This window comes from Miniopterus natalensis, chromosome 5 (assembly GCF_054644295.1).
Source record: "Miniopterus natalensis isolate mMinNat1 chromosome 5, mMinNat1.hap1, whole genome shotgun sequence".
In the NCBI taxonomy this organism is placed as follows: Eukaryota; Metazoa; Chordata; class Mammalia; order Chiroptera; family Miniopteridae; genus Miniopterus; species Miniopterus natalensis.
Genome location: NC_142085.1, coordinates 30,601,168 through 30,673,256, shown reverse-complemented (window position 1 = coordinate 30,673,256; position 72,089 = coordinate 30,601,168).

Here is a 72,089-nt window from a genome sequence, read left to right as displayed (position 1 = left end):
GCATGTTGGCTGGGAAAGAAGATGAGAGATTGACTTGAGATAGCAGGGTAGAAATACCAACTTTTCCTTCCATTACAAAAATAAATAAATTAAAAATAAGAGCAATTTTGCAGTGCTATGCTGTTTTTGATCAGAGTTAGCATGAGGCGATTTCAATATTTCTTTTTCACTTTTCTTGCTCTTTATTAATCTGTTATCTACATAATGTTTACAAGATTGCTGTGGCTCTATTGTTTCCCTTCCTTTCTTCTTTGTGACAATGAGTAAGCATCTCAGAAATTAATTGCTTTACAATCCTTCGCTCGCTGTTTTATTGTCTGATATTGGCCCCTCTGCCCAAGATTGTTCTACTTACATTGCTGAGCAGAGAACAGCATGTGCCTTTTCAATGTTCGCTTCTTGACAGCTCTTGTCTTCAATGATAGCAAGACAGAGCTTTGAGTCTCTATTAAATAGACTTTCTTTGTTTCTGCTCTTGCATTACATAAATAAACCCCAAAGAAAATATATGTGCTAAAAAGAATATATGGTATAATTCCCAGGTATGTTGTTCCAAATGATTTACTTCAGGATTTTGAGTATAGTTTCTATGTGGTAGGGGACACATCCTGAGGTCCAGATACAGATTGCTGATGTGAAACTTAAAAGAGTTGCTTTAATGATAAAAAAGACACTGTCTTACTTTGAGCAGTAGTGATCTGTTACTATGGGACTGGATGAAAATTGGAAAACTAGGGCAGGAGGTAAAATGTTGAGCCATGAGAACAAAAGCTAGCTATGGCTAAAATTAAGCCACGGGCAATAGGGTAGAATGACTCTCAAAGGCCTCCTGACATTTTTTTCTTCTTCCTGTAAACCTTTCCTGAGGTGTAGAGTAGAAGGCAAATGAAGACAAGAGGTTCTTTGGCATATAAGGCTACTTGGTGGATGAATAAATTTTTAACAAATTTTTATCAAGAGATTAACAACAGCATTCTGTTTTTGTTTTTGTTCTCCCTGGAATTTAAAATATGGCTTTAAAAATTCCAAAAGAAGAACCCAACTTGGATGCTTCCATTCCTAATAATTATACAACCTACTATTATTCTGTCATACTTGTTTATTATATTTTTTGAAAGAGTGAAAAGTAATATTTGACTTTATGTTTTGCAAAAGTAAGTCTTTTATGTGACATTTGAACTGTGCTAGTCCATGAAACACAGACCTGTCACTCAACTCTCTGAGTTTCACTTATTTGTGAAGTAGTCTTACCGTCTACAGTCTTAGAGGCTGCAGCTGGCTAAGCCAAGTGTAAAAGGACCAGCTATTTCATATGCCATGGGGTGACTGGAGTGACAGCAATGAACATTCAGGCAACATAAATAACTTGTAAATAACTGTGTGCTCTCAGCAAAACACAACTGGAGAGGCTTTTTGATGAAATTAATATACTATATTGCCTGATGAACAACAAGAAGTGATGGTTCTAATCTGCTTCTTGGATTTGTTTTTTTCATGGCTTGAAATGTTTTTAATGTTTCTAAAATTATATTAGCTTAAAATGATCTTTAGCTCCAGAGGGTGAAAGAAAAATACCTCTCTGACATTTCTCCCCTTCTCTGTTTTCTCTCCTTTTATTGGCAAAACAGCACACTCTTTAAAGAGGGTAAGAAATCTGATGGGTGAATTAAGAAAGAAGATGGTGAAACCAGTGGGCCTGTTCCCTGTACGATTTACACTGGCTGCCTCGGGACCCGGGAGGGTCATTCCTTAGGAGGGAAGATCCATGTAAGCTAAGAGAGAAGCACTCTCTCTGAACTCAGATTTAGAAAAAAAGTGATTCCTGTGCTCCCGTTCTCATAAAGGAAGTTAGACAAGGACTGAATTAATCTGTGCTTTTGAGAACAATAAGGATACTTCATCTGAAGCAGGTTTTCCAGATTTATTAAATAGGAATCTATCCAGACCTAATGGGACGCTTATGAAGACCAGTGAGATAGTATACTTTAACACTTTCAGATTTTTAAGAGAGAAGCACATTGAACTAAGTGAAAATACTATTATTGTGAAGTCATAGAATCCCATAAAGTTAAAATATCATTTCTCGAAAGCACTTCTTGCAAACTAAGAAACTATATGCACAGCCATTTCTACACTATCTTTTTTTAAATTCAAGGAAAGTGCAGCCAACTAACTACTATTTAATAAAAGTAATAGAAGCTCTTCCTTTGCAGGAAACATTTTTCATCTACCAAGTGCCGGGGAGGAATATTAATATTGATTCAGACTCAGAGATGAATCCTGACCTCAAAAGGACTGACTGTGATTAGCCTGTATGTGCATGGGCCCCATGGATTATGAATTCTGACTTTTTTCATGATGATGACATTTTAAATCAAAGCAATTTGAGTTTTCTATAGTGGTATTGAAGCCCTGAATATTTTTTAATGCTTTTGGTACAGTCCAGAAAGGACAGAAAGCTAATTTTTTTTCACAGTAATTCTGCACAACACTGTTCCATCTGCTGTTGGGATGTTTCCCCATAATAAGTTTGGGAAAATTAAAGTGGTAGAAATATGATGAATGCATGTTTTGTGGGGGGTCTTAGCTAATAATATAAATAAGATAGTAAAGGAAAAAGGGAGAGTGAATAGATTTATAGATAATGATATGCATTTCTTCCTTTTATATCCTGATCATTAACAGAATGCTAATTCCAGAACTTGTGGAAGCCATGTAGAATTAAAATAAAGGAATTATAAAATTCTAAATATCCTTTATTCATCTAGGAGATTTAAAAATGTAGCACCTCTTTAAAAGAACTGATTCTTTGTGATTCCAAAAACACCAATTAGAACCACACAATTGTCAAGATTTGCAATGCTCATCTAGACATAATGTTCACAACCAACCTAGAATCGCAATTACGGATTCAGAAACATTATGAACTAAATGTTTTTGTCTTCGACACCTACCTAAATTTCTCCTTGGTGATTTACCTATTCTGTACAGTCCATATAGTTTACTGAAAAATTACTCAGGCTCTCAGAATCAGACATATGCATTTCCTTCAGCATCGTTAAATTTTTAGCTTTAAATCAATTATTCTTTTCCCCCTACCACCATCATTTTATTTTCTTACCTTTCTCCTCAGTTTTCCACATATTTTCTCATTTTCTTTATCAATCGTCTTGCTCCCTTTCCCCACATATATTAATTGGGAAGAAATTTAAATAAGCCACATTACCATGAGCAGGGTATGGTTCTTTCATGCACAGAGACAACCCAGCACATCATTTGGTAACTAGATTCCTACTGATATCGTATTGACTAAAATGTGCAGAAGCAGAGAGGGTGACCAATTAAAGAGATACAAACAAGCGTGAACATTAAAAGACAAATAAATAAATCCTGTCACTTTTTGCCCCATCAAGTTTAATGAAAGTAGTATAATTTCAAATGTGGGTCTTTTTTTTTTTTCTTTTTTATTGAATTTATTGGGGTGTCATTGGTTAATAAAATTATGTAGGTTTCAGGTGTGCAATTCCATAATGCATCATCTGTATATTATATTGTGTGTTTACCACCCAAGGTCAAGTCTCCTTCCGTACCATTTATCCCCCTATACCCTCCCTCTTCTACCTCCTCCCATCCCCCTTTCACTCTGGTAATCACCATAAGTTCTTAAATTTTTTTTGAGAAGGTCTTTAATGATTGCACAAACATGAACACACATGCACACTCTCACATACACTTGAAATGCTGCCCTAATTATTGTGACACTATATGAGTGGGCCTTTGTGCATATATTTTCTGTGGTAATTTTTATAATTTAAAATCATGTTGCTGACATAAATCCACCTGTAAAGACTAACTAAATGCTTGTTTTCAAGAGATGCTCTGGCCCCAAAAGAGATTGTCTGTTTCTCTCACTTCTTTGTGTAAAATTGCTGTATGATTTTTTTAGGATTTGTATAGTTAATTCTGCCTTTTAAAGTGTCAACAGCCCAGCAGGGCATGGCTCAGCGGTTGAGTGTTGACCTAGGATCCAGGCGATCCGGGTTCGATTCCCGGTCAGGGCACATGCCCGGGGTTGTGGGCTCGATCAATGACTCTCTCATCATTGATGTTTCTATCTGTCTCCCTCTCCTTTCCTCTCTCTGAAATCAATAAAGATATTAAAAAAATAAAAATAAAGTGTCAACAGTTCTCTTTCTGAGTTTAAACTTTTTCTGTGTTATAATAAGCTTTTAGTAATTCTATATATATATATATATATATATATATACACATACATACACACATATATACACAATGTATACATATATAGGTAAATGGTTATATATGTTACATACACATGGGGAATCTAAATGGTTTCTCTCCTGGATTCTCCAGGAGGCTATGACAGATCATGTGACCCAGAAAGTATTCTTGATTGTTTAGAATTAAGCATTAATTAATAAGAGGAAAAATCACAAGATACAGCTGAAAAGTAGGAATGCCAGAAGCTGGACAGAGGTAAGACGGGGAAATTGCCACTATGTGACTGGGCCTTCTTGTGTGTGATGTAGCGTGTCTGCTGCCTCACATCCCTTCTTCAGTAATGTCTCTTTGACCATTTAACAACCATTCATTGAACAAATGCCACAAGTCCATTCAAGACAAAGGGAATTTAGGAACGATATGTGAGGAGCATACAAAGCAGACAAAAAAGCACACAGCTAGGAGATTTGTTGTGTACAGTGCTATGGGGGCAGTGAAGAGCCTGTGGTTATCCACTGAGGCAGTCAGGACCAAGGCAGTGTTGAGTTTCTCTGTGTGAATCCACATTGAATTTTAGCAGCCTCAGAAATGTTCTCTGTAGCAGAATGGTCTGACAGCAGCAAAACATGGTATTCTGTAATCTGACCAGATGTATTTCTTTCACAGATATCATTACCTGTTCAACTTGGCCCTTTCTTTGATCTTAATCAAGTGGCAATGAAAAATTAAAATTTAGGCACTTGAAGCCATGACATTATTAAATTAATGTGAAAGAGACCTTAGAGATATCTAGTCCAATTGGGAAATATTGCATAAAGTTTAACATATAACAGCATAAAAGATTTCTTAAATATCAAATAAAAATGAACTTAAAATGATATTTTCAATTAGTTGAATAAATAAATGCTGCTTTATGGACCATTTTATGAGAGAAGATTATGGGAGAGAGATTTTAAAATAGATTTGTCTGATAGGTAGAACAGGTATAACCCATAAAAAAAGAGAAAACTCATTAAGCAAGTAAATTCAAGAAGTAAATATCTTTATATATTTCCCAGAAGGAATATGGGGAGACTCTAGTGTAAAGCTAAAATAGAATGCACAGTAAAATTGACTAGAACGGCTAGAGAAAGAGAAAGTATAGACAATTAGGTGCCTTAATAACAATAATTAGTTTTAAAGTTATACTCCATATGTACCAGTTTTCAATTTATTTTGTCTAATTTTCTTCTGCTTATGGTTATAACCCTTCTGTGGATAATCTTCACATTTCTTATTTGGGAGGCAGCTGTCATGAGGAACTGAAGCTGTTTTTTGAAGTTATTGGATCATAACGAGCATGTCATTTTAGCAGATGAGCTGTGAAAGATGGTTTGCATGAAAACCCATGTCAAAGAAAATGGACCTAAATCAGTAGACTTGCTGTGTTAAAAGCATTCTTTTTATAAATATAATGAACTCAACACATCCAATCCTTCAGTGAATTTTCTTGGCCCCACTTTTTACTCTAGCCAGGATCTGGTCACGTCTTACCCCTTCCACTATTGCCACTCAGGACCAGCTGTCCCCATATCTTGGATTATTACAGTCTCTTCTGAACCGCTGTTTCTGCATCCAGTCTTATGCCCTATAGACTATTTTCAAAACCTTGGAGACAAAATGGTCTTGAAAATGCAAGTCCAAATATAACATGTTGCCTCATAGTGACCTATTCCCTTGTCACATCTCTAGCCTCATCTCTTCCCACCTATATTTTGACTGTCTCCACTCCAGCCACAGGCTACTGCAATGGGCAAGGGAAGCTCCTTTGTCCAGACCTTTGAAACATGCTGTTTCCTTTACCTGTGATGCTCTATTCCCAGATATTTGCTAGTATGATTTTTTTTTACTTCCTTCATGACTTTACTAAAACATTAGCTACTACCTATTACTATAGTTTAATATTTTATTCAATATTTAGTATTTATATTATTAATTAATTTTCAGTAACAGCCAATATTAGCAAATCTAACTAGATCTTCTCATAAGCAATTTAATTCAGATTTTTAAATGACTAAAATAGTGAAAGTATTTATTAGTAACCTTAAGCACCTACTCTATGCCTAATGAATTCATGGATAAATTTATGAATTCCTATATAGAGAATCTACAAATAAGTAAAAATCAAGAAGTGGTCATACAGATACATAAAAAAATAAATTTCATCTTATATTATAAAAGCATGCCATAAATTAGTCATAGTTATATAATTTTAAAACAAGTAAGAGGTACTATTTTTAAAATTTATAATTACTTATGATTTGAAGTGAGTACAAAATGATTGTACATGTAGAAATTTTAGTTATTGAACAATTTTTTTATCTTTGAATAAGTTTATTTATGGATATATCAAATTTCCCAAGGTTTTAAGCTCATAAAATTAAATTTAAAAAACAAGCTTTATAGTTTGATGCAGCTAATATGAGAACTGTAAGCAATTCAACTTTAATTCAAACTATTTTGCCTTAGAAATTTCTATTGTGCCTTTTTAAGTAACTTGTTTACATCTATAATTTCCTTAATTTGAGGGAAGAAGATATTATGATATATATCTATATCTATGTAGATATCTATATTTATATCTATCTATCTATATCCATCTACCATCTATATATATAGACATGCAGTGGTCATTAACATCAAATACTCTTGTTCAGCTTTAACAAATTCTTTGCTTTCACACATTTCTTTTTATCCTAAAGATGTTTTCTTTAGATATATCTATATGCAACATGGAAAACATGTTTCAAATATTATAGCCAATGGCTCTTTCTAAAAACAGTCCTGCTAGCATGAAGACATAATCATCTTATAATAAGCTGCCATCAATAAAGAATCTTCAGAATGGCAGTGTTTACTATATGTTTCTGAGAAGTCCTCAGATTTCATTTCCATTTATTTAATAAAAGGAAAATTTTTAAAAAGTCTCTCTACTTGACGCACGAATAATCCAAAACCTTTCCCTAGTCTCCCAAAGTCAACCCCCTTGGTGATGCTTTCTGCAGGCTAGATTCAGATCATATGATAGGCAAGTGCATTCATATTTGCAGTCATATTTCTCGACACATTCAGTAGTTATAGCAAATGTTTCTTTTGTTTATTCAAGAAAAACAAAGCATTCATATTTCAACCATCTTTTAAACTTTGAATTTTAATCGTCACACTTCTTGCACTCCCTGTGTTATTGTTTTAGTGCACATTTGATCTAAGTAGCCTATTAAAACTGAATAAGGCAAATTATTCAAACATACTTTTATCACAGTTTTTTCTCTTTGCATTTTCAGTGTTTTTGTATTCATGAGTACAAACAACATTTAAATTTATTTTATTACAGAATTCAACTCAATTTAACTTTTTTGTAAGGATGGGTGAACCCAGCCATCTTTCTCATTTATCAAATGGCTTGTCCTATTTTTCAAAGAGTTTGGTTCACTATAATAAAATTTATTTTTTTTCTGAACAAGTTGTACTTAAGAAAATCCACATGGGAATGACTCCTTATCTTTTATTCAATATTAATAAAAATAAAAGACTTTTCTTCATTACAGTGAGCCATAAAATTTTGGGTATAATTGTAACTGTATCATAATAAAATAAGATGCTAATATTTATGCATGTTAGCCTGATTGTGGTAGGTCTGCCATAATGCAATTTTGGTGTTTTTAAGTGCATTTGACAGTGTTAAGTTTATTTTTGATTTCATTTCTTTAAAAAATAAATTAAAAAAACATTTTTGAACCTAAAAAACTATTTGTATATGTAATTGAGTCTACAGTGAAAAACATTTTGAAGTAAAAGAGAAATTGTTAACCCAAATGCCAAAACAAAACACTCCCAATAAAAAGAGGGAGTACACAACACTGAATCTATATTCAAACATGTTAGTTCAGTATCCTGGATTACTAAACTCATTTAAATATCCCTAGAACACTGAGGTCAATTAATGTAGAAGTCAAGCAGACAAGTCAAAAATGTATATTCTTTAATACTTCCTGTGTAAAATAGTTCCAAGTACTCAGAACTGAAAATATAAATGGTATTTCTGGAAATGTTTGGATTGTTTTTCAATCTATTTGTCAAATGATTAGATATCTAGATATATTAGAGAATAGTAACCAAATAATATTCAAATAACCAGACTGCACAAGCAAAACTATGAAAATTTAAATACCTAACATGAGATTAACATTTTTCATTAGCATCTGCTGCTATCTTATCCATGGCTAAATATAATGTGAACACAAAATTGTGAAAACAAAATTGTGAAAATATACCCACTGCATCCAATCAACACTGGATCACTCAGAATGAACACTTATAATCTTGTAACTTTATATGTTCTGATATGTATGGAAATGGCTCTCAACACTCACTGCATCAAGTAAATTACTTTAAAACTTGTTTCTAACTGCTCAATTATAGATGTTACCTCTGTCTTTAAATTTTTATTTAATATGGTTTTATTATTTTAACAGATAATAATAAAAGACAATTGAGATATTTGGTAATTGACAAAAAATGTTGATATGCAATTACTTATCTATCCATATACATTATTGGCCTATCAGTGCTCCAAATCAGATCAGCTCCAGTCACAAAGCAACAAGTACACATAAACTCCTTCGCATTTATTTTCACTTCACTCCAACCTCCAAATATTAGTTATTCCATTTTCTCTTTTATTCCTCCTAAAATAAAAGAACTTGTGCACAGTTTGAATGTGACCAAAAATAGTAAATACAGACACTCATGTATTATTATACTTCAGGTCTACTCTAAGAGCATTACATGAATGAACTCCTTTAGTCTTCACACTAACTTTAAGGCACCGGTGCTATTATGTTCTCCATTTTTCAGACGACAAAAACAAAGCAAAGAAATATTAAGTAACTTGCCTAGATCGCCCATCTTATAAGTGAAAAGGCCATGTGAACCCAGCTTGTCTGGCTTCATAGTGCGTGCTCTTAATCACTATTCTAGTGCTCCACAAATTCATCACTCTGGATCTTATTGAAATGTTGGTACTAATTGAAATAGGTCAGGGCTGGAGGCTGAGGCTGTGCATTTTTAATGAGCTCCTAGGTGATGCTATAGCTGCTCTGCAGAGCAGATATTGAGGAACAAAGCAGTACACTCTGCTGCCTCTTGCATGCTAGGCAAGGATAACAAACATGCAATCAAAAGGACTCCTTGTTATTCATGGTTTTCTGTGCAACCAAGATTTCCTCAATTTTACATATATAATTTATTGGGGTTCCACTGTTAATAAAATTATATAGGTTTCAGGGGCACAATTTTATAATACATTATTTGTATATTGTATTGTGTGTTAACCACCTCAAGTCAAGTTCCCTTCCATTACTATTTATCCCCTCTTTACCTTCTCCTACCTCCCCCACCCCACTTTCCCTCTGGTAATAGCCAGATTTTTGTCTGTCTGTGAGGGTTTTGTTTTGTTTTGTTTTTTTCGCTTAATCCTTTCACGTTTTTCAGCCAGCCCACCACCTCTCCTTTAAGACCTGTCAGTCTAGTCTCTGATCTAAAGTCTGTTTCCACTGTGTTTGCTATTTCATTTTATTCACTAGATTCTACACATAAGTGAAATCATATGATACTTGACTTTCTCTGACTGGCTTACTTCACTCAGTATAATATACTCCAGGTCCATCCTTGCTGTTGTAAAGGGTAAGAGAGCCTTCTTTTTTATGGACAAATAGTATTCCATTGTGTAAATGTATCACAGCTTTTTTATCCAATCATCTACTGATAGGCACTTGGGCTGCTTCCAAACCTTGGCTATTGTAAATTAGGCTGCAATGAACATAGAGTTGCATATATTCTTTCGAATTAGTGTTTCAGAATTCTTAGGATATATCCCCAGAAGTGGAATCACTGGGCCATAAGACAGTTCCATTTTTAATTTGTAAAGGTAACTACGTACTGCTTTACACAGTGGCTGCACCAGTCTGCATTCCCACCAACAGTGCTCTAGGGTTCCCTTTTCTCCACATCTTCACCAATATTTGTTGTTTATTGATTTATTGATGATAGTCATTCTGATAGGTGCGAGGTAATATCTCATTGTGCTTTAAATTTGCACTTCTGTGGTAATTTGTGAACTCATCCCCTGTGTCTTCCCAGACCTCAACCCCAGTCCAGGCTGCTAACTCCTCAGCAAGGCATGAGCTCCACAGAGTGGGGCACAGGGAGTCTAGAAGGTGGAGCTGTTGCATTCCCCCAGGCTGATGCTATAAGTAGGGATGAGCTCCACCTAAGAAAGATGGCATCTGCAGTGCAGTAGAAAGTCTCAGCACAAAGGAGTCCTGGTGGCTGTCCCCTCAGCTCTCTCGAGACCCACAAGTCCCAGACTCTCCTCGCAGGACTCCTGTCCTCTCCTTCCTTGCTCTCCCAGAGCTCAGAGTGAGTGGCTGCAAATGAGATTTTGTGCATTGGCCCTTTAACAGGACACCTATGTCTCTAGCCAGACTCCTAGATCTCCCTAGCGAAAAAAGTGCCTATTCCTGGCTCTTCCTGTCTCTGGTGCTCTGGGCTGGGGAGTTTGGATTGGAGCTGAGACCCCATGCTCCTCAGGGGGAATCTTTGCAGCTGATATATCCCTTTGGAATCTCAGCTGCCACCCATGAGAAGGGGGATTGCTATTTTCACATCTCCACCCTTTTTCCTACCAGTCACTATGTAGCTTCTTCCTTAAATCTTTGATTATAAGACTTCTCTTCAGCCAGTCTTCAGTTGGTTATTCAGGTTGATTGTTCTATATTTTAGTTGTAATTCCAGTTTGGTCCTGTGAACCTGTGAGTGTAGCTTCTACCTACTCCACCCCCTTCTTGGATCCTTGCTGTCCTCATTTAAATTGAGCAGAAGGTATTAGTTTATAAAGCTTTAGACATGGTATGTCTGTCCTCATTGCACTTGCTGTGTCAGACCCTTTTTCTATAATTAGGTCATATTAATTTTTGAGGTCAAAGTTCTGTCAATATGAACCAAGGTCATGCTCCATGTTCATGCAAATTTACTGTAAGGCCAAACTTTTGAAAGGAAAAGTGGACACTAATATCAAGACAATCTTCAAAACCAGCCTTGAGATTATATAAGATATCCTGTGTCTTGTCTCTTTGAGGCTTTGTTTTAACTTATGCAAGATTTTCTTCAAAATGAATTTTAAACTTTTCATATACATCTGGAATTTCATTATGGTTATTCTACAGTAATAGAAATATCTTTTTATGGAATATATAGATTTCAAAAAATAATTTTTGTGATACATATAAATGATTGAAACCAAAACATAATTCAACGACCTTTAACAAGTATACAACCATAAGAAAAAATTTGGCTGAAATATTTATATCCTTTTTTAAAAATATTGTTATAATTTAGAGGTAGTGATTTTTAGACTTGTCTTACTTCATGTTTGGTCTCTCTGACAGTCTTTTTACTGATTTCCTGGAATCTTTCAACATTTTTCAAAATTTCACTGAAGCATTTCTTATAGAAATTTACTATTTTGACAGATAAACAATTCTTGAATTTGTTGTATTTCACCTTAATGACCTTAGTTAGCTCTAACATGTGTTTTTCTTCCTGATACATTAATATTTATTAAATACATGTTGTTTATGCATAATGCACATGCATAATCATATCTCCACCCTGTTCTGACTTTTAAGCAACAGAGAAAATATGTGTACTATTCTGGGAAAAGTAGTAAGTTATTTAAAGCATGTACAGGTAGCTTCATTTGAAAAGGCAAATGAGCTGAGATTTTAAATGTTGAATTACATCTTTTTAACTTGATTCATCAGGTAAGACAAGTAAAATTGTAAGATACTTAAAGCATAACTAGTGGTAATTTGATATACACATACTTGTGAAAGGATTTCCTCATCTATTAACACATCCCTTACCTCACATATATTTCTTTCTTTCCTTCTTTCTTTCTGTGAGAAGATTTACTTTATACTCTCATAGCAAACTTAATGATGCAGTGTTATCAACTATCAGCTATAGTCATGTTTTACAAAGAATGAGTATTTTCTCATGGTTAATACCTAATTGCTTAAGATTAATCATGTATTGATAACTATGTCATTGTCCATCTATATTTGTCTCTTACTTGAGTAGCAGCAGTCCATTTCCTTAAGGATCCTTTGGCACAGCCCATAATAGATGCTCCTATACTAATGAACTCTTTTAATGTTCATGTTTAAGTCATCAATTATCATTTTTCTTCAATTTGAATTAAAATGATCTTTAATTTAACTATACAAATTTTTCAAAACAAATAAATTAACCCCATTCAGAGGATATTGTGGTTTTTGAAAAATATTTGAGTAAAATATAAAAAGATAAAACAGTAATAGTCAAGTCTTAGTATATAAGCAACTGCTAGCCTAAAGAGGAGTTGGTTAAGTAATATGGTTGAGAGTCTCTTAGGACAGATGATTCTGGAGATATGTTTTCCTGAGAAAGACAGTGACCTCTTGTTGGAGTAGCAACTGATTCCAAGGTTCACACAGGTGCAGCCAACAGCAAGAGAGGTGGGTAGATGGTAATAGGTTAGAACGAAACAGCGTAACAAAGAGAGAGAGAGAGAGGTCGGGTCTCTCCAATGAGGAAACATTACCATTCAGTATTGTGAAAACCAAAATTTGGATTTTAAAATTGAAAACAGAATGTTAAATAAATAAGATAGTGATAATGTTGAGGTGTGAGTTGTGATGAAATTTAGGACAGAGAGAGAGCAGAAAGGCTATGGCCTAAAAAGGAAAGCACTGACACTGTTTAAGAATGAAGAAGTCACAGCCTAATGATATGCCAACAAATTAACAAAGATGTAATTAATAAACAGAATACCTTATTTTTCGTTATAATAAGGACTTGGCCAATTCTAAAGTAACTTTAAGAAACTTTCTCTTTTGGCATAGGAATTATTGTGTTAGTAAAAGAATAAAAAGGGGTATTCACAGTACAGATAAATGTGACACTTATAAAAATGCTTATATTACAAACAGGGAGAAGTGTCACCGCTTCCATTGTAAAATTTGTGCATCTGAAATTTATCACATTGAACAGAAAATCTCTGAAACTGTAGTTTTTCAAATAAATGACCTAAAATATTGGTTTTGTTGTTCTTCAGTGATATGTATAAACTCCAATAAAACCTGTGTACAAGTTTAATACCATCTTATGATAGCATAACTATAGGCACCTTTTATTTATAAAGAAAAAAGCTCAAGTTCTGAACTTCTAGAATGAGTTTTCTTCACCAGTGAAAAGGCCTAAAGTGAAAAAAATAAAAATCTACATTAATATGATATAAAAATTAGAACTTGAAATACCTAATAGTACAAGCTTCTTCTGAATTTTTTACAAGACATATGGAACGATCGTATATTTTTGTACGCAAAAGACTTCTCACTCTTCCTATTCCCATCCCATACCCTGTTCCCATTTTTCTTTTGTTGATAGGCTGACTTGGTAGTTATAGTTATACTTCTGGTCTTGCTGATGATATTCAAAATCAATGATATTCAAAGTGACACTGAATGCTATGGGATGTACAAAGGACAAATATCTTAACTTTCTTGTTTCTAGAATTAGCAATTCTTGAGTCAGAAATTTGACACACTATTATCCCCATACATAAGGACTTGGGATACAGGTAATTTTAGTTATTTGTCCAAAGTCAATGACAAATGCAGATCTCTAGTTTCTATTCCTGAATGTCTCATTTTCAGTAATACTGAGTTCAACATGTGAAAACAAATCAAGGAAAAATGTATTTATTTCTTCAGTTTTTTACCCTTGATAAAATAGAATCTCCCTAGAGACTGCGAACCCATGAATATCGAAATAGGAACTTTTCTGTGGCCTTTCAAATGTGATGAGGGTGTTTCAGAGTCAAGAAGAGGTTTGGAAAGATTGGACTGCAGGATCCTCCTCACTTCCATATTCTGGACACATTCTTTACACCTTCTATACTTCATAAGCTATGTGTACACCCCACGGAGTGCTTATGTTCCATCCAGGTGTTAAACAAAAATTGGTGGAATCGCATCCAGATGTTACAACATAGTTCTATTACATAGAGAGGGAAATTGTGAAATATATTTTTGTTTTGTTGTAATTTTAAGTAGAGCAGAAGTTATTACCACACTTGAGCCTTCACTTCGTTTTCAAACATCATTAGTAATATTAAAAGTAGTTAAATTGCTAAGTTAAAAAAGTTAACACACAAACATGCCATTTTCAATTATTAAGTAAAGTGTTCTTTGACTGACAATTTAACAGAATATCTTGCAAATCCACAAAACTTCTGGAATAATAGGAGAAAAATAATATGAGAGCATTCCTGTAATCTTCTTAGAGCAGGAATTTATATTTTCAAAGAGGGTACCATCCTTATAGTTTTACATAACTCAGTTATAATTTACCAATTCTTAATCATATTGTTGTATAAAAGCTAAGCTGTATTTATGACTGGCACTGTGCTGGCATTTGCCATAGTTTAACTTATGTAAAGTTTATAAAACCTTATATGGCAGCCAAACTATTATCACATATTGCAGATGAAGAAGTTTGGATGACAAGTTAAATAACCTGTTAAAGTTACAGTTTATAAGTGATAATGCCAGGAATGACACCCAAGTCTGGTTGACCCAAATTCCAAGTTCTTTCTTAATCATTTGGCTCCTACAATGCAACTCATAAGATGTTATATAAGTATTTAAATTTATTATTTTGAACATCTTTTGGAGTGGCAATTCAAGCCAAATTTCTTCCCATACTGTATAACTCAACTCTGAATTATTATCAATTTAGTAGTAAGTATAGTATATGTGGGGGTGGGGGGCCCACATTGATTATCTATCGAATACATATTCACTCTTATTGCTTACTAATATAACGTGCTTTCATTAAGGATATCAATATGTCTACCTAAAAAAAAAAATACATTTCCTAGTATTCCTTATGCTTATCTGTGGTTAAATGAAGCAATTCTAAATCATGAGATATAGGCAGAAGTAGTTGGATGGAATGCTGGAGTGGCTTTTTAAAGGGAAATGATTCATCTTACATATACTGTTTTAAAGCTTTACTCTTCTCCTTTATCTAGCTCTAAACGAAGATATGATTTCTAATATCTGGCAGCTTTTTTGAGATAATGAAGGTCAGACCACAAACATAGCAGAGTTTAAAGAGCCTGACTGTCTACTTTGGGGTTTATTTGCCTATGAAAAATAATCAATCCCTATTATAACACAGTTGAAACCGCTGTTTCAGGGTGTCTCTTAATAGCAAGTGAGTGAATTTCGTACCTGACGTAGTGTATAAAATGCGACCCAAAGAAAAATTATTTTGCCCTAAGTAAATTGAATTCATCTTACTTATTTTGAATCTTAGGCCCTTGGAAGGAAATTAAGCATGTAGCAACTTATGTTGTTGAAGAAAAACGTTTTTTCTTAGGGCCAAAGACTACATTTGATTTCACAATTAAAATAATGAACAAAATTGACTTTAAAACAGAGTATATTGAAAATTAAGCTGTTTCAATTTCACCAGTATTTCAATTATATAATCATTTGAACTGATTCCGATATCATTTTTTTAAAAATTTACTTTCTGTGGTACTAAGATAAAGGATACATTTTCAGGTAAAACTTTAAGCAAATCCACAATGACATACAAGTGATCAAACGAAAACATGGTAAAATTAATTAACGTTATTTATGAGAATGTTGAAGGAGGAAAAGAAGTGAAGGACAGAGTAAGACAGAATGCAGCACTTCCCTGTATAAAGTAAAGTTTGCTTTTTTTCAATGGCAAAGATAAAACCAGCACCATAAAATACTTAATTTTAGTTCTATTGGTGTATATTATAATATTTGAAGAAGTAAAATTAGACTGACTTATTTTAAGCCTTACTACTTTGCTTAATAATATTATACTTCTTATACAAAATAGAGCCAAGGTGAGTTTTTGTACATTGAAATCAATTCTGAAAAGGAAATAAGGAGTTTTACATTCGTTCTTTTTCCCCAATTTTCACGAAAATCATTTTAAAAATTCAAAACTTTAAAAACAGTAGAAAAGGACTTTCAGAAATAGAAAAACAAAACCCTGCCAACTGAAATATATATTCTAGAAAAGTAAAATTTCTAAATCTATTTTCTTCTAAATAAAATAAACTAATGCAGTGATGATTCTATAGACATGTGTGGTGCGGTAAGGAGACATGAGCAGAGGAAAGAATATAAAAAATTGAAATTAGAGAACTCAAAAGTAACTGTTGTCATGCAGTGCACACGTGGAGAGAAGAGTTTATCACTGTGCTTCGGGGACTCCCAGCTTTGGTTTTCTATGGTCTGATTGTCTTTTCTCCTTACTACCAGCAAAGAATTAGATGCTTATCGATAATGAAATTTAAGGAGGTAGCCCCCTGTGGACATCCAATTACTTTCTTCCTCTGCAGCCAGCTACTGGGAGAGGGTAACTGATTGACAGATGACTCTGGGGTGCAATCCTCCAGGCCCAGTGGTGCTCCTCCAGATTGAATCTCAATGTTGAGACTTTTCCAGACTCTTTCAAGGACACCCTTGGGGACCCTAATTGAACTCCAGGGGACTGAGCTTAATTCATTTTCAAACCCTGATAGCTCCCAGCTTAGAGAAACCTGCATAGGCTCAGAAGAGCTTGGAGTTGTAGGAAAAAAGAAGATGAGCCCAGCCAGGAGATCTAGGCTCCCACTGCGTCAGCGTATCTGTCCTTCTAGGTACATAAATGGTGCATCATGCTTTGGCCCGGAGGGTCTCTTTTCCTCATTCTCTGTGAAATTCTTCATTTTTTTGAAGTATAACCTAAAGCCTTCCCTAAAAAGTTTCTCCTAGACTCCACATCAACCTCTAAGTTACACACAATTTTGTTAGACTTTCCTATTGGCTCTGATAATTAGTCTTTCATAGTAGGTGTTTGCATATTTATTGTGGCTACTTAATGTCAACAAGAGTCTTTTTATTTTTTAAACCCTTTTTTGTGTGTGTGTGTATTTAAGAATTATGCAGTAAGCACTGTATGAATGGAAGTATCTTGGCTCAAGTGAAAAACCATGTCTACTTATGCCCTAGGTAAAATCGTTCTTGGAACAACCAAGGCAAATGTGTTTTACAAAGCATATAGTTTGTGGCTTGGTATAAACATCAATTTTTAATAAAAAATAATGCTTTGGGGGTTCACATACAGTATATTCTTAACACTTCTGTGGACTTCTGTAAAATGAATAAATGAAGGCAGAAAAGAGGCCCTAGAGATTTGCTACCTGCTTGATAACCTGTAATTTATAAAATGGGACTTAATATTTACTGGGAGTTGTAAAAGTTTCTCCTGGGTCTGATTCACTGTCTCCAGATGTCTGGAAAGTACAAATACACCAGGCTTGTGGGGCACAGCACAAGTGTTTCCCAGTTGAGCTACATTTTAGCTTCTGGAAATGGCTCTGACAGAGAAATTAGCATATGGCCAATTTGCTGGATGCCCAGAGGTTCCTGGATCATGCTGATACATCTTTATCTACTCATTAGGATTATGGCCTGAAATTTGGTTTTCTTGAGTTTATGCCTATTACTCTTGAAGTATTATAGATAAACAGTTCATTCACATTAGGCTTCCCTTTCTCCTATGAAATGGATTAATTAACACTAAACTAAAAATTACCCTTGGTAAATATGTCAACCTACATCCAGTTATATGTAATGTGTTCTCAGTGGGTAGGAAGTGGGAAATGATCTTCTAGTTACATGTACCTATAATGCCTTCTAAATATTTTTGTTATTCCTAGGGCAACATTTAAACCAGTATGTAGATGATTAATACACAGTGTGTTTGCCCTATGGTATTTATACATTAATAAGATCTCTTTCAAGAAAATTAATGTATATATGCACCCTTAGCATTGAAACCAGCTTGTTGAACAAGCTACTCTTGATGCAACCTTAATGAAATTAAATTTTGTTTTCCATTTCCCACTTAAAAATCTTTTTAATGGTGAGCATCTTTTCTTGTCCCCAGATAAAACGTGGGCAGGTATCAAGGATTCTCTACTTATCTGCCTGCTCTTAAAAAACTTCTTGGTTACAAAACAATTTCAATTAGGAGATTAAAATACCCAGTCCTTTGCCATAATCAAAACTCTGAATCTGATTTGCTATCAGTTCTCCCCCACCCACCAGTTCTATGTGGTGCTTAACGATGCATCCAGCACTGGAGTCATTTGAGCAGGCAGCTGATCCAATGCTGTCTCTTTCCTTCTCACACTATGTGGTGCCATCCTCTCTTTGAGTTTGACCTTTTGAGCCTTTGGAATAGTGATAGAGCGTCACATAATTTTTAAAAAATTAAAGAAAAATAACTAATTATGAAGAAAGGAGAGTAAGAAGAAAATGGAACCTTAGGCTGAAGTAAAAGAATAATAATTTAAATTAATCTGATATTGGTATTGTGAAGGTTGTTAAATGAGGTCAGGAAGAGGAAAGTCTCTGTGGTCACTGGAATAGTAATTGCCACTCAGAAGGAGAGACATAATTTGGGGAGTATCACTTGTCAGGGATGTATTGGGAACCTGAGAGTACAGGCTGAGAAACATCAGCAAGACTAATAAACTACTTTCAAATCTTTTAAGCCAGATTACAAGGCTTAGTCAACTGTGGATACACAGGACAAGTCTCCATGGAAGTAGGATTTAAAGGCCTATGGAACACCAGTTCCTAGAAAATAAATTTCAGCACAGGGATATTGGAACATTGCTAGACATAGAAAAATACTGAGAATATAGCAGATAATTGGGAGTGAGGAAAATTTAGAGACATTAAATTTCCATGGAGAGTTTACTGTTTGTTATGCATATAAACAACTTGCAAAATTGGAGATAGTCTTAAGGCAAACCTCATGTTCAGTTTACTCCAGGGTTGCAAAGATGAGGGCCAAGGTAGATAATAAAAAGGGAAATTAAAAATATAGACATATATATTACATATCCTGTATACACATATTTAATGTCCCTAATATGTATGTATGTTTATGCAGACATATGTGCATTTTTACATATGTATGTGAACAAAGAAATTAGGAAAGAAGAAAATAATAAAACTGGACTTAGCAAATATATTCAAAGTTCTGCAACTGTGCAATTGTACTTCAGATTGCAATCTCATAAGGGACAGTTTGAATAGGTGGTCAGTTTCTTTACCTTTGGATTTTAGAGACTCTTAGCACCTTAACAGAATTTAAGTCTAAGATCAGCATGAGTTCTAAAATGCTGAACAATGGGCACCAATGGCCATCACGCCTTAAACAAATAACCTTTTTCCTTTTATAATTTCCATCATAGCTCATAAATAATATTTTCATGTTAAATATTTATAGCAACTTACAGTGGAGGGAAGATTTAAACAGTTGGGCTATAATTTTTTCTTCCTTAATTGCCAGAGAAATTCTCCTCAAAAAAGAACAGAAGGTGGTGACACAGTGTAGTCTTTTTCTAAATATGGTACCTGAACCTCTGGGTAAGTAGACTAATTATATTTGTGAGAAGGATAGTCCTTAGTTATGGAATGTTCCCCATAGTATGTCTCTGGTTTAGTAGACATACTTATGTATAGCAGGGATGGGGAAACTTTTTTCTGCCAAGGACTAGTTGGATATTTATAACATCATTCCCGGGCCGTACAAAATTATCAACTTAAAAATTAGCTATAAAAAAAGCTCCTAGATTTGTTGAATTTTGAGCCCCATCCACAGCTGCCTTGGCAGGGCCAGGCCAAATGATTTTGCTGGCCGTATTAGGCTCATGGGCTGGAGGCTCCTCACCCCTGGTATATGGTAAACGCACTTAAAATATATAGATTTATGACATAGCATTTTGGAGAATGTCACGTAAACTATATATCCTTTGGAGTATATAAAGTGGCAATATTTCATAAACTAAATACTCATTGCTGTATGAGATGATTAATAAAGAACATTAGAGATCTCATCTGCTAGTCTGGGCCAGAGGACACATGTCCAATGTGCCGCATGTGAAGTCTTTGGCCTCTGCCTGCCTCACCTGTGCCTCTTGAATAAAGCTTGATACTGGATAAGACCTCTGACTGGGCAATCTGATATATTTATGTCCACTCAGTGTAATGGAATTCCTTTCAGTTCAATGAATCAAAATATTTTAGTAAGAAAAAGGAAAGATGGAAAAATTGGACAGATGAGAATAAAACACTTGATGGTTGCTACTCATACTTTATGTAAACTACTGAAAGATCTGAAGCAAATTATTGGGAATAATCTAACCAATAGAACTTGGAGCAAATTGATATCTCCTGGAGGAAACAGACTGAGTCAGTTAGGCTGATAGTTAATACAAGGCTAAGGAAAATGTAGCAAAAAAAGAAAAACACATTTATTTGCTGTTGTTAGCAGCTCTGTTAAAATCTCAATCAGCACTGTCCAACAGAAAGGAACTGTAAGTCACAAATTCAAGTCATAGTTATAATTTGAAATTTTCTAGTAGCCACATTTAAGAAAGTGAAAAAAACAGGTGAAATTAATTTTGGTAATATGTTTTATTTAACACGATATGTTTAAAATGTTGTCAGTGCATATTCATCAAAATAAAATCATCAATAAATTATTTTATATTAACTATTCATACTAAGATTTTGCAATCCAGAGTGTATCTTATACTTACAGTGTAACTCTATTTGGAGTGGCCACTTTTCTAGTGCTTGACATGTGGCTAGTGGTGAGTGTATCGGATAGAGCAAGCCTAAACCTTTGGGGGGGGAAAGACAGAGATGATAGTAAAAGATAAATATTAAAGATGATTTTTATAGCATTTCAAAGTGTTCTTTTTCTACTTGAGAGATTTATATTCACCCGTAAATTAAAGCAAATTGGACCTTGATTATCCAAAGACTGTACAGGTAGCTAAGACCAAGTTTATGTGACTATTGAATGTCGAGTACTTTCTGTTAAACAGCTCAGACATTTTTAGAACTAAATGCCAGCAGACTCCTGTGAGTCAGTGTTGGCATGGATTCTTAGGTTTAACGATCAGAGAGAAATGTGGCTAATTTTAGATACCATTGAATTAAATGGATTACTTGAGCTGAGGACAGCTCCCAAAGTAGCTGCAAACTTCTCTAAGCAGATGCTTCTGATCTGTAAGTCAGCTGATCTAATGTGGTGAGTTAGGTAGTATTGGACAGGTCGACTTTAGGAAAGTAACAGTGCTACCTACTGTCTCCCAACCCCTGCCTCAGTGGAGTATTGCTTCTTTTTATGATGCTGGAATGCTATTTGTATAGGTAACTTCCTTTTTAATGAATAGAGAGACCAGCTAAGTTAATGCCATTATTAATTTAATGTACTGACATACAGATACAGGTGTATGGGATGAAGCTAGAACTTCCTAGTCTTATGCACTATATATAACTCTGTGCTCAGAAAGCCAGTGTCTATGAAATTTGTACTATGATATGTGATATACAGTTATATCCACAACCCATCTGAAAACCCAATTTACTGAAGAGTGACTTCTCTTCACCTTCCTGGCTACCTGTAATATATAGTGCAAGGGGAAATGTCAGACCATTGGGTAGGGATAGCATTACAATTTTAACTGAAAAGTGGTTATATGGAAAACTAACTTCTCTGCCTTGGGAACATGTTGTATCAAAAGATTTGTAAGTACATTGATACAACTGACTAAGTGATGATCCATAGGGTAAGAAAATATTTTTGGAAACTTAGTTGCAGTTTATTTGAAGTCCCCATTTAATGAAATATCAGTGGAAATGGATCACCTGGAAAATGTGACTTGGCCACTGAAAATTATAGATAAAAACAAATGTCTCCATTGACACATGTAAATAGGTTCAAATAACCTAATGCCAGAGGAAAAAGAAGAAACGATCTGGTCAAAAAATATCAAAAGTCTGTGGAGCGGTATTATCATAAGTGACATGCTTAATGCAAAGAATTCTTATTTCCATTGGATGGTCCAAATCTTAGTGGCCATCTGGCAGTTAGTAGATATATATTTTTAGGATAAATTATTGCCAAAAATATTGTAGATTATTTTTAAAATTGTAATAAGGAGACAATGACCAAAGCCAAATGTTAGACTAGGCAGGGAAAAGTTATAACAGCTGGCCTGTGATTAATTTTTTTCATGTTTGGTGGGTGAAGGGATACTTAGGAGGAAAGAAAAAGAGAGGTAACCAGGTGTAATCTCCTTGTACACATGATAGTTGATTGCCTGGGTAGATATATAAGTGATGCTAGTCATTATCTATGCAATAATCTTAATGTCCCTGGAATAGAATTACTTAGGTAAACAAACATAACTTACGGAGAATGTCACATAAGCTACACAACTCTTGGTGGCATAAGACATAGATGAGTCACATCTTAAACTTTCCTAGCTGTATGTAGTGACCTGGGAACATCTCACAGAAACCTATTCTATTGTTCTGGAGCAAAGGCCATGTGTCTGATGTGGAGAACAAGGATCCAGGGAGCCACATGGGATGACATGGCCCTTCCTGCTTTGGCTGGCCTCCTTGGAGGATTGCTTGATCCTTAAAATAGTTAATAAAGCAAGAAACTGGGTAAGCTCTATTGTGTGACTCTAGGTTGGATTATTTGGGGTTCTAAAGACATCGACTTGCCAAACAATTCTGTTTTAAGAAGAAATTGGTGTTTGCATCATAAGCAAATGTTATTGTATACAATTAAATTTTTTTTTTTTTTTTTTTTCTGTTTGTGTGTTGTTTTTCATGGAGAGCTGATGTTGTTATATTTTTATGTCTTTTTTTGCTCCTAAGAGGATTGCATGAGCTATAATGGGAGTTAGGGTAATTCAGTGGTAGGGGAGTGAAAGGAGATAAGCTCTAGCGAAGATGATGAAAGCTTCTGACTCCAAATAATGAGACCTCTCTGGTTTGCTCTAAGAATAAGAAAACTGAGTGAGGGAGATGCATATGTGTGTGTGTGTGTGTGTGTGTCTGTGTGTGTGTGTATTATAAAATGCTATTTATACACACACACACACATACATACATACACATATACTATTTTCACTGCAGTAGTAATAAGTTCACTGGAAAATGTGAGAGGTTCCCACAAGCACTTTATATCTGTATCCATTGTGTAACCCTTACATAGTAAGCATGGATAGGCAAGTGGGTTGGCATAAGTCAAGATAACAAGAAGTTTAACATTTTATTCAATAACTTGTGTCTTTAGAGCAAACTTAATTATTGCCCTCTCATGTTCCATTTCAGATGGCTAAAATGTATATGCCATTGTTCTAGGTGAGATGCATTGACATTAATGAGAATAAAGAAAAGACGACTACTGAAGGTTTAGGTGAGATCTTTTTGATTAAAAACTTTCCTGGTTAAAAACAGTCTGAATTTTAAGACCAGTGGATTCAAAACAAAGGAAAAAAAGTGGGGAAATTTTGACTTTTAGGAGGAGTTTAAGATTTCTTCCTCCTTCCATCCTTTATTGAAAATATAGATCAGTTCAAGTTCATGGTTAATATTGGGTCATTGAATCTGTGAGAACTCACCTTCCCCTCATCTCTGTAATATCTCTGTATCTTCCACTTGGACAGTATGATCAGAAAAATGGGGATGGAGAAAGGCTTTGCTTGGGGTGACAGGTGCATAATGCAATGTGCAGATGATGTTTGATTGAGTTGTATACTTAAAATCTGTATGGTTTGTGATCCAATGTCACCCAAATAAATTCAATTAAAAAATGGATTCTAGGCTGCCCTTCACATTTGGGAAGAAACTTTATCCTGTGGAAGGTCTGAGGTATAGATCTGACTGATTCTGCTGTGTACCTTATTGCCTTCATTCTCCTTGATTTAATTCACCTTGGGATCACTTACCTTTCATATGTCAATCTAAAGAGTCCAGATTCAGGGCAACCCATTGCTACCAACTACACTTACTGGCTACTCAGGGCTTTCCGACAAAATTGAGATATCATGTATTATTCCAAAGAAAAGGGGGGGGGGGTTGTGTTATGTACCTTTTTTGCATATCTCTTTTGCAAATCTGTAGCAGGAGTAGGCACATGGTCAGGGATTTGGGTTTTCAGGATTGTGGTTCCCAGCCAAGTATTCTTTCATTCTCACTAACATCCATCTTGTGTTTTATTGCCACCTATGAACCCATCCATTTGGGATGGCTAGGCAGGGCTGGGTGAATAAGTAAAGCACCACTCCCATATTTTTGCAAACATTACATCATTTCATGAATATTTGGAAAAGTCAAGGTGAGTGTCCCTAGTGTAATAATTTCCTTTCTTCCTGACAAAAAGGCTTAATCAATGTAGATACACCTGTTAGTTGGGAATAAAGCCAGTAGCATTGATTTAAGCATTCAGCATGTGCAGATGCTGCTAGGGGTCTCTCTTGCATCAATTATTATGGAAGCCATAGCTTTAAAAAAATTGTGACTCTTAAATCAACTTCAGTTGGTGACGTTAACACAGTTATAAAACATCCTTTGAATAAATAGAAAGTAAGAGACTGTGAATTCTAGCTTTTATAAGAACATGTCAGTTTGCTATAATAACTGTTTAAATCTCTAGCTTCATCAGATGTGTAGAGTTAGCATTTGAAACTTACACTTAACAGCAGTCGTTTCAACTGTAGTGTAGTATTTGGGAGAGGAAAAACACACACATTAGTTTTCTGGTTTATTTCAACAAAAGTTTAGAGGATGTTATATTTTGCAACTCTGCTTTCCCTAAAATCCCTGAGTTGTCTGGGACGAAAACAAGAGCAATTTAGAGCTGAGTGACTGAGTTACCAAATGACTACTGGTAATAAAAAAAGAGATACAACTACAAAAATTTTTTTTTCAATTTTATTCCTCACCCAAGGATATTTTTTACATTGATATTTTCAGAGAGTGGAAGGGAGGGATAGGGAGAGAGAAAGAGAGAGAGATCAATGTGAGAAAGACACATTGAAATTTATTTGAGTGACATTGGTTATTAAGATTATATAAATTTAAGTGTGCAATTCTATAATGTCATCTGTACATTGCTTTGCGTGCTCACCACCCAAGATCCCCTTCTGTCATTGTGTATTTGCCACCCTTTACCCCCCCCCAGTGCCCCTCCCTCTGGTAAGCACACAATGTTATTTGTGCCTAAGACAGTTTTTTGTTTGTTTGTTTGTTTTGTTGGTTGGTTGGTTTCCTGCTTGAATGAGTGTATGTCTCTCTGTCTGGATCTATCTATATCATTGTCATTTTAGAAAGAACAAAACTTTTGTGTTTTGGCATATGTTAATCCATTTTAGATTTTATTATTACCTACTAAATAGGCATGTTAAAAATGGGCAAATTTTCAGGAGAAAAATATATTATTAAGGAAAATGTGTTCATTTATTATTTTCATGATTTTTACTACATTTTAATGATGAAAAGGAACTATATATAAATATGTATATAAATATTTATACATAAAATATATGTGTAGGGATATATATAAGCGAGATGGAGGGGGAGGTGATATATAAAGAGGGATATATTTTTATTACTATATATTTATATCTATCTAATATATCTGTGAGAGAGAGAGGAAGAGAAAGAGAGAGAATACTAAGCTAGATTATTCCCTAGCGCTTAGAATAGCTCCTCAATGGATAAATATAAAAACTTCAGTAAGTATAGGTTTCTAACCATACAAAAACAAGAACAATCATCAGTAATAATAAAAGTATGAGGAGAAAGAAGTCGTTGCCTGAAGGGCAACAGAGCATAAATATTAAAGTGGAAATTATGGCTTAGAGAATTAATATCGTAACATATTGCTTAATTTACATTTATATAATAAATAATTTATACTTAGTTTATTGAGAAAAATCAATCAAATAACTAATAATTTGAAATAATTTGAGTAGAGCCTTTCAAAGAACCTTAAGAATAACAACTTAGGTCCGATTTCTGTGCTACAGGCTGCTTTGGCTTACGGTTACCACTTCACCACCAGAATTTATTTGGACAAAGAATTCTAGAATAGGTTTTTTTAATGACAGATTTTTGGCAGACTGAAATTTTGTCATTTACCTTCCTGTGCGCAACATCCTGAACACTCATCTCACTGATGCTGTGGTGGAGCTGATTCATTTAAATGGATATCTACACTGGGGTTTGCACTATTTTCTTTAAATACATCTTTCATTTACCCGGTATTTATATACATTTTTACCTAAATGCTGAGGAGCTTGCATCTGAGAAATAGCTATTTGTTGTAAATACACTGGTGATTGAATAGCTCGAAGCCACAACAGATGTCCTGTAGAATAAAATATCTCAAGGCAAAGAAGCCTCTTATAGGGCTGTAGGGCTCTAATATACACAAAATATGTTTTTCTAGCAGTAGTTTCCAAAACGGGTGGAAAGCAGAATTTTAAAAAACCTACACCATCATCTTTGCCATATTCAACTGCAAAAATGAAAAACACATAAATTGAAAAGTAACTTTTGTGCCCTAGTTAAGAATTAGTTCATCATCTTACTATGTTCTGTCAGTTAGGAAGGCTAGACAAATTCCATCATAGCCAACCAAATACGTCGAATAATAAATGGCTTACTATAAGCTATTATGGATGTGTGATTATTTTAAATAATTGAGCTAAGCAATTGGTTCCCAACACCAAACTACAAACTATAAAAGCCCAGGATAAAGATTATGTGTAAGGTGTCACACTTTTTTTTTTTGATCCTTAAGAGTTTAAATCATTTTTATAATGTATTTTAATTAATTAATTAATTAATTTAATCCTCACTTAAGAATATTTTTTTAATTATTATTGGTTTTTAGAAAGAGGAAAGGGGAGAGAGAGAGAGAGAGAGAGAAGGCCCGGGGGTGAGGGAAGCTGGGTGGAAGGGGACAGAAGGGAGAAACTGGGGGACATTTGTAATAGTGTCAACAATAAAAAAAAAGAGTTTAAATCTTTCTTCTGCCTTTATCATAAAATGTTTCTATATTTATGAAGTAAAAATAAAAATTAGCTTTAATAGCTTTAATAAAAATTCTTTTTTCTTTTTCTTAATATTGTTTACTTGGAAAATATAAAGATTGCCACTTAAAAAAATACTAAATCCAAAATTGTTGTAACAAATAAGAGATAATCAAATTAATATATTTAAAGAAAAATAATCTAGACTACTACTACTTTCTCTGAACTATTTATTGAATAGTCTAATATGAAAATATAAATAAATAAAAAGCTTTAGTATACTTTAAAATAACTTGTTTATATGCTATTTATTTACTTACTTATTTACTTATTATTTTTTCCCATTGATGAGAGAGAAAGGGGGAGAGAGAGAAAGAGAGAGAAAGAGAAACAGCGATGCTAAAGAGAAATACCGATTGGTTGTTTCCTGCATGCTCAACCAACTTCACCACATCTGCCATGGTTTTTATATGATTTTTTAAAATTTAAACATTTCAGATGTGAATTCAATTTTTTAAATTTTTATTTACATATTCATTTATTTTTTTCTATACCTATGAGGTTTTTTTCCTTTGCTTAAGCCCTTCACGTTTTTATCCGGCACCCTCAATCTCTCTCCCCTCTGACAGCTGTCAGTCTGTTCTCTGCATCTATGAGTCTGTTTCTATTTAGTTTGTTAGTTTATTTTGTTCATTAGATTGCACATATATGTGAAAGCATATGGTACTTGCCTTACTCTCACTGTTTACTTCACTAAGAATAAAACTGCCCAGGTCCATTCATGCTGTTGCAAAGGGTAAGATTTCCTATTTTTTTATTTTTATTTTTTACAGCCAAGTAGCATTCTGCTATGTAAATCTACCACAGCTTTTCTATCCACTCATCTACTGATGGACACAAGCTGCTTCCAAATCTTGAGTGTTGTAAATATATACAAATTGAAAAAAAATCCATTTGGTAAATTGAAGAATCCCATGAAGTTATTTTAGACTATGAGAAGAGAAATTAAGTGTATTATTATTTTTATTATTATTATTTTTTAATCCTCACCTGAGGATATGTTTTTTTTATTGTTACTGATTTTAGAGAAAGGGGAAGAGAGAGAGAGAGAGAGAGAGAGATGTGAGAGAGAAACATCAATTGGTTGTCTCTCATACATGCCCTGATCTGGGATCAAACCCACAACCTTTTTAGTGCACAGGACAACATTCCAGCTAACTGAGCCACCGGGCCGAGGCATGATATTATTAATGTATGAAACTGTGTTGGGGCAAGAGGAAAAACTGCTTGCTTAAGTAACTGGAAATGGTTGGAGTCCATAGGAATTAAGAAAAAAATAATTGCACACAAGTAATGTAATTGCTACACAAATACAAGGCCCGTTGGTTAAATATCCGCTTGCTACAATGTGATGAAGTTGACCAAGCGGTCTCCTATGGGGCGAGGACGACCAGGTCTGATGCTATGATACATATATGCTGGAATGAAAAATTACGTAGATGGGTGGCAGGTGGCGAGAGCCAGGCTTGTCACTTTTAGAGTGGGTATTTATAGATGAGCAGGGGAGGCTGCAGTGATCCAAGTGGTAATGGATTTGTTGGAAGCTGAGCCTAAACTCATGTTTAAAGCAATATAAATGAAGATGTTTACTTATAAAAATATTTAGATATGTGTACATAGATGGAGAAGTATACACTCATATATTTCATTTTCTGTGAGCTGAAATGGACTAAAATCACTGATGCCCCAGGAACAATGAGTGTACATAATATTTAGATCTTGGTTTCTAACACCATTCTCTAAAAAAGGAATTGAGGCTTCTTGGAGAAATTACATTCTAAGACTGATGGTAATGTGCAAGATAAACCTGGAGTATCTTATAATGACAGAAAGTGAGGCTGTGCTAAAAAGGAAATCATTGATGGAGGTATGTCAAAAGGCCACTGAAAGAGCTCCTAATGGCCGAAGCTGGAACTGTTCAGCCGCAAAATAAAGCAGTATTGGATTATACTCCAAAATATAAACTAATGTTCAGAGTTCATACTGATAAAAATGAACAATTGAATACAGTAAAAACGGGAATGGAGTGAAGGACACAAATCTCACGTGCAGAAGAATGTCAATAAATTTATAATCTGTTCTCATAAGGACAGGAAGCATACAACACACCTTAAATGCTGGCTGTACATAGTTACATTTTCTTTAAAATTAGGGTAAGAAAAGGGGACAGAAAGAGAAAATTCACAGTGGAGAATCCTGAGAATCACTGCCTCAGCCCGGTAATCAGGATCATCATCAACAGTCACAAGTCATGTGGTTTAGCGCGTAGCCTTCATATAAGGTGATGATAATGACACTTTATCTCAGAGTAAACTCTTGTATCTTTGACCTTCTGGACTCTGGAAGTGCTTACTCTTTTAGTAGGAGCCTCCAAGGAAGAGCTTATGAGACAATGGACGTTATTTACAGGTTTAATTAATTAACATCATAATGGTTATTAAATAGTATTATTTTAAATGTTATATTAGTCTAAAATGAATGTTTAGAAATGGGAAGAAAATACATTTTAATTGATATGGAAAAATTTATAAATATGATAATCTTATAGGCTTTATCAATATATTTAAAGATTTCCATTAGAATTTTTCTCTATTCTATTTGCCATTGTAGGCCCTCAGAAATCTGGGTTTCAAACTATTATACTAACACACATATACAGATATGGAGTTATCTTTCCAGTTACCAATAACTAATTATGTGTTACTAAATCCTTAATTTAATAAAATCATTATTTTATCCCATAGTGGGTATCTAAGATTTGTCTTATTTATTTGTTTGTAATCACAGGTAGTTTATAGAGAAATGAGAACTCTACTTTAAGAAGTATTTGTAAGGAAAAAAATACAAATGGTTTATTAGCCTCTTGTGACTAAACAGTGTTATATTAAAAGTAGAAATTTTGAGATTTTTGAACCACAGAAAGAAAATATGTTTTAATAGAGTTCTAGATAAAGTATTTAATCACAAGAATATTGATTTCTTCAAAGATTTAGCTCCAGTGGATGTTACTATATCACTATATTACATCTTGTGGCTTTTGAAATTTCAAAGATGAGAGATGCTTTCAAAATGCTATTATATAATTATGATTCACTTTTTATTAAAACTAAATATAAGTGATCCTCCTGGCCTGTTAATTCCCAGTTGTTGATGGAAATCAATTCCATTTTTTGTAAGTAGCATTTACTTTAATAAGAGTAAATGGAAAAAAAAAAATTTAAGTGACAGTGGTTCAAGTGGGTGAATAAAAATTTAATTGAAAAAAAGTAACACTTGAACAACTCACCCTTTCTCTATGAAGGAAAATTGCATATATAAATCTATTACTTTTATTTATTTTTCTCATGTTTTGAAATAAGTCATCATCTTTTCTATAATTGTAAGTTAACATATCCACATAAAATTATGTATAGAATTTTGATAAACATCCTTATGTACAGAGACTGCCAAATAGACTATCTTCAGACTAAGCAGACTATTTCTTCACTTTTAATTGTTCTCATTTATGGTTTCTATCAAGAATAAGAAATTTTTTTGGAAAATAAAACATAATTAGGAATTGAATGTAGACATTTTAAGCATAAAACAATATTTTAAATAGAGAAATACACATTAATATAAATATGTATACAGATATCAATATAGATTAGTCATGAAAGCAAGTTCAACTATATCTTTAGAAATTTGAAAATATTTTATAAAAATGTTTACAGATTTGCCCAGCTGGTGTTGCTCATTGTTTGAGTGTCAACCCATGAACCAAGAAGTTGTAGGTTCAATTCCAGGTCAGGGCACATGCCTGGGTTGCAGGCTCGATCCTGGGTAAGGGTGTGTACAGGGGGCAACCAATCAATGTTTCTGTCTTATTGATGTTTCTATCTCTCTATCCCTCTGCCTTTCTCTCTGTAAAAATCAATAAAAACGTATTTTAAAAAAAGATTAAATGTCCCATCTTAGGGTACTGGACACTGAGACTGCGGTCACACTGCCTCCCTGGGTATAAAAAAAAAAAAGTGTACAGATTCAATATTTGCAATTTCCCTACAATTTGTTTTTCAAATAATTGCAAAATTTGAAAAAATATAGGCATCAGTATGCCATACAATGCTATTAACTTCTAAATGTCCCACCACTGAATAAACACAGATGGGAGGCAAGTCTCTCAGCAGCTCCTCCTTGATGCGAGGGTCTGTTAACTGTCTGCCCATGAGGGAATCCTGAGACCTGACTCTTGGGAGCCTTCATACCACCAACCTGTTCTGTCTGAAACTGTGCCTCTGACCACATCCTTCCCACAAGAATAAGAGATTCTGTAAGATGAATACATGAGCTGAGCCATTAAGTTAGTGACTTGTAAACAACCTAAGTCATAGAAGGAGAGAAAACAAAAACTAGACAACTTTTAAAATAAGTTAACATGTATGAATTAAAATTGCTTCTACTTAATAAAAAAGGTAATTATAAAACTGCCTGTTGAGGCATATGAACAAAGCATTTGGCATAGAAAATTTCCATGTGGATATAGAAAGACCAAGTTCTGCAATTTCAGATTGCTTCTTGCTGGAGAAGTTTGAAAGAGTTTTGTGCCAGCACTCACATTAAGCTGCTACTTATTACCTATCACATAATAATTATGTTACATGATATACATTGATGTCATATAAAATATAATAATTAACTTAATTGCTTTTATACATTGATGTTTAATTTTCATAACAATCTTATATTATAGTTAGTAAATTATGCGTTGCATGCTTCAGGAAATTAAAGCTTAGAGAAGATAATTGTGTAGTTCTTGATGTCATTGTTTTTTTCATACCCCACATCCAATAATTGAGCAAAGGCTGTCAGCTGGACATTGCAAATAGGTTTAGAAACTGGCCAATTCTCGCTGCTTCTACCAATACAATTGTGGCCTGAACCATTATTTTTTATTCAGTAGAGTCTGGACATTAAAATAGCTCCTAATTAGTTTCCTTGCCATTGAGACTTATCTCCTCCCCATACCCTCACAGAGTCTAATCTCTGTGTATAGTATTCTGAACAAAATATCTGTGCCCCTCTAAAGTCCATACGCTGAAGCCTTAATCCCCAATGTGATGCCATTTGGAGGTGGGATCTTTGAGAGATAATTTGGTTAGATGAAGTTATGAGGAGGGGCCCTCGTGATAAGTTAATATCAGTATAAAAAGAGGAAGAGACCCGAGATCTCTCTATCATGGGAAAAGATGACCCTCTATACACAAGGAAGAGAGCCCCAACCAAGAACCCCATCATGCTGGCCCTGTCCCCTCAGACTTCCAGCCCCAGAGCTGTGGGAAATAAATGTTTTGTTGCTTAAACCACCCAGTCTATAGTATCTTGTTATAAAAATTGGAACTGAGTAAAACAGGTAGCCAGAGTGATCTTTTTAAAGCCGTTAGATAAAAATTTGGAGTTAAATTCAAAATTCAAAATGCTCAGCATTGCCCAAGTCCCAAATAATGATTCTTGGTTGCCGCGCTCTCCTCTCCCGTCTTCCTCGCTCACTCTGTGCCAGCCTCCCACGCCTTCTTGCTGTTCTTCCTTCTTGCATGCACTCTGCTCTGTCAGCGCATTTATACAGGTTGTTTCTCCTGCCTAGCAGAGTGTCTTCCTAGGTATCTCTAAGGACTCTCTCACTTTTTTGCTGTTTTTACTAAAAATGTCTCTGCAACCTGTACTCTCTACCTCTCAATCTATGCGTTTGTCTTCATATCTTACTATCAGTTAATGCAGTGTGTTCAGCTTTTATTTTCATTTACCTCTTTATCTTTTTTTATTACACCTAAGTGTACATTACACATAACTGAGATATGCCTTTATATCTATATAAAAGAACAGAAAATTTCTCCTTTTATCTGTTGTATTTTGTAGTTTAGACCCATTTTTTAAATTTCCTACAAGTCAGTATCTTTTGTGGCAAGGTAGTTTATATTAAATTTTTATTTTGTTCTTTGAATGTCCTTCTCAAGGCATTTTTTCCCTTTGATTGTTTTATCCTAAGGGCATAGTTAAAATGTCCTTTGTTTGAAATCCTCTTTTGTTTCCAAGAATCAACAGTTATCCTATATTAATGGTAGTAAATAAGAATTCATGCTTAACTCTTATGAGAAGAAAATTCCACTTAAATATTTAAGCTATTTTCTTTTTTTAAAAAAATTGGCTTGATAGTTTCCATTAATTGTCTATTATTGGTTTTAATTGGTTTTTACTTCTGTTAATACAGATTTACTCCAAATAGCCAGTTAATAAAATCTCAGTTTAGTAAATTCATGGAAGTTATTCCAAAGCAATTTCCATGTAGACTTTTAAACTTCCATTTTCTCCCCCATCACTGCTATGAATCAAATTGGATCATGCTGAGGACTAGTTTGTGAAATCTTTGCTATCCTAAGATTAAAATTGGTGTTCATTAGTTAAAAGTATTCATCCCCAAATAAATCAATGACTTCAACAATATTTTAGCCTAGGCTTTAGATCTAGGTATTTATTAAACCTCTTCTTCCTGAAAGAGAAATATATTTAAGAATACATACAGCACCTGGCCGGGCGTGGCTCAGCGGTTGAGCGTCGACCTAGGATCCAGGCGATCAGGGTTCGATTCCTGGTCAGGGCATATGCCCAGGTTGTGGGCTCGATCAATGACTCTCTCATCATTGATGTTTCTATCTCTCTCCCTCCCTCTCCTTTCCTCTCTCTGAAATCAATAAAGATATATTTAAAAAAAGAAAAAAGAATACACACATTGTTAGTTAAATCAAAAGAAAGAAATTGCTAGGTAATAAATTATTTCAAACTAATATACTCTTAAAACACTCATGTATGCATATTCAGGTGTTTGTGATGAAAGTGAGTAAACGTTGTTGAAAACTATTCTGTCATTTCCCCTCTGATTAGAAAAATTGGTAAAACGTTAGAAGGCTGACAACTTTCTGCAATAAATAAAACAAATTATAGTCACAAGGTTTTTACTCTATGGCATTAGTTTAGTCCACAATTCTTTTAAATTTTAATGAAATTTAATTTTTCATGCACTGACAGTGATGGACGATTGTTATTTTTAGACCCAGAGCTGAAACGAGTCACCAGTGTTGGAAGTGCCCTGGCTAACATGGTGGCCCTTACAGCTTTGATTGAAATTACTCCTGACATAGGTTAGGCAGAGTAGCAGACTGGGTCATGCTGTCCTGGCAGCTGGCCTCTTTCTTGCCCTTGTGCTCTAAAAAAATATGAACCTAATTCAGACCATGCAGCATTGTGGTAGTAATCATTTCTAATGGAGTGTGGTTACACAATGTTGCAGAAATATATATATCACTCCACCCTGGTAATACATCTTCTTTACATAGAGCAAACAGTGCCCTATTTAACAGGAATGGCCATATTCATCTTGATCTGTCCAGGGTGTTAAGCTTTACATGGTTGCTGAGCTGATTTCCTAAACATAAAGCAGTAGAATGCTAACACATGTTAGAACACAAACAAAAGATTATTCCTTATGTAAGGATTGCATGTCATAGCTCTTTTAAAAAATTTTCAGATGAGTATCCAATCATTTAAAGAACCAATGCTTTTGTTATGTTTTGTTTTACAGGTTTTTAAAGACAGTTAAATATTAATGATACCTGTAGGTAAGGGGGGGAAAGTATAATAAAAGCTGATAAACAGCTTTCTTCAAAATTTAACTTGCAAGTATTAGAATTGGTTCCTCGTATTCAGACTAAAAAGGAGGCAACAAGACAGATGGTAAATGTAGTCTAATCCTGTGGCAGAAGACAACTACCTACTCAATAACCATTCTCTTCCTCTTCCTTGGTTACACAGCACCAATTTTACTTCATGTAGCAATGCATCAGCTAAAATAAGAACATATATTTGCAGCTTTCCTTGCCACTAGGAGTGAATGAAATGGAAATAGAAGGCACTGATTAAAGCTTATGAGAGCACTTCTGGAAGAGGTCCATATTTAGTTAGCAAAACATTTATTTCACTTACCTGCCTCTCACTCCTGTTTCCTAGACACCAGAAATAATGTTTGGGTGTTCAGTAAGCATCTTGTGACAATGAGGTGACCTGAAGTAAGACAGTCATGTACTAACAATGGCTTGGCTGAAAGACAGAAGACCTGCTATAAACTGATTTCCTCTTGATTTCTTTATGAGAGATAAAAAATGTTATAATTTCCATGTAGCCACTGTTATTAACAATTATCTTAATAGCAGAAGAATTTAATTCCTATGTGACATGACCCAATATATCACATGCTCTGAGGTCTTTACTCTTGCTGGCATGAACATGAAGTCTTTAAAACTATGTGTAGGGTCTTGGAATGATTTGTCCCATTGGTTTTCTATAGTTCATCCCTTAGCTTAAGGTAGTTTCTTCTCATGCATGCAAAAAGTAGAGGGATTCCCTCTGCAGTACCTAGAACTTTCTTACAGATCCATTATATCTCTTACTCTTCTCTGAAAATTACACCTTACTTAGCTTCTCTAGTCTCCCATCTCCGTCTTCTAAACTTAGTTAGATTACCAGGTTCTGTTTGGATTCCACCTCTCAGTATTGCAGCCTAAAAACTGCATCCTGGAAGTAAGCAAGGATAGGCTCTACTTCTTTTAATCCTTCCCTCTTAATTCTGTATCATCTATTTTTTAATATAATTGTTTTATATATCTTGTCAAGTTTTATAATTTTTTAAGATAAGAGAATAATGAAGATTACTCCATCAGGCTTGGAAGCAAAAATCTGAAAACCCTATTATTAAACAGGTAAATATGGCTCTTCTCTGCTTGAAGTGGGGATGAAAAGCCATGGTTATTGTCAACTAAGCACCTTTTCTGAGCCATAATATCTCCAATGTAAAGCACTAGACCCAATAACCTTGGGAAAAGAGGTTTACAATGGGAAAATAGCTCATTTAGAATGTCATATCCACAAAATAAACCTTAGTAACAAATAAGCACTTGAAATACATTATACATTAACTCAATATACATTAACTGATTATCCACTATGTTTTAGGTACTGTAGAACACTATAATGTGTTTAGTATACTTTCAGTCTAATAACATAGAGAATATGTGTGAAAATAAAGCAGTAATTAAAAATAAGCGCCAGTAGAGTTGTATAATGGAAAGGTGACCATGGAGAGAATTTTAGAATGTTTTACTGAAAAGGTAAACATTACAGTAAAGGTATGCCAGCTAGATAATACGGGGCAAGAAATCCTAGGCAGAGAGCCCAGAGTGGACAAAGAGCAGGACCTTGAAACAACCTAGCTTGCTCTGGAAATCACAAGGAACCATAACTATCTTGAGGTGCTGGATGTGTAGGTCATCCCAGAATGGAAGGCAAGGCCAGAGTAGGAAATGATTCTATTATAGAATTTAGATTTTAAAATTAAGTTGATATTGAGCTATTGATTGTGATTTAAAATATTTATGGTTTAGAAAGATAACATTGGAAAATGGCTTAAAGCTAAATTTCTTAACACTGGTTGCAAATTATATTCTTCTGATATATATATATATATATATATATATATATATATATATATATATATATATATAAGCCTGAAATTCTGATTCTAATTGTGAGTCTTGGTCAGGTCTAGTATTTTTTCAAAGTTCCATATATTCATATAATTTGAGGCAAAACCTGAAAATAATGGTCATAAGAAAAAGATCAGTGAAGCTGAAAGTTAAGTAATGTCCTCTGACTCTAATAGAATTAATAGGCAATTATAACTAATGCAAAAGTAAGACAGTGGGGAAACAAGGATAAGAGGCACTAGGCAATAGAGATTAGAACCATGGTTTTCAAAATTTGATATGCATATGACTCACCTGGGATATTTTTCTAGAAAGCAAATTTTTAGGTCTATTTTTAGAAGCCAATCAAACATATATGTAGGAGAGCATACATTTTCACAAAAGAGTCCTAAATGATTCTGAATCAGAGAGTTTAGAGATTACAATCAAAGGCCAAAAAAAAAAAGTGTTAGAGACTTAGAACTTTGTGGCTTTGATTTTGAAATTATATAATTTAAAGATTGACTACAGATTGTATGTTTCCAATTAAACGACATTCTGTAAAAGGCAAAACTGTAGAGACAATAAAAAGATCAGTGGCTGCCAAAGGTTAGTAGAGAGGAAGGGATGAAAAGTTGGAACACAGAAGATTTTTAGATAGATGAAACTACTCTGTACTATACTATAGTGGTGGATACATATCATTATAAATTTGTCCAAACACATGGAATTTACATCAAGAGTGAACTCTCATGCTGGCCAGGTAGCTCAGTTGGTTAGAATGCTGTCCTGATATGCCAAGTTTTGGGGTGTGATCTCCAGTCAGGGCATGCACAAGAAGCAACCAATGAATGCATAAATAAGTGGAACAGCAAATCTCTCTTTCTCTCTCTGTCTCTCTCTCCGCCTTCCCCTCCCTCTCTCTAAAATCAATAAATTAAAAAAAAATAGTAAAATTTTAAAAAGAGTGAGCCCTCCTATAAACTATGGAATTTGGGTGATGATGATGTCTCAGTTGTAACAAACACCACTCTAGTGGGTTATGTTGATAATGGGGGAGTCTATGCATGTGTGAGGCCGGGAGGTATATGGAAAATCTCTGTACCTCCTGCTCAGTATTGCTGGGAACTTAAAACTTCTCCAAAAAATAAAGTCAAAGCAAAAGTTTCTTATATAAGATAATTCTTAAAAAAATTAATACATTGCAAAATTCAGACTAAAGATAACTGAAAAGTAAGAGAAATTCTCTCACATATGCTTTCTCTGCTTAACATACATACATATTCATGAATTTGCAGATATAGATAGAAAATATTCCTCTACATAAGAGTACCCTTCTATTTAATAAACAAATCATTTAAGTGCTTGGCTAGATTTATTCATTTCTTGTTTTGCTAAAGTCACTATATTGACTGGTTTGGGGAAAATTTATTTTATTTGCTTCATATGATTTTTTACTAGCAGGTTATTATTTATTCTAATCAGAACATTAGAAAGATTGAATTTCTATATTCATAAATCTTGCCATATTAATATTTTCTTCCCAGAAATAGTTGTGATGTCAGGAATGTTATTTTTCTTTGGTAGCACAAATTCTTATATGGTGCATAATATTGCAAAATGTAAATATTATTGATTTAAGTACTCTACTTTTAAGATTAAATTGATGAAATCTCAAACTCTGTATTTTAATATGTTTATTCAAAAAATATCTACCTGATTTTTAACCTGGATGTCCATTTCTGGATTGTTCTCAACTATTTATCTCTCTTGATTGTTTTAACCAACCTTACAACTTCCTCACTCCTTCAGAGTTAGGAGTTGTTATTTTTTGCTCCACTTGTTCCTGTGTGGGAAGGGGACTGTCTGGTGGTAAAATATCCTTGAGAACATATGTCCTTGCAATGATTTCAATTAAATAGACTGTCCTTTTAAAACAAAATGCTTAATCTATCGTGTGTGCAAATAAGTTAAGTATGAAGTAGGGAGAAACAAGCAAACAAAAAGAGTGAGGAAGACTTATGCTTTTATAAGAGAAAAATAACATTATTTTGAGTCCACCTTCTGAGTAAATTCAATAATAGCACATTTAGTCTACCCATAGAAAAATTAGTTAAAATTAATAAAACTTTAATCGAAAATTATGTGTGCAAAGTTATTGACGACAGACTCTTTAGTACTTTAAACTGACATTTCCCTAAAAGCTTTGTTAAATAGCATCTGCTTGTTTCTTATGAAATTCAATTTAGATAAATCTGTCTAGCTAAAGACAGGTTTACCTTTCTAGTATTTGAACTTTGGCTAAAATGTATGTAAGCAAAAAGAAAATATGGTACCTGGGGAGAAAAAGGAAAGAGCTTAGTGAGTTCAGATGTCTAAGCCAATACTAAAGGACAGGTTACAGAGAATGAAGGGTAGACCACACATAGAGAACAAAACAGAAAGAACTTCTCATTTCATAAGTTACATAAATGTCTAATCACTGTTGCACACCTGAAACTAATATAGTATTGTAAGTCAACTGTAATTGAAAAATTAAAAAACATACTTAAGTAGAAGAAAATCTCATTGGACAATGTTAAAGTTGCAGAAAGACATATTTTTACTTTTAATATGATATATAGCTCTACTATCCATCACTCCATCAAAAAGAAACATGGCCCTCCATCAGTTTTTCTTTCTCCAAACACAGATAGCTGTCTTAGAATGAAGAAATTACCCAACTCCTCTCTTCCCTATAAATTACTGTTCTAAGTCAGTGGTGGACAAACTATGTGGTCCCTAGGCTAACTCTAGTCTACCATTGCTTTTAACATTTTTAAATGTTTGGAAAAAATAAAAAGAATACTAATAATCCATAATGTGAAAATACTATGAAATTCAAATATCAATGTCCATAAATAAAGTTTTATTGGAATACAGCCACTTATTTGTTTATGCTAATTTTCTATGTTGTTGTTTTAATTATAAAAGGAGAATTGAGTATTTCCAAACTTATGGCTCACAAAACATGATACTTATAATTTGTTCTTTTACAGAAAAAGTTTGACAACTACTTGAACAAAACCAAAACTTAGACTCTTAATTATGGCTAGTTCCACACTCTCTGGGCCCATTAATCATTTCCTCCTTAGTTAACATTAATTCACATTTATGCGTGTGTGTGTCCTCTCCACACCATAATAAGGTTTTTGGCATAAGATTTATGCCTTATATGTATTCTAGTTACCTTTTTTCTTCAATATTTCTATAGCCCTTACAGTTCTCAGACCCCCAAGTAGTTAAAGCAGACATGTGATGGCACATTTTATTATAATGGAGACATGGTAAGGATGTATTATCTCTTTCTACTCATAATTTTATCATTGTTTCTTGGAAGTAGTGTCCTTACAAAATGAAGTTGAATAAATTATGAATAAAATGTAAAATTTATCTTAATACACTTCATCTTTTGTTTATATATATGTTTTAAAATATTTTTTCCAAAAGCAAATTTCTTCTCATGCTTTACTATCTTCCATTATTTATTTCCTGAGTTGTGATAATAACTACGTTATCAAAGTAATTTAATATATATATGTAATAGGAGAAAATTATTAATTTATAAGCCCAAATAATTCTCCTGTGTTTCCTTTCATTTCAAGTTAATGAAGGATGAAGAGACTGGGAGAATTCAGCACCTGTGTTCTTTCTGTAAAATAAATAGGTGACATGTGAAGAAAAATATCTTTCCTGGGTTAATCTAGGGGGTTGGGTGTGCCACTGTGTCAAAATTAAAAATTTTAGGTCATTTCCATCCTACTAATGGGTATCATGAGCATAAAGTATTATTTTTTAAATTCAAATGTTATAAATAAAGGTATTAGAACATTGGCAATGCATGATGGGAGAGATGAAGGGAGTGCTAGTATTTGGACAAGGATTCTTTTAAATTTTCTAAAAATGCAAGTAAAGAATTGAGCTTGGAATAGAACAAGCAACAGAAGCCAGACCATTATGATTCTATTTCGTTGAAACTAGGGTTGTGGTGGCAGCATTTGGACCTGGTTCTTAGCTGTCTGTGGGAGCATTTTCACTGCAGCTTTCTAAGTCTTGCACTTATGCTATGATGGACTTATACAGAATGCTGTAGAAGCTGATATGTTTCTTGAAATACCACCAGAAAGACAGGGCAATATTACAAAGATCATGCTGAATCTGAAATTACATTGTTCCCTTACAGACAATATCCAGTTTGAGAGTGCCTGTTCCAGAGTGAAAAACAGAAGTATATGGCACATGTGAGTTAGCTAAATTCAAGTGGGAAAAAAGACCTGAGTATATTCCTGGTTGAACATTTTCCTTTCATTAATCTGTCCTTTGAAAGAAACTGAAGGCAATTATGGGAAGGGAGAGGTCAGTGACAGGGTCTTGTTGAAAGTTACAACACTTTCCTATCAACGCTTAATAAATAATCTGGTGAATGGTGCACCAGTGTGCATGGTTCTTGAACAAGATTTAGAATGAATAGGACAGAAAATATTATGCCATGGATATGAGAAAAGGTCCATGACCTGTGGTGGTTAGATAGCACTGAGATGACAAAAGATAGTTGAGCAGTGAAGACTTGCCTAACTAAGCAAGGAAATATAAACGTTTAGGAAGCCCTACACTAAGACTGTTCATGAATTCAAAGTTCCATAGAGTAGTTATTTTATGTGGAATGACTTTACTTTTCTTTTTGGAGGTACTAAGACTCATCATCATGTGTCACTGCCACTGAGATGCTACTGATTTCCTGCTTTGAGTTGCAAGCCTAAGAGGTAAAGTTGAAAAGTCACCCCTCCACACACACACACAAAACTCTACTTACTTGCAGAGCTTAACACAAGCAATAAATTACTCAAAGTATGTTGAGATTACATTTTGACCTTTGAGCTGCACTCCTTGGATCTGATACCCGAATGGCAAGGAGCCTCTGGAGACGTGGTTCCATAAGAGTTATACTTACTTTTTTTTTTCCATACCTGGTGTGTCAAGTTTGGTTCAAATTCTTGATATACCTTTCTATTTTCCAATTATCCTAATAGTCCCTAAGATAGGAAATACTCTAATTCTAAATTTTACAGATAAGAAAATAAGGTTTGGAGATAAAATACTTTTTCCAAGGTCACACTGGGTAAAATGGGTTGGTCAGAAATTTTGATGCATATTTCTTTCATCTCTTTGACCATGACTTTCACAACTATAGCATTTTACTGCAGAAAATGGGACCCAGAAGAGCAAAATTATAGGACTAAAGAGGACATTCAAGAGGTCAAATTCAAACATATCTTTTTTTAAAATGAGAAATTTGAGTTTGTTGAGATATAAAGTGACCAGTCAAGGTCAATAGAAGATTCAAAACTAGAACCCAAGTCTCCCTAATCCTGTATACCCATCTAACTGTATAGGTTACTTATATTTGCTTTCATAACAAAATATGTCTCTCATCCATTATATATTATTTTTACTTAGGTAACTTTTAAGATACTTGGTGCCTACAGAAAAAGTAATCTTATGAGGTGTTTACTTAATGACTACATATTTTTAAAAAAATAGTTCTGTAATTTTTCAGTGAACCTGACTGTCTTGCTGCTGTTACTGACATAGCAAAATCTTAATCTCCATGTAGCTGGTTAAGGAGGTATCATTATAAACCATATTGAAAGCTATCCCAGCATGTGAAATTAAATTGATTCCTCTACCTCTCAAATTACCAATCTTGAAACAAAATCAGAAATTTGGCAGCATGAGCTTAAATTCTTAAATGGGAAGACTCAAAGACTACCATCTGAACTACAGACTTCTAAAGCTCTCTCAGGAGCTCTAATTAAGGATAATGCTATTTTCTTCATGACAGAGAGACATACTTTAAAACTTTGTGGGGGTGAAAAAGCAATAGATCTTAAATCCATGTGAGAACTCAGAAAGAAATACTACATATTAATCCTACCGCTATAACTGAAGCCATTTTGAAGATTTAATTCTCACGCCTCCCTTTTTGCCAAAGGCTAATTCTTCTGCATGTCAATGATAAGGTTCAATACCCACCTGAGCTCAGAGATGTCTTCCTTGGGGCTTTAGGAAGCAATGCTGTAGATAAATATAGAATTACCTCTATTTCATGAGGAAGAATTACGTAGGTCATATAAAGTGCTTTGTTTTTTTAATTGTCTCCTTGACTTTTATTCAAAGTTATTTGAGCCTTTTTTAAAGAGGCACTTTACCTTAGATGACTCCTTCCATTCTCACCCACTGTGATTCATTTGCCATGCCACTGAAGAAAAAAATATAATAATAAATAAAACATTTTCTAAAAGTTAATAAAGTAGACTGGGTTGCACACATAGTACATTATTGGCCTAGAGCTATGTTGTTTGTATCATGGAATATTAGGAAATAAGGTGTTGGTACTTTATAAATTTATTTGTAGATGCCTCATTTAAAGCATCTAAATTTTCAGTTTTTGGTTTTATTTAATTTTTGTTTTGTTTGTTTTGTTTTGTTTGTTTTTTTAATCAGAATATCTGCCAATATCGGGACTGTATTTCTGCATAAAAGCAGTAACACCTACATTTGGATGGTCTGTAATGTCTTCAGTTCTTCACATATCCCAATTCTTCATAGTGATCTAAACATCTTCCAGTGGTTTTGTAGGTCTTTGATTTTTCTATGCATTCAGTAAATGTTAGTGTACATTCATATAATGCTTCTGGCTTTTATTATCTGCAAGCAAAACTCAAGGTCCAACATATATCAAATATTTTACTTGACTGCTGATGCAATTAATGTAGTGTCTGCTGCATAACAGTATTCAGTAGCATATCATGACATTAGAGAGTGGGCATAGTCCATTTCCATGCTTTTCATCTCATCCAAAATTTGTCTTTCTCAACTCATCATTGAATGTTCAATAATTTAATATAACAAAAATATATAAAGAAAAAGCAGACATTAAAATAATATTTATTACTTTGAAAAATTACCCTGAGAAAAAAATCAAAATTTAATTCTCCTCAAGAAATAATGACTATATCTAGAAAATAATGTGTTGAATAATGTGATGTTATAATCATTAGTGGCCATGCCATGGTGAAATCATCATGATCATTTTGATGAAAAACTGAAAATCCTATTTTTATAATATTTCTGATAAGTGTTACAGTTATAGCAAAATTGTTCACCAAGTGAAAAAAAATCCTTAGTTAGAAATTGACATTGTACTTTACTTGAAATGTGAATTTAATGCACAAGGAATATATAACTTGTTCTAGGGTAAGCGGTTTTAGAAAACTCCAATAAACTGTAAAAATACTTTGTAAATTACTGGAAGATAAATGTGACTAATAGGGTGTTATTTCAAGTAAAATTTAATTAGAAAATTTTAATAACTATATTTTTTATAATCCATTCACTTATACCACGAATATTTATTGATTGTTATATGCCAAGCATTTTTCTTTGTTTTTATGAATCTTACAGTCTAGTGGGGGAAGATAGACATTAAACCACTAATTACACAGATACATAAATTTAACTGAGAGATTAGTGGTTACCAAGGTTTGGGGTAAAGGGGAGGATGTGGAAAATTGTTAGTGGGTACTGCATTTCTTTGGGGGAATGATAAGATATTATAAAATTATATAGTGCTGAAGATTTCATAACTGTGAATACCATGGAATTGTATATTTTAAAATGGTAAAATTTATGTCAATATATCTCAATAAATATATCTCTGTCACATTGATGTTTCTCTCTCTCCTTTTTCTCTCTCTCCCTTCCCCTCTCTTCAACTCCCTCTAAAATCAATGGAAAAATTATTCTCACTCCTTGAGTGAGGATTAAAAAATAATAAAATAGAGATTTCAGTGAAATAAAAGAGAGAATGACCTGTGAAACTATCCGGGGCAGTGGCTTTCTAGAAAGCAGAACAGAAATAGTAATGGACCAGGGGTAGGGACTGAACCTGCAACCCAGGTAAGTGCCGTTAACCAGGAATTGAGCTCGAGACCCTCCAGTGTGAAAGCTGACACTCTAACCACTGAGTGACATTGGCCGGGGCAAAATCGCTCTTTGAATTGGAAAAATTTAGAAGCAACTTTCCTAAACATAGTATCTGTAATACCCCAGTTTCTCCACTTTCTTCACCTATCCATTGATCTATACTATTTACATGTCATTATTTTATAACCTTTAACATTTCTTAACATTTTTAAATTAAAATTAAAACATCTTATCAAGGTGTTTCCCACCCCCCCCTGTAGAATTAAGAAAGCCTCTGTTTTATTTACTTACATGGCTATGCCTTTTTTGAATCAATCAACAAATAGAAAAAAGAAAGAATAAATTGAATATACTGGGTCAATTAGGCATAATAATTGCTCTTAGTTTTCTTATCTGTAAGGTGTGAATAATATTATTCTGTGTTTGAAGATAGTTTATGGTTGAATAAAATAATATATGCAGAATACTTGGCATTTACTCTGCTTAACTGTCCCAATAGATAAGGCTCCAAAGCCAAGTGTTTCTCTGTAGAAATTTTAAGGGTTCTGAATTTTGTCACACTATCATGGACACAGTCATATAAAAACAGTAATAATTTGTCCTGTCTTGAAAAGATCTATACTCAAATTCCAAGAAATGAAAAAAAAGAGAGAGAAAGTAAGAGGCAAAGCATTCACGTTTTAAATATAATAAACTTTGAGATCTTGAAGGTGGCTATTGTTAGTGATTTCTTGAATTGCCTCACTTAATGTCACAAGAAGCCCTGGAGTACTTGGATTACTGGTCTCATAGCACTTACTGAAGGACAGAATTATTCAGGCCTGCTGATTTATCCTTAGAAATAATCTGCAGAAAGAAGACTTGAGTGCTGAACCAATTTTACGCTGTCAACATCTAAAAGAGTGTTGCCCAAAGGAGAGCATAAAAGCAAAGGGACTGAAAAGTCTGTAAGTTTTGTTGCTTTTTATTAAAATAATAACAGTGCTATACTACATTATCTCCTTCTCCTCCCCAAAAAACCCCTCAATCTTGAATAAATATGACCAAGTGAACAAGCATGGGGACATGTGCTTCAAAGGGGTGTCTGAGCTGTGCAATCATTTATTTGGTGAAAATTGTATAATTAGTGCCTAATGCTTTTATGGCTATGCTTGCCCTAAGGACTATAATGAAGCACAAAACAGATAGATATTTCTTCCTGAAAATTATAATATTACAAGGGATATTGGCATTAAAAAAAAAGCCTAGCCAAATATTAACACATAAATATAGAGCTGATCCTGAACAACATGGGTTGAACTGGGCACATCCACATATTTATTTTTTCAGTAAATACTGTAAATGTATTTTCTCTTACTTGTAATTTTCTTAATAACATTTTATTTTTTCTAGTTTACTTCATTGTGAGAATATAGTATATAATAAATACAACAGACAAAATATGTGTTAATAGATGTTTACGTTACAGTAAGGCTTCCAGTCAAGAGTAGGTTCTTAGTAGCTAAGTTTATGGGGATTCAAAATTTATATGCTGATTTTTGGCTATGCTGAGAGTTGGCATCCCCAATCCTTCATTGTTCGAGGGTCGACTGTATATTAAAAAGTGTTATATGTGAAACAACTATAACTAGATTCCAAGGAGATAAAAAATAGGGGTACTATTAGAAATTTAAATTTGTAATTGGGGCATATTTCTTTGAAGGAGTACAATTTGGGTAAAGATCTACAAATTTAGTTGGAGGTAACTAAGAAAGATGAGGGAGGTATGCGTTTAAAACCACTACCAAAAGGAGCAGCATGCTGACATTCCTGAGGGAAGAGCTTATTTGAAGTAGAGTGTAACTGGGAAACAGATCTGAAGTGGGCAGATTTTCTAGGATGGACCTAGAGGAACAGGCAAAGACCAGAACACCCAACATTTTTCTTTCTTTTTTTTTTTTCTTTTCATTATTGAATTCATTTTTTTTTTAAGTCACTTATGGATTTGCTGTTGCTGTTTTTAATAGTCTTATGTAGGAAGTTGTCTCAATCAGTTTCATACTTTAAAAATTATTGGAGTTTGTCTTTAAAATACTACCATTTCATTCCCAATAGAAGGTGAGTTAGTTTAGTCTGGAGTGTTAGGGCAATATAAATAAACAGGGGCTGATAAGCTATAGATTTAATTTTGAGGTTGAATTGATAGAATGTGAAGTGAGAGGAAAACTTAACCAAAAACATTTCAAATTATTTAGTAAGAAATGTGTATGATGGAGGCTCTTGTGTTGTCTGTGAGACCAACCTCGTTTTATAAACACAATCCAAACCTTTTATTTGGATCAAGAATCAATATTCTTGCAGTTTTCCTAAAGATCTAAATATTAATAACTGTTTTTACTGGTTGTGTAATTGCTATACTCTGGATTATATATGCTTCTTACCCAATAACACATTTGATCTTAAAAATAACAACTTGCAATAAGTATCACTATTTTCACAATTTTATAATGAAGAACAGGGATTAGAAAAGTCACTTAACTTGCTCAAGGACTTCCAGCTAATATGTGGCAGAAGCTTCACTCTAATTCATGTTTGTTCTATTCAAAAGCCGCGATGGCCACAGTTGTCAAACCCAAGTCAACATAAGGTGCTTGTTAAAATACGTATTCTGGGTTATCAAGCCCAGTTTTTTGATTCTGTGGATGTGAGATTGGCTCTAGGATTCTGTATTTTCAATATTCACATCAAAAGGAATCATATGAGGAGCACATTTCCATTAAAACTGATGCAACTCACAGATTTTTGGGAGGCATGTGGGTGTGTGAGGTAAAGGGTGACAATCCTACATTTCTTTAATACCCCAAATTTAACTTGGAAAGCTGCCTACTTCTACCTACTTTCCACTTTTATAGGAAACTACACCAGCCTGTAAAAACAGTATTCTCAATACTCTAATCTGCTGAAGTATATCGGTGCTGAGGCATCTGGGAAGCTTGCCTGGTGGTGAATATTTCAGTATTCAGGTTACTCTCTTTGATTTTCCTAGAAGATATTTTGCCTCTTGAGATAGGGCTCGTTTAAAAGCAATGGAAAGAAGACAAGCTGGATTCCAGGACACTGCGTTAGAAAGAGTATCTATCAAATAATCAATAGCTACATGAAGTAGATATGGAATATAAATCCCTCTTGCAGTAGTACTTGTCAGCACATTCTTCTGCTTTAAGACTTACCCTAATTCTCACATCCAGAGGGTGGCTATCTTTACTGTAAATTGTGATAGAATCTAGTGCAATTGTACTGTACTCTTATGTCAACAACTTCTCAGTTAGATTAAACTTTCCATTTATTTGACACATAGGTAATAAAAATTACTGCTTGTAATAATAAATGATGTATAAAGTGTTCTTTCCCTGGAAACTATAATCAATAATATTCAAAAATATTGCTTTCTCAGATGACAAGCCTATTCTTAGCATGTGCCTTTCCATCACGCTTAAATTCATGAACTCCATCATTATTTTCATCACTAATACTTATTCCACAAACTGTAACAGAAGAACCAAAAAAAGACAGTTTAGCTTTCAAAAGTACATAAACATTTAAAACAACTTTTTCAACATCTGAAGTTGTTCATACTTATTCATATGACTTTGTCCACTTTATATTATTTGACAATTATAAAACTAACACTACTGCTATAAATAATTCAAATAATAACAGTATTATTAATGCATGTATTACCACAACCATCAATTATCTTATTGAGAATAATTAAATGGAAACAGTACAGAAGAATGCATAAAAGAAATGCAAAATTAGCTATCAATTTTACAATACTCATAGCTTTAACAGATAGCCGAGACATGAAAATAAGATTCAATTGAGCCACTGTACTACCAGAAAGTAAGTACTGTTTTATTTGAAAGGCTAAAAGGACACTGACACACAGAACTAACAGCCTTTGAGGAACAGAGGACAACTTTTATAAAGACTGTGACTTGCCTGGTTGGGCGTGGCTCAGCCGTTGAGCATCGACCTAGGATCCAGGAGATTGGGGTTCGATTCCCGGTCAGGGCACATGCCCGGGTTGCGGGCTGCAGCCGATCAATGACTCTCATCATTGATGTTTCTATATCTCTCTCTCCATCTCCTTTCCTCTCTCTGAAATCAATAAGGATATATTAAAAAAAAAAGAAAAAAGACTGTGACTAAAGGAGTTGAAAACACAGACTAGAAAAAAGAAAGCCAGGCTCAACTCCTCAGTGTGCCCTTCACTAGTGGGGTGTACCTGGGACGATTTATTTAACCTTCCTGAACTTCATTTTGAGTTTGCTTATTTCACTTGTCTCTATAACTGGGGGAAAAGATTGTCTCTATTGGTGTTATTACAAAAAATTCATGCACAGTAATGCAAATGAATTCTTAGGATGATATTTCACAGGTAGGTCTCATGAGCAATTAGACAGGGAGTATGACTTTCATGCTCACAACTAAGAATGATGAAGATCTTGCTCTGTACTTACCACATCTAAGGCTTTGGGAAGGTTACTGAAAACTGAAACTCATTTTCTTCACCTACAAAAATAACAACAAAAAACCCATGGATAATATTATCAATTTTATACAGTGGGTCCTGAGAAGTTTCTGCATGGAACAGTGCCTGATCCTATGCAGGATCTTAATCAATGCATATGTATTGCTGTTGTCATTGTCAGATCACATTCTATTTTTTGTGAAGGCAAATTTATGTGAACTGTTTACTTTTTCATGTGTGTTTTTCTGCGTATGTTGCCTAAGCAAAGTTGTAATCCCAGTTTAGTCTCCACTAAGAAGTAATTATAGATTGGGCATATTCACTTTTGTACAGATGTATGTTGACTTAAGGAATCCGAAAAAAATAAGAAACTAATTTTACTAAGAAGAAATTGATATATTGCATTCCAAGAGTCAATTTTAATGTCTTTTAAAATGTCTCTGACATTGCTTCTCCCATTAGATTTGACTAGCATTACTAATAATTATAATTAAGTGAAGCCAAATAAATTATGTGAAAGTATAATGTTAAATTTATTTTATTTTTTTTCTATTCATAAACATTTTGCACGGCTGCTACGGATTCAATGTGTAATGATCAGGGCAGCCCTATCATACACATCAATCAAAATGGGCAAGGGAGTTGTAAACCATCCTGCCTATAATTGACAGGAACATATTTTTCAAGATAGCTTTCTATTTATGCCTGAGGGGGATGCCAAGAACACAGTAGACTACCACTACTTTTGCTATCTAAAGCACACATAATGCTGATAAAAATTCTGGCCCAGAAGATAAAACAGAAAAACACTAGAAACACTGTGAAAGATAAAAACATTATAAAAACACTAGGAACATTGATATCAGGTGGGAAGGACAAGATAAACAAACATACACAGTCCAAAATAACGCTATAGAACTGACATCCATATCATAGCTCTGCATTAGCATACCTGGAGACTATCATTAATCTTGGACGGACTCACTATCAGTAGTCCTAGGATGTGAAGTACTTATTTATGGATGGTGCCCTTAGACAGTGAATGACATTTTACTTAACATAATTCAGAAAACTAGATACAAGTATATCTTGAGCTTTTACATAACTTGAAAACATTTCAGTCTGGGGATGGCACAAGTTATTGATGTTCACTTTCTTATATGTAGGAAAAGATGCAAAAAAACACTCCACCAGATTTAGTTCTAAGAGGGCTAGACTTGTGAAAACAGTCACTATGAGAGAAAAGGCCACTGGTTTTCTAACCACGTAGACTTAACACCACATAGAGGTGAATTCATTTTATTAAATGAGTGATGAGCCAAGAAGGTCACAGTGGCTTGAAAAGAACAATAGCAGGTCGTGAGCTTATAAATTTCAGAACTTTCTTTCATTTATAAGGCCCAGGGTTATTATATGATTTGGAAAAGCAAAACGAGCAATAGGGGCTCATTCATGCTGACAAAAGGTACCAATCAAAACTTTTAAAATTTTGAGTGGTAAAATTTTGCCAGGTTTGTAGCTGAAAATGTGTATAAAAAGGGCAAAGTAAGTTTATGGAATTTTGCAAAACATAAAACAGAATCAAGGGATTAATGAATGCATAATTCAATAACATAGGTTATTTTCCAATTAACATAAAAACAATCGATTCAACTTAACTTTTACATTTTGTATTTGACCAGTCCACTTATCTGTAGTTATATGTCAATTAGCTTGATTAATTATAACTTAAATCACTCAAGTTTCAGTAGAATTAATAAAGATAATTATGAATATTTCTTTAGTGCTATTAATTTTTCCTATAAATGTTAAATTTTACCACTACAGCAAGGAATCACCATTTCAGATTACCTCTGTGATATTTTATTTATTGTAAATTCTGAGGAGACTGGGGGAAATTACACACACACACACACATACACACACACACACACACACACACATCACAAAATATAATTTATTCCATTGCAGTTATTTGTCAATACATCTTATTTCACAGAATATATCATAGAATTCTATAAAATACAGGAAGAAAATATTTCGCATTCTTTAACTCTATTATGTGTAGCATAACACTTGAACAAACTACGTACAAAATCAAATTTGTAAATTGGTGAATACAGATTAAAGCATAGTGATTGTTTTTGTTTCTATCAAACATATAAATAATTAACTTTCAGTTTCAGCTCTGATATATAAAAAGCTTGGAAGTCATGATTCCTGACCTTAAAATAAACAAACAAAAAACTGAACATACTAAAAATCAATGCGTTTCAGAGAATTGAGATTACAGGGCAAACTGCCCCCTTAGAAGGTAATCAAATTCAAAGAGTAAGTAGAGATCTGCTTGCTTGGAGCCAAACTGCTGGATGCACACACTGGCCAGAACACTAAACTGGTAATTTTGACAAATTGCTGGAGGGTGAGATTAGATTAGCATGAGAGTGAGAAACTACAGGGGGCCCAGTCTTGGGAGACTTGAAACTTTTGTAGATTTAATGTCCAAAATGTCCTGTAGGTTCTCACTTTGAAGATTCAAGACATACAACTTCTATTTGTGGCCTAGACAAAAGAAAAATCATCATAAAATATATTAGGAACATACTCTATAAAATAGGCCTACTATCCACCTAACTTGAGGAGAAAATGGAGATATATAGATATATGTGTGTGTGTATACATATGGCTAGTCACCTCCATCATTTTGTGGAACAACTGAGGCCTGAGTCTTGGAAGACAATACCTCTTGTGATACTTCAGTAAATAAAGTAATACCTTTCTTCTAAAAGGAAGAACAATATTTAAACATCTAGTAACCATATGGCAAAGGCTACCAATTTTAAATTCAGAAGATTTATACTTTGAAAAATTTGACACTTAGAAATTAATATTTCTACAAAGATTTAATAGTCTATATACTAAGACTGCCCACCCCAAAAATATCTAAACTTTTATAATAACAAAAAAATTCCCAAAAGAAAATTGTGTTTAAAACTCTATTTTGTGAATGGAGCCTGAGAAGTCTTAGCAAGCTCTGCATTTATTATAGTATTTGTCTGCATCAAGTCAATCACTTCAGTATAATACAAAGTTCTGATAGACAAATCAGAGTAGGCCAGGAAACAAAAAAGAAAATATCTATACTTATCTAAAAGAATTTAAGTAATTTAAATTCAACTCTAAAGCTGCTCATGATAAAAGATAACTAATGACACCTACGAAATTGAAGCTTTTAAAGCAGTTATAGACAAAACTTCAGAGGCGTGTTATTGTCTCTATTGTCTGTTTGTCATTGCATCCTTAGACAAATTGGTTGTGAGTTCTTATATTTATTATACTCTGTATATTTATTATACTCTCTATCCTAGCTGCTTTAGAGAACGATTAGGATTTTTCTCCCTTTCAATAGCTGGTTTTCAAGTGAAGACAGCAAGTGGAACGGTCTTAAATAGCACTATTTGGAGACTGAGCTAAGGGTCAAAAAAAGAAAAATAAAGACTTGCAAATTTAGTACTAGCACTGTAATTTAAAGATATGTCTGATGTGATAAATATATAAAATGCTTTGTGCTTTGATGAAAGAGGGGGAAAACTGATGAATGAGCTACAGCACTAATTGAGTGTTCTCCATGTATCCGGCATTATTCAGCAGTTCTCAAATATTTAAGCATTTAATTCTTAAGATAACTGTATGAGCTATTATTATTATTAGCATCATCATTACTATTACTTTGTTCCATTCTTATTCTTATTTTACTGAAGAGGGAATTAAGGTACAAAAAACTAGAGTAGATGCAGATATAAAAGATAAAGATAGGAGGTATCTTGCCCAAGGTCACATTACTCATCATCAGTAAACTCAGGAGACCACACAAGTCAGAATCCAGAGTTTGCATCTTTAACTGCTATGCTATGCTGTCTCTAGAGAGCTATATTAAAGCAAGACACAAATAAAGCTAGCAAATAAAGAGGAAATAATGGTAAATGTTGTTATCACAAAAGTGTCTAGCAACACCAGTGTATAAAATATAATTTTCAAGAAAATTATCCATATCTATTTTAATTTTTAATTGCTTTTTAGAGAGAGAGGAAGGGAGAGAGACAGAGACATTGATCAGTCACCTCCTTGCATGTGCCCTGACCAGGAATTGATCCCCAAATGTGGGTATGTGTCCTGATCAGTAATTGAACATGCCAGCTTTTGGTGCATGAGATGATGCTGCAACAAACTGAAACACACCTGCCAGGGCCATATCTATTTTAATACATACAAAATATTTCAAGAACATTTTAAATAAAAATACTCTGAAAGGGAAAAAAATCAAAGAAAAAAAAGAGAATTATTATAAATCAATTAAAGCTTCTTTTACATTAAAAATATTTTTATCATATGAGAAAATATATTATTCAAATTTATAAGTATAGCATTGAGTATGCCTGAGTTATAAAAGACTTCCCAAAGAACATAATGAAAGGTTGATAACGTTTAGAATAAAATGCAAGCTATCGTATCTACTCTAATACTCTTGCCACTAGAACATTGCTCTCCTTTTGAAATCACTGATTTCGTTTTTTTACTGAGAAAAGTAAAATCTTGAGGAATAATTTATACCATTTAAAATAGCCTCTACAAACACTTTTAAAAAAGATAAAGCAATTGAATCTTTATTTCAGTACTGGCCTTTAAAACTGCATGATTCATCATTAATATGCCATCATGTGAAATAAGCCTAAAGGCTATTCTGGTAGTCAAGTATTAGCACCTTGGTATTTACTGAAATTTATTAAAATATTCATTTTTGTAATTTAAGGAGTGTGGCTTGGGACATTATTCTATATTTTAAAATTCTATAAGAATGCAAACCTTTAACGAATAGCAAAGTATAAGCTCACAGACATGTTCCATTTCTCAGAGTTTAAAGCTCAACATGTTATGAGACTTATGCTATAAACTAGTTCATTTACACAAACAACAATGTTGTTGCATAGTAAGGTACATCGTTTCCCTGACTAACAGAAACTGATGGAACATTGCAGGTTTTTTTAATAGCTTTAAGGCCTAGAGTGTTTTTCCATGATATGTAATCTCTGTATCTTCCGGTGTTTGTCCAACTCTTACAACACCACTTTATAAAATACATTTATTTTTAAAATCACATTTTGAATTAAAGTTCTCAGCTTCCTCCAAATATTTTCAAGGTTATATATTCTTTATTTGAATAGTCCCAATACTGTTTATTAGCATGTTTTCTAGATGCCTTAAACTTAAGAATGGCCTTTAATGGGTCACCTGAAGAAAAAGAGACAGTCTGACTATTTGGGTTTATAGTAAAAATATTTCATCATGGAATCTGGAAATAAACTGCCTATTTCATAGTTATGACAGCTTCTTTTAGTCAAAGATCTTGTTATTCTATACATGGAATGCTATCAAACAATCTTCCCTATTTTGAAAATCACTTATTTAAAAATCCATAAACAATACTATTTATTTCTCTTATAGAAAGAATGAGATCCAACCCTTCAAAAATATCAGCTTAAAATAAATATGGTTATAACAACTGAAGAAAAATGTAGATTATTTTTGAAATAATAAATGTACGTCTTCTTCCTCTGATATTTTTACATCTTTTTCTGCACATCATTTGAATGGTGTTTTTGGTAAATAAAAAATTCAAATGCTTGTTTTCCCACTTTCTTTTCTTTCTTTTATAAAGTTAAAGCATCCCGAATCAGGCAACATTAAGCAATATTCAGAATAAACAAAGGAATATAGTAGTAACAAAATTAAAATTGAAAAATAAAAGAGAATTGATTCCTTAGTAATCAGCGTTGAACAACTTTGTGTGGGCAAAATAAAACAGTTATAACAGATGTTAAAAATGTCATAAATTCATTAAATGAGGATTCGTCTAAACTCATGTTTCAAATTTTTACAGGTTACTACCAAACATTGTCATAATGAATTCACCCTGAAACACACCATCACCCTCACGTTTATCTCAAATTAACAGAAATAGGCAAACATTAGTGAGGCAAATCATGTTATCAAGCTGGCGGTTCACAGACACAGTACCATGATGATGGCACACAGGCCAGCTCTGTCAGAAGGCAAACTAGAGCATAATTAGATTTTACGTCTCACAGGAGAATCTAGAAAGTGTCCACGGGAGAGTTATTTTTTCCATTTACTCTTCTGTCCAAGAATAAAAAGCGACTTTTATGAAAGGAAACTATAATAGATAGATGAAAATTGTTTTTAAGTTCTGACTTTTAGATAAATATTTACACCTAACTATTACATAGTCTATACTGATTAAATGCAAATCGACACATCATTTGGTGTGCAGACCCAGAATTTGAAAACATGAATTCTAAATAAGGTAAAACCACAGTATTAATCTTTTAGTGCATTATTCTTCTAAACCTGTTTGACAATGTCCATACTTATCCAAAATACTTGATTTATACATACACTGTTCCTATGATTGTTATAATAATGTCTTTTTGAAGAAAAATGGGAATATTGTCTAGGGTTTTAGAAAATACACATAAAACTCCTACATGAATAGAGACCACTTGCGTTTATGTGGAAAATGTCATCAGTTAGATATTCTGAAGGTTCATGAAAACATGAAGATCGGCCCTGAATTTTAGACTCCTATGTCTTTGTGTTGAATGGAGATTCTTAGGTTTTAATTTTCTCATTTACATTCAATTTACATCATTATATTTGTTTCTAATTGTAATCTGCAGAAATAACTGGGCATAGCACAGTTGTTAACTGCTTTTATAACAACACATTTTCTGATTTAAGCTTTGCCATCTTTAAAACTGTATCAGATGACACAGAAGAATTATTTTAAACCCTTTGATCAGAAATTCTGTCTCTTTCACATTAGAAATGAACACCTTAAGGAATATATCACAAATTCATATCAAAATGAATGTTGCAAGCTTTGGAGAATATATATTTATTTATGCAGGCATTTATAATGAATGTTCTGGCCATGTTTATTTTATTAGATTGAATTTAGGCTAATATTCTTGGAAATCTTGATATTGCTGTTATAATAAATGAGTTACCTAACCTGAAACATTTCTTCAATCTCTGTAAAATTCTAATTCTTATTACAAAAGAGTGGAATATGAGTTCAGTTTTACTCCATGGCTGTAATGGTCTCAACAATAAAGATAAAGAAACATTAAAAAATAAATAAATCTGTAGTTTATTTCAGAAGCAACTAGAAGTCATTACAGTGTAAAAAAAGGGAATATTTTAAAATAGACTTATTTGTGCCAACTGTTTTATCAAACGATTATCTTTTTATGATTCTATTATGAAGAACAAGATTAAACAAATTATACCACTTCTCATTAAGATAAAACCCTTTTAAAAAGAGATTTGTTATATAAATTTGTGAATTTACTAGAATTTGTATAAAAACTAATACTCAAATAATTATATCAAATTAGTACGGAATTTAAAGTAACTAACTTGCCCTGGTCTATGTGGCTCGATTGTTTGGGAGTCGTCCTGTGAACCAAAATGATGGTTCGATTCCTGGTCATGGCAAATGCCCGGGTTTCAGGCCTGATCCCTGCCAGGGGCGTGCAGGATGCAGCTGATGGATGTTTAGCTCTCTAATCGTTGTTTCTCTTTCTCTCTCCCTCTCCCTTTCTTTCTCTAAAAAAATCAATTAAAAATCTTTAAAAATAAACAAAGTAACTAACTTGATGTTCTAAAGAAAAGAGATGACTTTGTATCTGAGTGTGTTTCTTCTTAAAACACAGTTAGTGGATAGTATACACATACTGGATAGGAAAAAATAATGGATTGAAGTGTACCTATAAAATGCATGTCTTTATAATGTGTATGCATTCATAGCTCAGTTTTTATTTATACTAAAAACTTGATACATTTTGTAGGCATACTCAGCTTTAAATATTTTTAATCATAGCATGACAATTAAGTAATTATTTGTGAATGTAGGCAGGAGTTTATGAGAAAAATAACAGTACAGCCATATAATAGCTTCTAGAAATCTGTATTATTTGAAAAATTATCAAAAATATATATTCAATTTTGCTTATTTACTCAGGTAAGTTTGTATATACTAACATTCATAGCCTAAACTATATAAGTGATACAGAAAACGATGTCTATTTTTTGTTTATGCATTCTGCAGTGCACTGCCCACTAATGTGGTCAATAAATTACTTTCATATAAAATCCCTTTTATGAAGTGAGATCAAATACTTTACATTGTATTTCCAAACCGTCTAGAGAGAAAAAACAAAACTCTGAATAAAGTCAATATATTGATCATTTCAATCAATTATCTTGCTACTGTAAAAAATTTATTTAAATTGATTTTAGTTTTCCAGAATTCCTGTCTACATTTATCAGAATAAAAATCGGTTTCATAGCCCTCTTCTAGAGTTTTTATGGCAAATTTTAAAGGTCACTTTTTTTGTTATGTTTAATTTTAACCATAATTTATAGCATCTTAACACATTGTAGTTGCTAAATAATTTGAAGAATTTTACCATAGGGTTCAATTGAGTAAAAATACAACTTAAAATACAATTGATAGAATATGGAAATTTGATAGTTTGGGGAATTATATTTTTCACAAGGTAATCTGAAGCAGAATGGTCACAGGTATCTGACTTTTTTCAAAACAAATTTGTAGGGTATTATAAGTATTACTGTATAGTAAATAAAATGACAATTGGACAAGTATACATGAAAAATCATTAATTCAAGGCCTAGGAATAAAGTTATTTAATAAATATATATTACATATCAACTACATGTCAATTACTAATTTAGCTATTGGACATAGAACAATAACCAAAATTAACATTCTCTGATCTTGTGGAACACATTATTTTGAAAAATAAGAACAGTCAACAACGACTATATACCTATAGTTGTTATACTCACCATAGTGAGTGAAGGGCACAGGAATTTTGGATAGAGGAATTGGCATAAACCTGATTGCAATGAAGAAAAACTATAGGAATAGGTGAGCTGTTGAATGCTAAATCAGCAAAAATACCTCGCCAGAATAACTTGTTCAAGTCAAGTTTATTAATTTACGGCAGTAAAAGAGAGATTAAGTGTTTAGAAGGGTAGGATAGGGATTAATATATATGGTTCAGGTATACACTCAACTAGTTTAAGGCATATCTTAAAATACAAGGGCTAAATTTTGATTAAGTAAAGTTTGTAATTTAATAGTTTAAGATTGATGGACACAGCAAGATGAGAGTCTTGAAACAAACTGAGAAGGGAATAGTTGTTTGATGAGTGAGATTTTTCCCCAGTGAGCAACCAATTGTCTTAAGAAGTTTCTCAGATGATTAACATAATACACGAATAAACTGGGTTTCATAAATGTATTGGATCAAACTGTAAAGTATAGTCTTATCTTTCTGGGAAGATTTTATCTAAAATAGAGTTAAGATGTTTACATCCATTGGTCGAAGTTTCAGTCCTAACAGTTACATGTTATTGGGTGCAGTTCATTTCAGTTTTCAGCTGGATGAGTATTTCAGGCAAACAGAACAATAGGTGCATGGACAATAAAAGGTAAATAAAACTAATTTATAGCAGTACAAGAGTTCTGTTTCTAATGCTTAACATGATCTTATATACAAGAACTCAGTACCAGTCTGAATGCCCTGAATCTTTCTTGTCAAAAAACGGTCACAGTCCTCAGTCTAATGCCCTGTTGAAGAAACAGCTCCTATTCTTTGATATTATAAATCTTTATTTTTATATTCACCTGGGAAGTAAACTGATGTTGTGATTGAGAAAAAACAATCCCAAACCCCCAGGAAATAGCATACTTTGTATGTCCTTTGTTTACTAGCTACTAGAGGATACTTTACACCACAGATTTAAAGTGGTCAGTGAATAGTGACTAGAGAGGGTGATGATTTTGAGTGATTGACTTCAAAAGACAAAAAAAGAGAGAGTAAAATAAAACAAATAAATAACAACAATAAAAAATTGAAACAGTACAACTGATGTACCAAAAACAATTTTGAAGCTTCCATAGTCAGGGCATTTCTGAATTCCTTTCCTTGGCTATACTCTAGCATTTAGATACCAGGCCCATCAGCCTCCTTAAACTAGGACTCATCTCTGCAAAAATGGATAATTCATTTCCCTTTATTTAAGTAATAGTTGAATCCATAGTAGAAAATTAAAACTAAATCCAGATTATCTGAGAAGCTGGTTATTTAAGAAGATTGGAATTTATTCCATTAGTAGCCCAGCCATAAAGAATGAAAGAAATGTAAAAGAAAACAGTTTGAAAGCCACACAGTGTGGATAACAGTAAAGGTGAGATAAAAGTGACAAATACTGCTAATGGATCTAGACTTAAAAATCAAGGCCTAAGAATAATAACAGGTAGTAACACAAATTTGATGATATAGGGTAGAGGTTTATAATAGCCATTTACTATACTAAATGATTTTTGTGGCATATGATTTTTCTTAAAATTTTGCTAATTTTAAAAAATGGCACTGCTGATAATTGAGAATAAATTTCCAAGTCAGGGTCACCTTGCATTTTATTCTTAGGTAGCATTCTGTTATTGCCTTCGATGTTTTACAAGGAAGAAGCTCTAACTGCCAGCATGAACAGACAAGCAATAAAAGGTTTAAGATTTTGAACAATACACATCATGTCAGCCTTTAAAGTTACTAGAGTATCAGGCAGGTGCTTTTAAAAATGTTTCCTGTGTTAAAAATTATTTGGAAATAACCTCAGGCATTTTAACAGAACGTAAATGCTGCTTTGGGAGGCTGTATACTTCCTGGTATTAAGAATAATTGAGATTGGGAAATGCTCACTGATGAGAATCTAAATAAATATACCTGTGCATTTCTTTGAATTGTCATCATTAAGAAAGAGAGGGGGAAAAGCAAAATAGCATACATTTGATAATGTGTTAAACTGAGTATTAACAATAAAAGACATAAAGTGCTAATTTTTGATATTTCGAGGTTTTCACATATTTTAGGACCTAACTCATCAACTTCCAAAAGCTGGAAGTTAACATTTTTGAGTTTACATGTGCAACATGATAGTTTTGGGTTTTGTTTTTTAAATTGGTTTATTTCATGGAAAAGGGTAAAGAAAAAAATCTGGATTCATATGCATATCTAAGGGATCAGAGAAGAGAACATGGTAAAGGCTTTAGAGAAATTCTTGGACATTTCTTGCCCTCAGGAAAGCAGACAGATTGGAAGAGGCCCTCGATGAAAAACCTTACGGCCTATGAGCTTTATGTCGTCTAACTTTGGTCCTTAAGTATTCAGCTGAAATTTCTATGAATCATACTTATAGTTTATCATGAATATCCACTAATTGCCTAAGAAAAAACTTAGATTTTCTTTGGTAGGGGGGATAACATGAGGTAAAGCTTTCAGATAAATTTTGCTGTGGGATAATTCCTTGCAAATATTAAAAAGTAAATTAATTAACATTACTTTCCTTGTCAGTTCTACCCTCTTTCCTACTTTTTCTCCTTCTGCTCTCTTCGTTCTGTTTAGTTTTCTCTCTCATTCTTGTGCCCTTCCTCCCTTTCTTTCTCCCTTCCTCCCATCTTATGACATTGGTACAGTGTTGCTTGACCACTCGTAGGGAATTCCAACAGTGCAGATATGAATCACATCCTTGGCAGGCTTTTCTTTGGAACACTTAAAGTTTGGACATTCTGACATTCACTTCATCGTCTGGGATCCAGAGCCTAGCCAAGTATATGCTCTATTTCTTCAATGATTATGTCTTTAATGTGCCCTGGGAATAAACATTGCTAATACACCAAGGTCTCAAGCATCTCATTGATGTGAGAGAAATGCATCAATCTGCTGCCTCGTGCACACCCCCTACTGGGGATGGAGCCTGAAAACTGCGCATCGGCCCTGACCAGGATTCGACCCCTTGACCTTTTGGTGCATGGAGCAATGCTCAACCAACTGAGACACACAGTATAAGGCCAGACCATGATATTTTGATACCCATACACATAAGTGAAATGATTACTACAGAAAAGCTCATTAACATATCTATCTCCTCACATAGTTATCTTTTGTGTGTGTGTGTGTATGTGTGTGTGTTAAGAACACCTGGAATCTACTTATTATAATGACTATTTGATAATACTATATTGTATAGTGGAAATTTGCTAAAATGATTAGTCTTAAGAGCATTAATATAATGCAGATATACCATTTTCATGGAATTTAAATTTGTGTATTGATACTGTGAAGAAATTATTCATATGAGTTGTAAGAAATACAGTACTCCATCATGAGGATTAAGAAGGATATGACTTAATAAAGAATTTGTCTATGTTTGTTTGAGCCAAAAATATATATATATATTCATGGAAGGCAAAAATATGTGAACTAAGTTTGTTTAGTATCTGTTTAGCATTGTTTATGAGGTGTTTAAATATTATTCAAGAGTTACAATTAAATGTAGGTTTCCATGTTGTCAATACTTAAAAATAACTTAAATAACAATGAGGAATAAAAATATGACTGGAAGAATGGGTAAGAAAATATGTTGAGATTTTAAAGATGATAACAAAGAATGAGTTAACTGAGGCACTAAGATTGTTATTTGGGGGGCAATATAATAACAGATTCAATTCAGAAAAACATAGAAGTGAGAAAACTAGGTCAATGACAGATTTGCCATCTCTTTTACTCTAAATGGTTTAAATTAAACATGTCCTTGTTCCCATTTTGCCCTTTTTTATTCTTTACAGTGCCCTCCTTTTGATCCTTCAATATATTGTGTTGTTCTTTTATTAATTTTATAATTATCTGGATAGGCCCCAAAACAACTTCAAAAATAAAAATTGAAGAAGGAAAGTTTGTTAAAACAAGCAGATCTATATATTAAGCTTCTACTCCATGTGTCCAGAAGTATACCAGTTACTATAGGGGGTACGAGGCTTGGTTCCTATTCTCAAGAAAAATCTAGCCAAAGTTGGTAAGTCTGAAACAGCAAGGCTATATTTTATGTTTTTCACTTATTTCTCATCACCCCTAACATTGTATTAGCTAAACCACCAAAAAAAAATAAAAAAAATAGGAAGAACTATTGCCCGGCCAGCAAGTCTCAGCAGTTGAACATCTACCTAGGATCTAGGTGATCAGGGTTTGATTCCGGGTCAGGGCAAATGCCTGGGCTGGATCCCCAGTCAGGGGTGTGCAGGAGGCAGCCGATCAATGACTCTCTCTCTCATCATTGATGTTTCTATCTCTCTCTCCCTCTCCCTTCCTCTCTCTGAAATCAATAAAGATTTTTTTTTTTAAAAAAAAAAGGAAGAATATCTGAATTTTATTCATGGATTTCAAGGAAAGAAATGCAAAGTTGAAAATAATATGGAAAGAAAGAATATGGTTGGAGGTAATATTTGATGGTCGAGGGAAGAAAGATCAGTAAATATAAAAGGAATAAAGTTATATTAAGAACATATTTGGGTTTTATATAAGCAATACAGTGAAGGGAAAATTGAAAATAAAAAAGATAATTTGAATTTTAAAATCCATGCATCTGCCTGGGTGGTTTGCAGGCATTCTGGGGGCGATCCAGCCTGGCAAATTACTTGTAGGTCTTAATAAAAGGCTTAGCAAAGTGCATAAAAACGAAGCACATGCCTGGGGCTCTCTGGAGGAAATCAATGGAAATTTTTTAGCATTTAGTAAGAGAGATCTCTCAGTGACAATTTTCTCTAAGAGCCTAGGATTTCAAATATATTAACGTCCTTTTCATAAAATGACTTTGTGCTGAGTAATAATAGAGAAAGAATGCAGCAAACAGTTATTTAGAGAAAATGGTTATTTAGAGAGGAGTTACCTTAGTTTTCTTCTTTATTTTATAGCCTCAGTAACTCATTGAAGAATATGCTGGGTCTTCCAATGTGAGGCCTAAAAATTAGACGCTAAAACTATATGTGTTAATTAAAGTCTATTATGCATGTGCATTTTATATTTCTAGATAATTTAGCAAATTGTTCATGGGTTAGCTAAATAGCTTATGCCAGTCTTCACTAAACCACACATGTACATTGGTTTATCTAAGTATATCTACCACCAGGTTAGAGAGCGAAAGGGAGAGAAGAAGAGAGAGAAGAGGCTTTATTTTGATTCAAAGGGGAGAGAATTAAGTAGTGGCAACACTCTGCCCTTAACAGCCTTCTAACCCTTCTCAAGGGCAGGTGTTTCTTTAAAGGGCTGTATGATTTCCCGTAGCCTGGGCCAGGTGTGGATGACTGGATGCCATGTGAGCAACTCCTCTTGGTCCACGGCATAATTTACCATATCCCCATCTTCAGTGGCTCACTCATAAGAGAAGGTAAATGAGATGAGCCATGCCTTCCTTCATATCTAGGGATCAGTCTTCTTGTGATTCCTGACCCCAAATTATTATTAAGGGGAGTGGCTTAACAATCCAGTGTGGTTCATCTCTCTCAGGGTCATAAATCAGAAAAGCTATTACATTGTATTACTTATTTGTACAACTTGCTTATATAATTAGAGGCGAGGTAATTACTGGCTCAATCACCCTATTTTACCAGGAAGTTTAGTATCACTAAGAATTAAACTAATTGCGTGGTTAGGTTAGGGAGAGCCAGTAAAGGATTATTGCTTTATTTTCTTATTTGATCATAATCTAATTTGGACAAGTAGCTTGACATTTCTTGGCCTTGCTTTGCTCATCTTTAAAATGAGGTTAATAATAACAGCAATTTATAAAGTTGTTGTAAGCTTTAAATGAGCAAATACAAGTAAAATTCTTAGAATATTGACTTGATAGTACTTTTAATATTGGCTCTGATTATCAGCACAGTTATTATCATAATTATAACCCTTATATTTTATATTATGCTTACACTGTTCCTCATTACAAAACTAACTGATTGGAACGTCAATTTTGTGAACTCCAGATCTCTTTAGACTTTCTTAATAATCTATACTTCTTGCAGATATTTAACTCTAGAAGGAGGTGAAAAATCACAGATTCCAGGAACACAGGTACTGGGTCTATTTGCTCTTCCAGGACATGTGCTTAGTTATTTTGAAATGGAGTCCAGATTTTATAATCTTGCAGGTTATAGCTGACTTTGCTTTCATAAAAGCATTCTAGAATCAGTTAAGGGATACACTTACTTATTCACTCATTCACTTACTAATTTATTCATTCATTCATCCATTCATATTTGACCATGTTTTCATTGATGCAAATATGTAATTTATACAAATTCTCTCTCATTATTTTTTATCATATCCTGTCCATTAATGTTTCTGATATACCTGAGTATCATTTTTAGATACCCATAAGAAAATAATGTTGTATTAATTTGTCATATTTCTATATTAGTTAAGATAGATTCAGCATTCATTTTCCCTGTATTATGTATTAATTTTGTAAATTTTTTACTTTTATCTACATTTCTCTTTAAACTTATTCCTAGGTAATTTTTGTTGTAATCATTTTTAAAAGATAAGCAATGCATGTTTAGATCTACAACTAAAATGTATATTGTTACATAACTTCCTGCTTCACATTAAAATGTTAACTTTCTTATATGCGTTTTAAGGTAGTGAAAATGAACAGGTTTCATAAATGCATTAAGGTATTCAAATTTTTAACATAAGAAAAAGCAAGCTAATTATGTTGCACGTTGGCTTCTACACTGCCATACACTTCTTTTAGCTAAAGCTTTTACTATCTTACTTATAAAGTTACAAGCTTTTGAATGGTTATGATATCTTTAGGGCCAAAACAGACCGTCTAATTCACTGTCTCTAAAATTTGAGGCAGAGGTCTCAATTTTTTTCTACTATAGAAATGTCTCCACCATGGTGACATAATTATATCCTGACATTATAACAAAGGATATTGTTATAAAATGCAGTCCAATGACCAAAAGGAGATAGATTTATCTTAACAGATATGGGTTGTTATGGGAAGAAATATAGAAGAAAAGAAATAACATATCCACAGTGTGGTGAAAGCAAAATATTAATAGCAGTATGGGGCTATAATCTCCATTTTTCTTTTTATGAATCATACCACCACGCGATAAATCTACCTATGTCAGTAAATATGTACTAGTTTTGAAATAGTTTTGTAGAAAACACTAGAGTCCTAACTAGCATGATTATTTTTGTGGTTCTCTGGGTTGTATAATATCCAAAACCAACATAAACTGTTTTTTTACTGAAAGCAAAGGAACAGACACTTCTGAATTGAGGTTAATAGTCATTTACATTTTATTTCTGTGGTTTGCTAAGGCATTTTTTCATTCATTTATCCACCTCATGAGAAAGAGGGGGGAGGAAGAAGGGATGGTTTGTGGTAGAGAAGAGAAGGGTTAACCCTACCTGTTCCAAACATTGGCAACGAGCACTTCCCCAACAAATATTCTAACTGCTTCAGCCTACTTAGGTTTTAATCAAGATTTTCTGGCTTCTTCCTAACCTTACTCACTTCTGAGGTCTCTGGTTCAAAGGCCACCCTCCTAGACTCCTGTTGCTTCCAGGTTACACTGTTAGGGGTGGATGGAAAGTTGGAGAAGAAATAAATGAGACACTCTGGTGACATGTTGATCATGGTTGAGACTAGATGATGGGTATGTGCACATTCATTCTACCATTCTCTCCACTTTTGTACATGTTTTCAATTTTTCATAATAAAAAGTTAAAAAGAAACCATTTTCTGCATATTTCCCAAATGCTAATCACCTTGATAAATTCACTTGTGTGACAAACTGAAGGACACTAAAGGGCAAAGATCCATTAGTTTACTTTGATAAGGCAACTAACACAGTAGTAAAGACCCCTTAGTAATATACATATTTTTAGCTGAAATTGTTCATTTAAAATTAAAACGGGTTATCTGAAGCCTAAGGAAAACTGGACAAAACTAAGTTTTGGTCTATCCAAGACCTACAGTAAGCTGATGGTAAAAGAGTAGCATATGATAAATGCTACAATTTCACTAAATTTCTGTATTTTTTTCTTTATATTTCTTCTAATACCAAGTACAGATGTCTATGACTATATCTAGAAATGTTCAAAATCAGGTCATATTTTATCTATGCAATTTTATTTTTTATTATTACAGAGTCTTTTCCATTACTTTTTAAAAATTAACCTTTGTTGTTGAAAGCATTAGAGGTGTTCCCTTCTTTCCCCCTACTGACCCCATTCTCTCTCCTCCCCAAGCCTTCACCACACTATTGTCTGTGTCCATGCGTTAAGTATATATGCATATAAGTTCTTTAGTTAATCTCTCCCCCACCCCCATCCCTCTGAGATCCCTCAGTCTGTTTCATTCTTCCATGTCTCTGGATCCATTCTGTTCATCAGTTTATTTTGTTCATTATATTCTACATTTAAGTGAGATCATGTAATACTTGCCTTTTCTTCTTGGCCTACTCTTTTTTAAATATTATCTATATTTAATATTCCAACTCACATCCTAACCAAGACATTTTGATGTCACTCTGTTTTGAAGCATCTGAGCAAATGATTTTCTCCCCACTGATTTAATTAAAAAAAATATTAGTGTCTTCTTTTGTCCATGGTTGTTTCCTGGTTTGTCTTCAATTACGTAGGAAATGAATCCGGAAAAATCTGATCTATTTCCTTTGCTATTTCTCAGTAGTTGTTTGACCTTGGGTGATTTTTTTTTTTTTTAAATCCTCACTCGAGGATATTCTTTTCATTGCTTTTTAGAGAGAATGGAAGGGAGAGAGGGGGGGAGAGAAAGAGAGAAACATGGATGTGAAAGACACACATGGATGAGCCCTGCATGAGCCCTGACTGGGGCTGGGATCAAACCTGCAATACTTGACTGGAATGGGACCTTCGGTGCACAGGCCAGTGTTCTAACAGCTGGGTCACACTGGCCAGGGTGACCTTGGATGATTTTAAAGCTAAAAAGACTTAATAATCATGTATCTAAACTGCTCGTTCTATGGTAGATGAAACTAAACTTGAGAATGAACAGCTACTGATTTGATTTTGATAAAGCTGGTTTTAAAATCTGGATCTTCTAATTCTGTCAATGTTTCCTCATTATTTTACAATCTGGACTTTTTAAAAGTTCTTTCAACCTCTAAAATGTAATAATTTCCTATTACATTTTAATGTTGTCTCAAATATTTGAATATTTCATAATTATTTCATTTTCCACCTAATTCCCAGTGACTGGAAAAGTGCAGGGCAAATATTATTGAGAAAATTAACATGTTATGATTGAATGATTCACTGACTTCAAAATAAAGTCATAATTTGATTTTTAAATAAAATATTAAAGTCATAATTTCATTGATGTAATCCTATTATTTTTAAACAAGAATTCAGTAAGTCAAAATCAAGAAATTATGCAATTTTCTCCTCAATCCTTGTCCCTATGGTATCTATCTACTCATTCAAAATAGTTTCAACAAGTGTTGATCGAGCACCTGCACCGCATGAGCCACGTTGGCGACAAATGATACAGGAAAATATCAACAACGGAAAAGCCACTGGTCTTGCTGTAATGGAATCTCCAGTCTTTCAAAATAGACAGACTTTAGTCAAATAAATACACTCAAACCCCTTCTCTGAAACACACGTGTGCGCACACACGTACACACACACACAAAGGGCCATGGATAATATTTAACTAGATCAAGTATTGAGAAGAAGTGGGTACAGTGAATCAGTGAGTATACTAGCAGTATGCACACCTAGGAGTTGACACACCTAGGAGTTGAGAGAGGAAGCTAGAGAAAGATTGCCTCTTGAATAGATGTTAGTGGTCTTTTTTATCGGATGTATAGAAGTTATTTAGTTGCTATTCAAATAGAGAATCCTGGAAAAGAACCAGTCAGGAGGGATGGCTCAGATCTTTTTTTTTCTCCTTTTACATAGAGATGTTTCTATTACAGTGCAACAAATACATTATTAAAATATCTTGCATCCTATAAAACCATGCAGTAGAAATAATAACATTTACAGAGAAAATAATTTAAGGAAAATCACGCATCATCTATGAAATTTGTAAGCAAAGCACAAAAAACAAAAAACAAACAATTGTGATACAATTCCAAACAGGGCTAAAGTTTCTAGTTATTTGTTACTAAGCTTCTCAGTCAGTAGGTCCTTTGTAGTCTTAAATATGGGGACATGTGTTTCTTACTTCAAGAAGTTATTGAACACTTTTTAAAATTGAAAATCTGATCCATGTGCACCTTCAACATCGTTTCTAATACAAGTAAAATGCTTTTGAGTCTTAGTCTCAACTCACAGCTCTGCCAGTTTAATGCTGCAGAAAGTGATTTTCAAAATCATCAAGCCAGCCATTAATTGCATTTTTTTGCAGAATTTTTAGCTTTTCCTTCAGATCTTCATGTGTTACCCAGGCTTCCTTTTTCATTGTGAAGTAGCTTTGTTACTGATTGATTTAATACATATCATGCTGGCAAACATCACATATGAACCAATGTGACTTTCACATTAAACTTACATCACCCCTGTATGACAATTTTGTATGAGTCAATTCTTGCTGAAGAACCACATGTTGTAGCAGAATATATTAAATTGAGTTTGAAATTCCTTTGAGACAAGTGGTTAGACATATGGGTTTGGAGTTCAGAGGAGACATCTGTGCTAAAGATATAAAAGCTAATTATCTGAGCATGGTTGGTTATTGAAGGCCTGTTTGTGGATGAGATTATATATGGAGTGAATATAAAGTGAAAATACAGGGGCTAGAACTGAGCTGGAAGAGCTCCACCTTTTTATAGCCATGATCCTGAAAATAGAAAATAGAAAAAAGGAATGTCTAGGGAAAGCAAAAAAATAATTTATAGAAGCCAAGTAAAGCAGTAAACTCACAATTCAGATATTTTCATTTTATCACTATCTATCTTTCTTATACCACTTTAAGTATATTTTTAAAAAAATAAAGAAAAATCAAAACAACATTGAAAAATAGCACTTATATTAACATGTTCATAAAATACATTTCTATTGATATATTCAGGAATTTAAATGTATATACTTATTCTTTGTGTGTGCACGTGTATGTGTACATTTGTATATGTGCACATGTATTTTATACATGATTCATGGGCATATTATTGTGAATTTCTTTTTCTTGTGACCTCTCTGGAGAAGATAAAGAATAAATGACTCATGTTCAGGCTATTAGAGACACTATGTAGATGTGCTAACTTTGTTCCCTAGAAAAAAGAGAGAGTGAAACTTTTACAATGGATTATATACTCATAAAAAAATCCAGCAGAGATATGCCAGAGAAAAATGACATCTCTACCTTCGTTGACAATGATGCATGGAATTTGAAAGGAACATAGAGAAGCCATCAGTAACTAGTTTGTGCAACAATTCCGTGACTTGTGATGCTGCTGAGAAGCCAGGAGTCACTACTGAGGAAATGGAGCCCCGTAGTTGGAAGATAGCAGCTATGAGAAATGATGAGATGAGGGAACAGTGGAGTGAACTGAAGGAGGGTACATTGCAAATTTTTTACTTTCTGTTAAAAACAGGGACATACAGAGGGAGGCAATACATGGAAAAATATTGTAAGAAAGCATTATTAATGTACTTTTTGGATAGTAGAAATAACTAAAAGCACAGTGAAAAGATGATTCTAAATCTAAAAGAAGCCATATGAATCAAATTTAAAATCAGATCTTTGAAAATCAATTGTACATCTCCCAGCTACTCCAATTCTGCTCCAATTTTACGGACTTCAGGTTTTAGAGCTAAGACTACCATAAACCCTGTGTGATAATGAGGGGATCGAATTTTCTACTCTCTTTTTCATGTGTCTCTATAGTCTCACTCTTAAAGTAATGCCTCTTAATATCGCTCTGCTCAGGGCTTTGCCTACACAGACAGAAAAGTGAGGGTGAGAAAATACTCCTACTTCAGAAGCCCACCCAGGCCATTTTAAAAATTGATTCCACCATATTAACAAATTTGTATTCTTATACCTTCCTTCGACATATCCCATTAGCTGTACATTCTATGCCTCAGCCCACATATGTATACACACCTTTAATCTGCTTTGTTAAAAATTCTTGTCTAAGTCATATGTCAAAAGTACTTTGAAGTATAGCATGTTCTGTAGTGGGTGGGGCACCATGGAGGTTGGGCTGCTAATTATTTAAAGCAGTTTCATCAAAACATTTTTTACTTATTATTAAATGGATTGGGCTCAACAGGCTGTAATATAGAAAATGGGTTCGTTAATTTTTATCAGTAACTTTCAAAGGTGTTCAATCATATCTCTCTGCCCTACACTTGGGCATCTTTCCATGCAAATCTCAGAGCTTTTCTTTGTTCACTTTTAGGTATTAAGAAACAATTTTTATATATTTTCAACTATTATACCTCCCATTCAATTTAATACTTTTTTCCTCCCCACACAATCTCAGGCCTGACTCATTCTTGGCAGATGACAGAGTAGAGAGTGGGATGGAGATTAAAGAAAAATGGCAAAGTGTTATATTGCTCGTGATATCTTATGCTAGCTTCTGGAAACTCTTTTTGGCAGAGTTTCATATACTCCCTCAAAACCCACAAGGTACTTTGGTTGGTACTTTGTAGGTGAGTGACTTTCAACATTGCATTGTTCCCAAAATGGGTGATGGTTTACTGTTTAGGACTCCCTTTTTAAATCCTGCAAACAATGAGACATCCTGCACAGACTCTTTTTGTTGGAATCACTGAATTTAGGACCTCAGAGCTCTGGGGCAGCATATTCCCTTCAAGATTGATCTCCAACCCAGGACCTTACCATATGCACACACAACACAAAGTCTGGAAGTGCAAGTTGATCATAGCTTACCTTATCTTTTCACCTTTAAAATTTCACTGAAGAGTGTCAGACACCTCCCTAGGTTCTTGCTAAAAGACCAAACCACACTTTCAAAGGCTTAGTTGGTGTCTTTAAGTCAGCTGGCTTTAAGCGGTACCGTGTAAGTCAGGTGGAGGAGGCATAGGACATAACAACTCAATTTTGTTTCTTGCCTCCCCCTCTATACCACCCAGGGTGGGAATCAGCTAAATTTCCATTCCTTTAGCAAGACCTCTATTTGAAATTTGGGGGATATGTCTCACCTTTTGTTCATGCCTAAGTCTGGATTCTCATAAACATTGAGACAATAGAAACAGTTTCTTTAACATCTTATTGTATATCTAAGAATGATTTCTTAACCATTTAAATCAGGAAATGGTGATAGTGATAAAGTCTGAGTTATTTTAAAAAGGATACTATAAAGGAACTTGTGAGTTAAAAACAACAGTGGTCTAAAGGTGAATCAGATGAAAGGATGCTTTTAGGTAAAATTAACTAATTTAATTTTTGACAGATCCCATAAATATTCAGGGCATATTTCATTTAATTCATCTAAAAAATGCTTTATGAACTAAAATTCAGGAAAAAAAGGAAAGAAATTTCTAAATTTCAACAAATACTTTATATTGAATTTTTGTATATAGTATTTAATATTAATGTAGTTCCTTGCTAAATAGTGTTATTA